This window comes from Macaca thibetana, chromosome 11, assembly GCF_024542745.1.
Source record: "Macaca thibetana thibetana isolate TM-01 chromosome 11, ASM2454274v1, whole genome shotgun sequence".
Classification (NCBI taxonomy): Eukaryota; Metazoa; Chordata; class Mammalia; order Primates; family Cercopithecidae; genus Macaca; species Macaca thibetana.
Window position 1 is genome coordinate 48655443 of NC_065588.1, and position 69210 is coordinate 48724652.

General features: G+C 49.6%; 4 protein-coding genes across 5 annotated transcripts in view; 1 reads left to right on the plus strand and 3 right to left on the minus strand.

Annotated features, from left to right (window-relative positions):
• Positions 1 to 420: 420 nt before the first annotated feature.
• Positions 421 to 7325, minus strand: LOC126931051 (keratin, type II cuticular Hb3). The gene is made up of 9 exons (XM_050748771.1): positions 6882 to 7325; positions 5078 to 5286; positions 4022 to 4082; positions 3793 to 3888; positions 2972 to 3136; positions 2581 to 2706; positions 2008 to 2228; positions 1430 to 1461; positions 421 to 937 (listed from the first exon to the last, which is right to left on the minus strand). The coding sequence occupies exons 1-9, from the start codon at positions 7263 to 7265 to the stop codon at positions 750 to 752; spliced, it is 1482 nt and encodes a 493-aa protein (XP_050604728.1). The 5' UTR covers positions 7266 to 7325; the 3' UTR covers positions 421 to 749.
• Positions 7326 to 28113: 20788 nt separating this feature from the next.
• On the plus strand, positions 28114 to 40966 carry LOC126931598 (keratin, type II cuticular Hb5-like). Its single transcript, XM_050749992.1, is given in 9 exon segments — positions 28114 to 28536; positions 31137 to 31345; positions 33080 to 33140; positions 34189 to 34284; positions 34936 to 35100; positions 35321 to 35446; positions 37049 to 37269; positions 40050 to 40081; positions 40815 to 40966. Coding segments are annotated over 9 exon segments (1485 nt in total).
• Positions 40967 to 46947: 5981 nt separating this feature from the next.
• Positions 46948 to 54387, minus strand: LOC126931047 (keratin, type II cuticular Hb5). Of its 2 annotated transcripts, XM_050748761.1 has the most exons (9): positions 53892 to 54387; positions 51871 to 52079; positions 51217 to 51277; positions 50978 to 51073; positions 50161 to 50325; positions 49769 to 49894; positions 49163 to 49383; positions 48381 to 48412; positions 46948 to 47960 (listed from the first exon to the last, which is right to left on the minus strand). In XM_050748761.1, the coding sequence occupies exons 1-9, from the start codon at positions 54309 to 54311 to the stop codon at positions 47767 to 47769; spliced, it is 1524 nt and encodes a 507-aa protein (XP_050604718.1). In that variant the 5' UTR covers positions 54312 to 54387; the 3' UTR covers positions 46948 to 47766. The 2 variants fall into 2 exon arrangements, with proteins under 2 accessions (XP_050604718.1, XP_050604719.1); XM_050748762.1 differs by lacking the exons at positions 51217 to 51277; positions 51871 to 52079; positions 53892 to 54387 and adding an exon at positions 51297 to 51330 and having other exon boundaries at positions 47695 to 47960; positions 50978 to 51093.
• Positions 54388 to 65227: 10840 nt separating this feature from the next.
• KRT84 (keratin 84) overlaps positions 65228 to 69210 on the minus strand; it is an 8048-nt gene continuing 4065 nt past the window's right edge. The window contains exons 5-9 of the mRNA XM_050748743.1: positions 68988 to 69152; positions 68705 to 68830; positions 67986 to 68206; positions 67496 to 67527; positions 65228 to 66024 (exon numbers count right to left, since the gene is read on the minus strand). Of these exons, the coding sequence (XP_050604700.1) occupies positions 65678 to 66024; positions 67496 to 67527; positions 67986 to 68206; positions 68705 to 68830; positions 68988 to 69152 (891 nt within the window). The 3' untranslated portion in view covers positions 65228 to 65677. The remainder of the gene's footprint in view (positions 66025 to 67495; positions 67528 to 67985; positions 68207 to 68704; positions 68831 to 68987; positions 69153 to 69210) is intronic.

Genomic DNA, 69210 nt, shown 5'->3' on the forward strand with positions numbered 1-69210 from the left:
AGAGTGAAGATATGCTAGGAAAAGAAAGTGGGGACTGCGTATGCAAGAAGGGGGCAAAACTCAAACACGCACACAAGCATGCTTACACGTGCATACATATAAACATGCGCATGCACGTGCACTGCCTTCCAGCTGATCCTCTGGCCTCCTCGGTCATCTGCAGAGCCAATTGGAAGAGCAAAACCCTGTGCCATCCAGACTGATAGGTGTGACAGGTAGAAGGTGTGACAGATAGAAGAGCACAGTCGGCACTGCCTGGTTGGGAGATGACAGAACCATCTGGGGATGAGGCCCTATCGGTGTCCAGGCTGAGAACTGGCCAGAACGACTCTAGTCTTGAGGCCATATCATCAGGCTGGGGTGCTCACCAGCTGGTGGGTGTGGGTGGGCCCCAGGAAAGCAAGACATTACGGCAAGAAAGCAGGTCCCCAAGTTTATTGAAAAAGGGGCGACAAGAGGCCAGAGAGGCAGGGGGAACAGTCTCACAGTGCTCCTTCCAGGAAGGAAGGCCCTTCTCCCCGGGAGGGGCAGAAGGCTGAGACAGGGGAAGGAATGGGTCTATTCCCCAGCCGCAGGCCCCTTTCCAGTGGGATGAGAGGTAGGGAGGAGCCGCTGGTGGGAATGAGCTGATGGTGTATTCTCAGAACACAAGGGGAAAAGCCAGCGATGTGCTGCTGTTCTCAGTTGAGGGTTGGGCAGTGGCACATCTGGCAGGCAGAAGGGGCTCCCCTGGCTCTCTTTTGGGCCACTTAACACCTCCCCTGGCTGCATGAGCCCCCTCCGCAGGTGGTGTTCAGCTGGCCACAGGGCTTGCACAAGCCGGTGCTCACCACCAGGTTCCCGTTGCAGGGGGCGCTGCAGACGCTGCCTGTCACCGGCCGGGAGCCGGACACACAGAGGTCCCCGCACACAACCCCACCCCGGGAGCTGCTGACACCTGTGGGAACAAGGGCAGGGTCAAGAGACCCCTGCTGGTGGCTGTCCCATCCAGCCACCTTCCTTTGGTCTGTCTGATGTGTCGGCCATCCAGGGAAGGATGCGAGGAACCTCCAGTTCTATTCAGAAGGTGTGGAGGGAACCCTAGCCTGGGAGCCAGCAGACCGGGGTTCTGGTCCTGGTTCTGCCTTGTGACCTTGGGGATACTCTATCTGGCCCCCAGCTTTCTCACCTATACAAGGTGAAGGTTATGAGTGTCATCTGAGGTCCCTTCTTGCAGTGACATCTTATTATTTTTCCCCTCCCTAACACATTGATGCTGTGAGGTTCTTTCTGCCAGCTAACCTTAGTCTCTCTTGTCGCATGACCAATCTATCCTCTTTACTGGGGGAATTATTGGAAACACTCCCCGCAAAGTCTCTGCATATACTTGTAGTCAAGAAGTCCTTTGTCCCCAGTCTACATGTTCCTTTTCAGGGTTCAGGATACTTACAGACATTCACAGCTTCAACACCTTCACACAGCCTGAGTGGGGAAAAAGTAAGGAAGGGGAAGATGAAAGAAGTCAGAATGAGGTCATCGAATTTCCCCTAGGGGCCGACATGGGTCATCTCAGGGCTATTTCTGACCCACATTTATGCCCTTGTGCAACTTAGAAAAAGTTGCCTTTCTGGCAGAAGCAATGTCAGGTCACACTATTTAGCAAGCAGAGTATGGTTGGATTTCAGCTCTCACTTGTCTTTCAGCTGTCATTTGTCTTTGTGCAGTGAACAACCTGAATAACCATATTTGTCAGGTCTGGATAGGCTCAACCTTCAGAAGGGGAAGGCCCTCTTGGGAAGACGAGGTCAGGGGTGGAGTTTGGCCAGCAACCCTGCCCTAGAATAGGTGATGTCCTAGAAACCAGACAGGGTATAGATCTCGGAAGAACTGAGAATGAGACAACTTGAAGATGTGGATCTGGGATCCATAGAGGCAAGAATGTCGCCTGGGCACTGAGACTGAGATAGGGAAAAATCAAAGGTGGGCAGGTCTATGCAAGTGGAGTGCTTAGGGCTGGGCTGGACCCACCTCTGCTCCTCGCCCTCCAGCAGGCGCCTATAGGTGGCGATCTCGATGTCCAGGCCCAGCTTGGAGTTCATCACCTCCTGGTACTCCCTGATCAGGCAGGCCATGTCCTGCTTGGCCTTCTGCAGGGCGCCCTCCAGCTCGGCCAGCTTGCAGCGGGCGTCGCTGAGGGCTGCCTCACCCTGCTGCTCAGACTGGGCCACCGCGGCCTCCAGCTTGGAGTTCTGGGTATGGAGAGGAGAAAGTGAAGTTTAGTTTCCTGAAGTCCCAGCCAGTCTCCAATAGGATCATTCAGCTTCTATCTTTAAATACTGTCTCCCCAATCAGCTTCCTAAACCTTTCTTCCCTCCTCACTTATACCACACACACACACACACACACACACACACACACCCCACACAGATACTCACACACACCTTGGCCAAGATAATCAGAAATATCTCAGTAGATTCCTCATCTTACCCTGTCACCCTGAGATTGCACTGGGAAGACTTTTCCAGAATCTAATTCAAATTCCTCTGCTGAGGGCTAACTCCAGTCTCTTCCTACACTGAGGGGTGGGCCGGGTTCACATACCTGGCACTTGGCATTCTCCACCTCGGCCGTTAGCCTCTGGATCATGCGGTTTAGCTCATTGATCTCCTCCTTAGTGCGGCGCAGAGTCTCCCCGTGCCTGATCACCGTGGCCTTCATCTCCTCACACTGCAGGAAGCAGAGATGCTCATGAGGCTCAGGATGAGACATCCCATTCATTCGGGACAGCACAGACGATCACACAGATTGTGCAGCACTCGGCCTGTGCAACCACACATGGCAGTCCTGCCCTGCCACCCCAACCTGAGAGCTATTGGCTTTTCTGTTACCATCCTTAGGGATCGGAATCCCCAGACAAAGAAGCCTTTTCTACTAGATACCTCGCATCCCTCCCACTGCCATGTCTAGCAGGCAGGAGTCCTGTGCCGCTCACCTTGCTGCGGTACCAGGACTCAGCCTCCGCCCGGCTGCGGGTGGCAATGTCGTCGTACTGTGCCTTGATCTCGGCGACGATGCAGTCCATGTTCAGGTCCCGGCTGTTGTCCAGCTTGACAACCACAGAGGTGTCTGAGATGTGGGACTGGAGAATGCGGATCTCCTGCAGGAGGTGGGGAAAGGAAGGACAACTCACTTACCTGGGCTTCTCCTAATCCCTGGATGCCTATCATCCTTTTGGCTCATTGGGAGCAAACCTCTCATGTTTGGAGAAACAAACCTGATGAAGTCGCATAACTTTCTGCACAAATAGGAAATCTCTTTAGAGGAAAACACAACCGTTTCTCAACTGCTTGCTTTTGGAATTATTTAGGCCCATGTGCAGCCAGCATGGTCCAGATGCTTTCCAGGGGCTCAGACCCTGTATGGGGGCCTCTTTCCCTTCTCCTAGACCAGCCCCATGAAGGAAGGCTATTGCTGCCAGAGAAAGTCCTGGGCCAGAGCAATGGGTTCAAGTCTGTCTGATGCTGTGTGGGGTCTACGCTGCAGTCCACTGGCTCAGGGGAAGGATGCAGGGCAGCTTCCCAGGGCACAGTTGTCTGGGGTGCTCACTCTCCTGTCCCTTACTAAATTTGTTCCTTTTTGGTGCTCCATCCCTTTGCCTCCCTGCTCCTTCCCTCTCCTTGCTCCCTGCCAACCCTCCAGCCGTGAGCCTGGGTTCATATGTCAGTAGGCCTGGTTCATGCCTGTGGGTGTCTGGGCAGGGGGTCAGGGATCCCATGGGGGGATCTGTGCCCACCATGGCTGAGAGCCCCTCACCTCCTCATACAGCCGCCTCAGGAAGTCAATCTCCTGGATCAGGGCCTCCACGTTGGCCTCCAGGTCTGACTTGCGGAGGTAGGCGCAGTCCACATCCTGTGTGGGGTAGAAGGGGCTGTGAGGCCGGCTCTCCTCAGAGGGCTCTAAGGACCTGGCTGCCATGTGGCAAGACAAAGAGGATGGGTGGTGGGACTCAGGGCGAGCTCAGTGCCAGCTGGGCTTCACTCACCTTCTTTAGAGCCACAAACTCATTCTCTGCTGTGGCTCGAAGTGTGACTTCTTCTTCATACCTGAGTTGAGGAGGGAGAACAGGACCTTGTCTGAACAGCTCTTGATCTTGGCCATGAGCATGCGTGCAAAGGAGCTTCCTTCCTAGACCTCCCCCTGCTCATCTCCTGCCCCAAGTGAAATGGGTGGGGCTCTGGAGGAACCAGGCTGCTGGCCCGGGCCTACTGGGACGAGCTGGAGAAATGAAGCACCCACTCCCCTGTTTTGTCGGAGGTTGGGAGGACAGGAATCTGGAAGCTGAGTGTGTGAATGAGTGTGGTTGGGGAGTGTGAGGTGCTATTTTTCTCACCCAGGTCTCCATCTTCTCTTCCTTCGAGCCCTCCCCTACCCTCACTCAGCAGCAGGTGGTGGGATCCTCACTCTGTCTCTCCCCTCCTGGCCTGAGCTGTGGGAGGCAGCTCAAAAGATAGGGAGGGAGGGGTATCCTGGGCCTGGGGAGTCCATGGAGAGAATGTTACTGAAGGAAGCTGGCCACCCCTCAAAACAGATTCCTTCTGAGGATCCAGTGCGTATTCTTCATATCATATATCACACTTTGTAGCTGAAGGGCTAGATTTATAACTCTGTCATGCCTGCCTTCCAGCAGACTGCAGGCTCCACTAGGACCCGCACTGTGTGGATTGCGTGGCCCTGCGTCACTGGCACCAGCACAATGTGCTGGCATGTGGTAGGTGATCAGATTGTGTTAGCCGAGTGAGAGAGCAAACTTAGGAAGACACATGTCCAGGACTTTGAGATCTGGTCTCAAAGGAACCAAGGAATACAAGTTTTTGTGAAAAATGGGTGGAGAAAGGGAGAGAGCATTGTTTCCCTGATCTGCTGGTGGAAAGACAAGCTGAGCCTCCATCCCCCACACCCAAGGGACCCCTGTGTCTCGGTACAGGTTATTCTCCACTCTCAGGCAGAGATGCCAGCTGCAGACTGGACACTCCTCCGGGCTCAGGGAGCTGCCACCATGCTCTTTCCTGTGCCCAGCATCCCTCCTGCCCTCACTCACTTCTTCTTGTAGCCCTCCAGCACCTCCTGCACGTGGTTGAGCTCTGAGGCCAGCCTCCCACTGTCGGCCTCCACGCACTCGGCCTCCCGCCGCAGAGTCTCGATGTAGCCCTCGAACAGGGGCTCCAGGTTGCTCTGGCAGCACTCGCGGTTCTGGAAGAACTGCAGCTTTGTCTCCAGCAGCTTGTTCTGCTGCTCCAGGAAGCGCACCTGCCACCCAGAGGCAGAACCTAAGAACCTCTTCTTGCAGCATCATAGGGCAAGAGGGGTTCCCAGCACCAGGGCCTGAAAGTCCCCAACTCTCTGACCCAGAGTTTTCCCTGGAAGGGGTTATGTCATCTCTCTCAAAAATGCCACCAGGGCTTAACCAGTTCCCCACCTGGAAGCTCTTCCTGGGAGTTAATCTCTTCTAAGTCAGTTTACCTGGTGTCATGGAAAATGCTTGGAGTCCAGATTCTGCTGCCACTTGTTAACAATGTGCTCCTGGATAAAGCACTCACCCCCTCTGTAGAGTGGGGAGGTTAAATCTCACCTTACTATGAGGATTAAAAGAACCGTTAACAGAAAGGAACCCCACACTGAACACTTACTGCTGTTCAATCACACCAAGCCAGGTGGACCTTTTTAGAAAGGCAGACTGTAGAAGTTGAAAAATAAAGCATGTGCCAATTATTCAAACCCTATAACAACAATGCAGTTAGAATAATAGTTACCTGGAATATGAGAATAGGAATGTCCTATGCTCCAACTCCCTCATTTTACTGATGAGGAACTGGAGGCCAAGGAGGTTCCCGGACTGCCTGAGAGCTCACAATGGCAGAGAAGAGCTCAAACCCTGATCTTCTGCTCTGCAGGGACATCTCCTCTCACTTTGATAATTATAGGAAATTTTCACGTTCCTCTCCCAGCCACGAGGTTGGCCCATACTCCACCCAGCTTCTTTTGTCTAATAACTTGGCCACACCCTTAGTAAGTCCTGTCTTATGCTATTCTTGGTCTCTCGTGCTATTAGAAATTCCAGATTTTTTTTTTTTCCGATCCTTTCTGGTGGGCATCTCTCTAGTGTGATTTCTCTCTTGAGGTTTTGGCTCTGGAGGGCTTTTTCCAACCTCAGAACATCTTCCTAGTCAGAGCCTTTTCTCCCAGTCTCTCACATCACTGCCACAAGGTGGTTGCCTGGATTCGGTGGAGAAGGTGCCTGCAGACTCGAGTTGGACACTGACTCCACAGATGAGTTCAACCAAATCCAGACTGTGCACTGCCTGCCTCCCCATAAAGCCCGTGAGGACGGGGACCATGTCTCTTGCTCACCCCTGGATCCTAAACCCCAGGAGCAGTGGCTTGGACAAACCACTCTAGCCCTGGTTCAGCGGCCAAATCACTGTGTGGTATAGAAAGAGCTCTGTGCCGTCCATGAGACCCACTTCCAGACACTCTTCCAGCACCACACTTACTAGCCCTGCCTTGATGGAGACAGCACCTCCTTGGCATTTAAGCAGTTATTTGGCTTCAAATGCCCTGAGCGCCCACAGAGTGATCCTTTGCTCACTAGGTGATATTATCACTCAGTATGGAAGGCTCTGCCTCTCGTTCTGCTTTTGTGTTTTCAGTTAATCTCCCCCATCAGTCTGGCAGCTCCTGGCCCTATTTTTGTTTTCTGTCTGTGTCCTAGAAATATGACTACCTTTCCCTTTGGCCTGGGAACTTCTGTGGGCAAGTTCTTGCTTTTGACTTCCCTGTCAGTGCCCAGCCTGAGTCCTGAACATGAGTGGGGGTTCAGGAAGGGTATGATCTAGGACGCCCACCTTGTCGATGAAGGCCGCGAACCTGCTGTTGAGGCACTTGATCTGCTCCTTCTCCTCCTGCTTCACGCACTGCGCGTTGGGGTCGATCTCCAGGTTGAGGGGCGTGAGGAGGCTCTCGTTGACCGACACGGTGGTGATGCATGGGGGGCTGGGTCCACACACGCCCCCGGAGCGGTAGCCGAAGCTGCGTCCACAGGAGCCGGCGCGGAAGCCGCCGCACACGCTGTGGCTGCCGAAGCCCCCGGAGAGGCCGCGGTAGCAGGAGATGCCACGGTAGGGGGCGGCGGTGATGCAGCAGCGGCCGGGCCGGGGCCCGCAGGCGGAGACGCAGCTGAAGTTTCCAGGGCGGAACCCACAGCCCATGGAGATGAAGCCACAGGTCATGATGGAGGTTAGGAAGTGTCTGGACAGTGGAGAAGATGGCAGAGGATGGAGCCAAGGTCCCGAGCTCCCTGGCAGATGGCAAGCCCTTTTATGTGCCGGGAGCAGCTGGCGTTAAAAGAGGGAGCACAGAGACAATAGCTGAATTTTATTGGCTTGGCATCACCCTGGCCTCTTAAGCTAGAACCCTGCTTGCCTCTTCAGTGTGGCTGCATCAACAATCCCTGGCCACCGGCCTTGTTTCATCTTCAAAGCCCTTTACAAGCTTGCTCCTTGCTCCTGCCCCTCCCATTGGAACTGCTGTGGAGCCGGAGAGGGGCTCCTGAAAGCATCAGCCGCATTCCACCTCCAAGCTAGGGGAACGGGTGCAGTGACCGGGGTGAAGCCTGCTCCCTGAACCCTGTTCTGAAAGGGGCAGAGCTGGGCTGTGGGCCCTGGACCCACGGCCCAGCCCTGGGGTGGAGTGGCCGGCCTGTCCCAAGGAGGAGGCTGCCTCCCAGACAACCTCTTGCTGTAGGCTTTCCTGTCTTTATCTCAAAGGCAGGTTCCTTCCCTCGTTGTCAAGATTGGCCTCTCCTATCCTATTCCTGCCCAGAGCCTGGGCAGGGATGGGAGTGGTGGTAGAGATTTGGGTCGGGGGAGGGCATGGTCTTTGCACTTTGGGTATTCCTAGTGCAGGGACACCATCTGGGACACGGAAGAAACTGATTCAGAGAGTTCTGGTCAGAGCCAGGCTATACTTCAGAGTTCCAGGTGTCATTGCTGATGGGATGGGGAGTGGGGAGTGTGGAATACCTCAGAGCTCCAGGGACTGAGCAGGGGAGGCTTCATGGAGGAGAGTGGGGACCTGGGCTTGAGGAGGATCGGGGTGGGGTAGTACAGGGTTGAGAGATGACCAGAAAAGAGTCCGGCTCTGATTTGCAGACTAGACTATGTGTATTCATTTATTCAGGAAATACTTATTTGGTGCCCACCAACTAGACACTAGCCACTGTGCTAGGTTCTGGAAATCCTGCAGAGACCTGGGGTGCTTGGAGGTAGCATGCATGTGGGGGAGCCAATATTTGGCTAGGGAGAAAGACGAGAAGCCGTAGGTGGGGGGAAGGCCCCCACAATGTCCAGGCTGACTGATGTTCTTTAGGGTCCCAGGAGGGAAGCTCAGTGATGGGGTCTTGAGGTGTATGTTATCACCAGGAAGGAGGGAAGCTGCGGGAGGTGAGGGACGTCAGCAGGGTCCTTAAATGAGATCACTGTCTCACCTCAGAGAATGTACTGGGTGGGAGAAGGGTGCTAGCTCATGCAGCTGTTCCCAAAGCCAAGCTCTCTTACTTTGGGCCCTTGTTCCTTTGGGTGAGGATAGGCAATGGCTTTGATGGATGGACAGTGGGACCAAGCCAGGAGGTTTACCTTAACCCAAAGACCTGAGCCCATCAACACTTCCAAACACACATCTCTGGACTGCTTTTGTCAGGAGAGGATGAGGAGGACTCCACTGATGGACCTGTGTCCTGACCCAGCCACAATCCAACACTGACCCAGTCTGGGCTAGTAGTAACCCTCCTGGGACTCTCATCTTTTGCCCTTCCCACTCCCACTCAGGGTGAGTGGGCCAGTTATATCCTAGAGTGGAGATCTGGGAAGAGGGGCCCATATTCTGTGGGCCTGAGGGAGGGCAGGTGATAGTGCTGTTGAAGTCTCTTTGGGAGCTGGACATCTGCCATGGATCCAAAAAAAAGGACTCTCCTAGCCCCTCCTCTTGGGTCCTGTGGACAGCCTTCCAGAGTCTGGGTCTGTGGGCTGTGTGATAGGGGATCCTGGTATGAAAGACACACCAGGGGAGCACAGCCTGGGGGTACCTGGGGGCCTGGAGGTGGCTGATTGCAACTGAGTGGCTAGAGGGATTTTGAGGGCATCTTTGAGGGAGCCTGGGCTGGCTGGTGCTGTCATGTTCAGTCTTGGTTGGGTCAAACACATGCTAGACAGCCAAGAAAGACCAGGCTCTTCACCCACTCTGGAACCAGTGAGCACCTGAATGCTCTCTACACATATCCAATGATTATGGGGGATTGTTTCTTGGTGAAATGCTGAGGACTGCAGGTCAGTGAACCCTCTGTGAAGCATTTCCCCATCACCATGCTGGAAACTGCGCTGCTGTCTTCTGACCTGGCTCATCTGTCTCAATCCAGCAAGCTTGGATCGTGTTGGACCCCTCCACCGAGGGGCTCTGTATAGACATATGACCTCCTTGGGGTGGGGGAGCCATGACCATGCCCACCCCTGCCCTGATTGGAGCTGAAGATAGCATGGACCCTGGAGATAAAAAGACCACATTTCGAAGCCCAACTATGTCTCTTACTAGCTTTGTGCCATGGCACAAGCATTTTCCCCCGGGTCCTTACTTGTGAAATATAAATGGCAATCCACAGCTTGCTGGGGGTTGGGAGGACTGAGCGAGTGCCTGGTGGTGGGAAGCGCCACCCCCACCTCACTTTGTGCTAGCAGGGTAACTGGGTCTTGGTTGCAGGCACCTGGCAGGGCCTTGCAAAGGGACAGTGTACACAGCTAGTGAGATGCAGAGTACCATTCCTGGGTAAGCAGAAAACAGTTTTACAAGGCAATCATTGCCACCTCAGAAAGCCTTAATTAGAGCATCTATTTGTAAACGGCTCAGAACAAAGGGAACTGCAGACCAGGAGTCCCTTGAAAACAGACTTAGACAGGAAACTGACAAAGAGACAGCAACACCCAAATCCCCAGGCTGCCTCCTCCCTCCTGGGCTCCAGGCTGTGATTGGTTCCTGCCCTAACCATGGGCCCATAAAGGGTCCGGCAGAGCCACAGGCTGTTTCAATCAGCAGGACCTGGACTCTGTGCGTGCCCTTCACACCTGGCCTGGGTTGGCCTGGAGGAACGACCGCTTGCCCTGTTGATCTGGTCCTCAGATTCCTGCCTGCATCTCTTGGGGTGCAACCCCCTGGCCTTATTCCTGTGTGTTTTTCTGGTGGCTGCCTGCCTGTCTGCTAGGTTTCTGATACCCTGGTGCTCTGACTTTTGTCACTTCTTTCTTGCCTTCACATTTTGTTCCTTCACATTTTGTTCCTTCACATTTTTTGTTCCTTCTTAATGGGTTTTTGATAAACAACTCTGAGATGAACATTAATAAACACATCTTTGGGCATATGTCTAGTAATTTCCTTAAAACAAATTCCTGGAGGTGAAATCGTTGAGTCAAAGGGGACTGTTCTGGTCTTCTCCAGGTGTGCCAGGCCACAGGTTGCTGACCTGGCTGTGGAAGCGACATTTCCATGGGAAGCCTGCTGCAGTGAAGTTGTTAGATCTGGGAGTCCTGGAAATGTGGCTGCAGCTCTCATTTCAGTCACGATGTGTGTGTGACACGTTAGCTAATCTCTGTAAACCTTGTGTCTTCATCTGAAAAATGAGGATTCTAATACTGGCCTTTTGGGCCTTTGTGAAGATGACCTGGGGAGAGGGGTGCATGTGAAGCCTGTGGAAGGTGTGCAATCCAGGAGGGCAGAAGTTGCATGCGGCTTCCTGGTCCAGGCAGGAAGAATTCTTTGATACCTCCAGTTTTGCCTTTTGGCCTTGAACTCACAACACACCTCCAGAGCTGATAAGATATGGCACCTTCACATACTCACTACTATTTACTAAGCAAGTTCTCTGTACTGAAGAGGAAGGAGAGGGATTTAATACACGGCCCCTGTCCAAGGATCCAACAGTGTAGTTGGGCAGATTTGTAAGTATGCACAAGTTGTATTCTGGATGAAGCAGTTCTTCAAGTCTCCTCTTCCTCGTGGGAGCTTGCTTTGGTCTGGAGCAGTCAGAGGCTTTGTAAGAAAAGTCAGACTTGAGCTGGGATTTGAAGGATAGAGGGGTTTGGAAAGGTCAGAAGGGTGGAGGCAATGCCAGGAGTGAATTGAAGAAGACGTGTTCACAGGGCGGTGGATACCGCTGTTGAAGCTTAGAGGATGTCACACCTAAAGGATGAACTTGAGGCACATACCAGTGAAGACTGAGAGCAAGACAAAGGCGTCCATTCTTGAGGCCATGCTGTAAAGTACTAGAATTCCTGGCCAAGAAAAGAAATGTGTGTAAGAATTGGAAGAGAAGAGATAGAACTGGCATTATTTTCAGACAATGGGATCAGTTGTGTAGAAAACCCAACACAGTCAACAAATACAGGGTAGAAGTAACAGGAAAAGTTGAGCTGTGCTGCTAGTTATAAAGTCAACTTGCAAAAATCAAAAGTGCTTTTCTTTATCAGTGACAGCTAATCAGAAAATATATAGAAAATATGGGCCGGGCGCGGTGGCTCAAGCCTGTAATCCCAGCACTTTGGGAGGCCGAGACGGGCGGATCACGAGGTCAGGAGATCAAGACCATCCTGGCTAACACGGTGAAACCCCATCTCTACTAAAAAATACAAAAAAAAAAAAACTAGCCGGGCGAGGTGGCGGGCGCCTGTAGTCCCAGCTACTCGGGAGGCTGAGGCAGGAGAATGGCGTAAACCCGGGAGGCGGAGCTTGCAGTGAGCTGAGATCCGGCCACTGCACTCCAGCCTGGGCGACAGAGCCAGACTCCCTCTCAAAAAAAAAAAAAAAAAAAAAAAAAAAAAAAAGAAAATATGGCTGGACACAATGGCTCATCCCTGTAATCCCAGCATGTTGGGAGGCCGAGGTGTGCAGATCACTTGAGGTCAGGAGTTCAGGACAAGCCTGGCCAACATGGTGAAACTCTGTCTCTACTGAAAATACAAAAAAAAATTAGCTGGGCACATTTGTAGTTCCAGCAACTCGGGAGGCTGAGGCAGGAGAATTGCTTGAACCTGGGAGGCGGAGGTTGCAGTGAGCCGAGATTGTGCCACTGCACTCCAGCCTGGGTGACAAGATTGAAACTCCATCTCAAAAAAGATACCATTCCTAAGAGAGATTAAAAACAATAAAGTATTACATAACTTTATAAAGTATGCACAAGATCTCTAGGAGAACAATATAAAACTCTCTAATAATAATAAAAAAACCAAGAAAATCTGATTAAATGGAATTACACTATATTCAGGAATACTTTGACCTAGCATTCTAAAGTTATAAATTGCCCCTAAGTTAGTTGGCAAATTCAATGCAAACCCAACAAAAATTCCAGCTGGATTTATTTTGAGGAACTTGATAAAATTAATTTTTTTCTGAAAGAGTAAAGTTTATTTATAGCAAAGCCAGTTATGAAAAAGGAAAGCAAAGAGGAGTCTGTGGACTCGAGATAAAATAGTAATAATAAAGTGTGCAGCAATATGCCAGTAGACTAATGGAGCAGCACAGACACTCACAACAGGCCTCTTCCCATCAGTGAAACCTGGTATTTAATGAGGGTTGCAACAAGCAAAGGGCCATTTATTCAGTCGGTGAGATTTGTAAAAAAATAGACACACCATATGGAAAGCATAGAGCTGGAGTCTAGTTCATACCATGTCCCATGGGAAGCCTCGGATGAATTAAAGGCCAGGACAGATAAAGCTAAAAGGCAAGCAGAAGGCCATGTAGGAGAATGTCCTTACTTATGGGTGGGGAAAGATTTCTTAAGCAAACCTTAAAAATCAAGACCAACAGGTAAAAAATGGATCGACATGACCACATTGAAATGAAAAATTCCAGTTTAGTGAAAGACTACATAGAAAAAATTAGTTGGTAGTTGATAGCCTGGGAGAAGTTTTATATGTGGAGAAGTTCCTTATACACATATGTGTGTGTGTGTGTGTGTGTGTGTATAAGAAACGTCTACATATGTAAGGAATGCCTGCAAATCCACAAGTAAAAGAAAGGAAATCCAGTAGAAAACTAGTTAGGGATCTGAATAGACAGTTCATCAAAGGGAAAGCCCAAATGGCTAATAGGAATATGAAGAAATGCCGACTGCCCCCAGTCCTTAGAAAGATGCAGATCAGGCCACGAGATGTATTTGCACCATCAGAATGGCAAGGATCAGAAAGGTGGATGTGGAGGGGTGGGAGGATGAGAACCCTCTGGCACTGTGGTTGGGATCGTGGAGTGTTGTAGACATTCTGCAAAGCAACGTAGAGTTGTTCAATGAATTCAGGCATGTGTAAATGTGTAAATGACCCAGCACTCGCACTCCCGAGAGAAACCCAACCCCACATATGAAAGCAGCCCTTATGCAAAGAACAGGCTATTTATTGTGGCATTATGTGTAGCAGAAGGAAGTTGGAGGCACCCTAGCAGATGAGTTAGAGAGCTTTGCTGGGGCCAGCCTGAAAATCAGGCCCAGGAGCCTTCAGATGTCTTCTGCTGAGCCTTTGGTGCCTGGGGAGATGCATCTTGAAAGTGGAGCTTTTGGGAACTAAAGCTGCGAAGGCATATAATGGGCTGGAGGAGGGAAGACTGGCTCAAAAGATCTGTTTAGAAAGTTAATGTCTGGGGTGGTGGCAGTGGGCTGCCCAGGGAGGGGTACACGGCCGAGTGCTGAGCGCATGTAGGGAAGCCCCTGGGAAAGTGAAAAAAATCCAGGCAGGGAAGAGCCAGGAAAGCCACACTCCACGCTGATCAATGTAGGAGGGTTTCTTGTAGGAAAAGGGCTTTCCTAGGTGGCAGCACTGGGTACCTCCTGATGCCAGGCTAGGGTGCCCTCCCGTGGGAACATTGTGGCAATGCTGGCAGTCCAGGACATCTTTTCTAAGGCACGCTCTGCAGCAGAGCCATGACTCACACGGCTTCTCTGAGCCACAGAACTCAGGGCTTTGCTCTATGAAATGGATGCACATCATGCAGGTGTGATGCAGCTGGGTGAGCTCCAGTTCCAGGGTAATGACAAGCATTTCGGGGCCACGGTTTTCTTCCTGTTCATCTCTGACACTCCTCCCGTAAGCCTTCTGAACGATTGGAGGGGTTAGCCCTGGAGGGCGTCTTGTGCCACCCCACCCTCCGTGCTGTACCACTCCTGCTGGATCCCTTCAGAACAGGGAGGCTCTAGCTAGGCTGGGCAACCTGAAATGGGCCTTATGTTGAACCCTAAGCCAAGCCCCGTGCTTGAGCTTGTTGGTCACCCTCTGCCTCTCTGGTTATGCCCCACACATTAACCTGGTCCCCCAAAAGTCTTGCTCAGCACTTCCCAAGTCCTCTCCACCCTGCACCCCACCCACTCCCCTGAGATACACACCCATCCTGCTCTCCTCAGGAGCCCTCACAGTGCAGGCTTTCAGGGACCTGGGTGCGTGGGACACCCCTCTGGGTGCTATCTGGACCAGCAGTGTCCTCTGGAAGCAGTGAGGGGCTGGGGCTGGCCACTCTTCCCCTCATGGGGTCTGAGCAGCAGGGGAAGGGTGGCCACTGCTCTGGATGCTGTGAGTCTGTGGGTGCTGCCTGAGGGTGCAGGAGCTCCTTAGAACAGACACAATGAGCTCTCCCTGCTCGGACTGCAGTCCCCAAGTAAGACAAATTTGGCTGTAAAGTCACTAAATTTGGGGACTTAGTAACTGCTGTAGTAAAGTGGAACAGACTTACCTTGATTCCATAATTTGCAATCACTGTTGAGTATTGGCATCATCTTATTCCAGAAATTAAGAAAATTGAAATTCATTGTAAGGTTTCAGTTTTAAGCTCTATTTAAACTTCTTCTGTCTGCCCACCTCCCCAACTAGGCCACCTCCCCACATGCCCAAACTAGCATATTTATGGCTCTCATGGCCTGGTGGGATGGGGGTCTTTTCATCACACATTTCCACCTTCCTTCTCTTTTGAGATTTGCAGCATGTATTGAGTCAGGGGAGGGACGGTCAGGCAGGGCTCCCTGCCTAGGAGATAGCTTGTTAGGGCAGCAGTCTCCGTGGCTGCCTCTAAATTTAGGTGGTGGCCCACAAGCCTGTTGGAAGGTTGATTTCACAAGGTCCCCTACCCTGGTGCTGCCTTGCAACATATGGCCACATCTTGCCCTCCATGCTGCTGGATGGCCTTCCATCTAAGTTGTCCTCGGAGACCATCTTTTGGGCCTGTGGCTAAGAGGGGTGGTGACCAGGTGTGTGCAACTCTCTTAGAAGAGGAGGGATGCTGACAACCTCTTGTGCTCAGCTTTAGGCCTTGGCTGCAAATCGGGGAACACAGGAAAAATGCATCTGCTCTGCCCTTCCTCACAGAGTACCACAGCAAATATCCTAGCTTATTGTACATAGCCCTCCATAGGATTTTAGGGCTACTTATTCACCCTAGAAATCAGAAAAGCCTGCGTCTCCCTTCCCCATCAGATGCAGGAGACTCTAAGCTGCTCCCTCAGATACCCACTTTCTTCAGCCTGGTAATGTACACCCTCTTCTCAGAACTCTGCACCCCAGAAACACTGCTTCTGCCTCCATGCTGCCTCAGGTGTAGCTGCGCCCTCCCCCTTCTTGTCCTGGGTCAAAGCTCTTATTCTGCCCTGAGCTCTCTGTCCTCTCCCTCAGCTATCAGTCTCACTTAGTTTGGAAGCATCTTAGAAGCAGGGTTCTAATTCACAGACAGGGACCTTCTGCTGATCTAGAATTATGAGAGAAACAGGTGTTACTTTGTAAGGTACTAAATACATGAAGTTTCACTTAGAACTCTTCTGTGGGGACAAAAATATTTCTAAAGTGAATTACTGGCTTTCAGGCTGCATTAAGTACATTGGATATAATGTGAAGTTTACTTGGAGGCTCAGGGTTGCAGGGACCACGGTGCAGCCCCCATGGGCTCTCAGGGACCATCTTGCGCAAGCTTTTCCTTTTATGGACTGGGAATGGCATTCTCTCCTTGCTATGTTGCTGCCTCATCTTTGCATCAGCCAGCAGGATGGCGACTGTGGTGCAGCGCTTTACTGATTATGACGTTTTGCATCTGGCCTGCACAATGACCCTGAGTTTGTCCTGCAAACCAGAGATGGGTAGAATAATTTGTAACTATGCTAAATTAGGACCCCATGGCGTGTGATATTTTCAGGTTCACATTGGCTTGAGATGCCTGTGAGACCGTAAGGTGGAGATAACAGTAGAAGTTACCATTTATTGAGCATGTAGTACAGTATATGTTACTCACTGTGCTAAATACATTGCACAATTATCTCATTTAATCCTCTCAACCAGCTCAGGAGGAGCTTGGTCAATCTTGATGCTTTTAATTGACTTATACTGTATACAGGGAGGGTATTGCCCAGAGAAGGGCACTTGGCTTGTGTTTGCCATTCTGTTGTCTTATCTGCTTATTCCTGACACAAAACTGTGCCTTGGATGGTGATACGGTTTGTCTGTGTCCCCACCCAAATCTCATCTTGAATTGCAGTTCCCATAATCCCCACGTGTTGTGGGAGGAACCTGGTGGGAGGAAATTGAATCGTGGGGGCAGTTTCCCCCATGCTGTTTTTGTGATAATGAGTTCTCATGAGATGTGATGGTTTTATAAGAGTCTGGCATTTCCCCTGCTTGCACTCATTCTCTTTCCTGCCGCCCTGTGAAGAGGTGCCTCCTGCCATGATTGTAAATTTCCTGCGGCCTCCCTAGCCTTGTGGAACTGTGAGTCAACTAAACTGCTTTTCTTTGTAAATTACCCCGTGTCAGGTATTTCTTCATAGCAGCGTGAGAATGGACTAACACAGATGGCAAGATGGCTTTACGTTCAACCTCCAGGAAAGCAGAGTTCACTTAATACCAAGCTCTCAGTTGAAAAGCATTTTGCAGAGGGGTTCCAAATGCCAACAACCATCATCCTTGTTGCAGGGGGACCTGTTGAGTGCTTGTCATTAAATGGGGAATAGTGGCAACTGAGGACTCCCCTCTGCCCAGGTGCTGTGCTGTCACATCCAGCTTCCTCTGGACAGTCAGCCAGAGTGATGTGGGGTTTAGGAGACTGGCCTTGGGCAAGCTGGCTCTTGTACTCACCTGCTGGTGACCAACCCATTTAGCTGAGCCTTAGTGACCTCTGGAGTGAGAATACTACATCTTCCGGAGACTGTTGTTAGCCTGGCCACCAGATAGTTCTAGGTCTCCCCATTTCCAGACAAGTGGCAGGATTGCCTTTCCCTGCCCTTTGGTGTGACTGGCTCCAGTCAGTGAAGTGTGAGCAAAAGTGATAAATAGCCTAGCTCGTCCTAGGCTATTCCAGTCCTGATGCTGCATTGTCAGTGTGATCCCCAGACCTCTCTGTCCCTCTGCCACAGCAACTGGAAAAATTCCGGGGAGTAGTTGCTCCGTCATGGCTGTTCCAGGGACCTGGAGTAAGTTTATTAAGAAGCAAAGCCCTGGCCGGGCGCGGTGGCTCAAGCCTGTAATCCCAGCACTTTGGGAGGCCGAGGCGGGCGGATCACGAGGTCAGGAGATCAAGACCATCCTGGCTAACACGGTGAAACCCCGTCTCTACTAAAAATACAAAAAACTAGCCGGGCGCGGTGGCGGGCGCCTGTAGTCCCAGCTACTCGGGAGGCTGAGGCAGGAGAATGGCGTAAACCCGGGAGGCGGAGCTTGCAGTGAGCTGAGATCCGGCCACTGCACTCCAGCCTGGGTGACAGAGCAAGACTCCGTCTCAAAAAAAAAAAAAAAAAAAAGAAGCAAAGCCCTTAGGCAACAATGGTGGATGTGGAGGATGAGTTAGAAGCAAAGCACTGTTGTTTTAAGCCACTGAGATTTTGGGGCTGTTTCTTGCCACTAAATAGCCTAGCTGATTCCAGCTGACACCCTCCCACATTGGGTTAGGGGAAGATTAAATGAACTGATGCCTGGAAAACATTGAGCACATTCTGCCCATCACACATACTTGATACAAGTTAGTGTTTTCTATGTTTCTTCGTTTAATGTCACCTAGGCATTTCAACCTCGACATACCCAAAACTGAGCTCGGACACTCATCCACAAATACCATGCCTGCACTTCCTCCTGCTCTCCATGCAGTGAGATTGCACCACTTCCCAGTCTCTCTCACAAGCTGCCAACCTGAGAACCATCATCTGGACTACTTCTTTTCTCTCCCCTGACATCCAATAAATTGATGTGCCTTCTAGATACTTTGTGGTTCTTTCCATTTCCTCCAACACTGTCTTAGCTCAGGCCTATGTAATTTTTCATTTCATTTCATGTATTGGCTTGTTAGCTGGATTTCCTGCTTAATTTATTATGCTCCACAATCTGTTCTTCATCCCACTACAGTTGATCTGGCCATGCATCCAGTCTCTCCCTCTTCTCACCCATCCATCAATTCATTCATCCTGATCCACCCACTTCTGTGTGTCACTACCAGTTGAAAATTCTTCACTGTTGACAGGAGAAAGTCCAAACTCCTAGGGGTGGTACACAGGTCTCTGTGTCCTGGCCTGGCCTATTTCCGACCTCACTTCTCATCACGCTGCCGGGGAACAACACCCAGTTCCAACTATGCTCAGCAGCACTTCTCTGAGGGTCATTCTTGATCATGCCTCTCTACCTTTGTACACGTTATCCCCTGGGTCTGGAAACTCAAGACTTGGTTCAGGGGGCCTTTCCTTTCAACAGAGCCAGGCATCTTTGCACATCTCTATTAAGATGTTACAGTACTCATCACAATGTACTGCAGATGTTTGATTTTCCATCTTGTCCAGTAACTGTGAGCCACATGAGGGCAGGGACTCACTGTGGTCCATTTTGGTGTCACCAGTGTCTAGTGTGGTGACAAATAGGTACTGGATAAGTAATATGGATTGAATGGATGGATAAGTGGATGAGGTTGGGCCAAGGACTCATGGATGAGGAGGAAGATAGGCACTCAGTGACCACTATGTCACCCCTATAGGCCACAGAGCACCAGCTTGCATGGCCATGATACCATCAACAGGCACATTCAGGTAGGTACTAAGTAAAGGCTGGCTGCCAAAGATGAATGCCAGGCAGGGCAGCTTGGGTGGGCCATGAATGGGGCTGCCTTTGTAGTTTTGTTCTCTGTTGACAGGGACCTCCAGTCCTGGTGGTTTCCCATCTGGGGAGTATGGCCAAAAATTGTCAGCTTTCCTTCAGGAGCTGAGCATATCAGAAGATCCAAACTGAGATCTACCCATCTGTGTTTTTTGTTTTTGTTTTTTTGGACACCCTTATAATGTTGCTGATGTTAGTAAAAAATCCAGCTATCCTTAAGCTGGAGGCAAAAGAGAAAGGCCATGTAGTGCATTCATCTCTCAGTCCCTAGAATAGAAGATTCTTAGCTTTTCTTTGGCAGTTTATCCAGCATCTTACAGCTCAAAGGCTTGCTCCATCTTGCAAGGTGAGGCAAAGAATCGCAACATCAGAACTTTGTTCCTCAACGACTATTTGGAAGAGAGTTGCCCTACGGACAAGTGTACACTCTCAGTAGTGTTAAGTGAGCAAACAATAAACTTTTATTGTGTTTGAGCCATTCAGTGGTGTATAGGACTGTGTGCAGGGGCAGTGGGATTGCTCCACCCTAGGTATAGACCATAAGAAGTAAGTTTTTTGTACAGAACTTAACAACAATAATAAAATAGACTAAAAATTAGTCTTCATTATCACCAATCATCAGCAATTCTAAACAATGTCAATGATAATAAATTCTTCTCCGTCAGAGCAGACTGCTTCCATCCTCCATTCTCCTTTGATGATTTGTCATCTGGGCTATTACATTTTTTTTTTTTTAAACAGCAGCGAGCTTTGTTTATACTACGTGAATACAATAATGCATTTGGTAATCCAGGACATTCTTCCTGCCCTGCACTTAGGTCCTTCTGGGGAAAGTGCTCTCGGATACTTATCTCTATATAAAGCTGCCATGCTTTGTGCTGTGTGACCCTGGATACAAGATTAGCAAGATTAGGCCAGAAATTGGGCCAGAGGTAACCATGACCAGCATGGATATCAGGGAGAAAGCCAGTCTTGATGGGAGACTCTGCTTAACAGGGGTGTTACATATGAGATGCAGATCTACTAGCCCAACCCAGTTTTCTATCTTTGAGAATATACAAGCACAGCCCCCTCAAAGAAAGCAGGGGCAGCTGCTCCTGAGATGACACCTCACGTGGGCTAGTGGAGATGCCATTGATACTGAACAATGATAAGCCTTCTTCCATTAGTCTTTGCACACCATGGAGAAGAAACTTGATGCTACTGCTGAGATAGATGTCCTTTCTCCCTAATGTCCTCCGTTATCCTCACCATATTCTCCCATCATCTAAATTGCTGAAACATGGGTCTTCCTTGAATCCTGAAAAAGCATGACGAATATAGGGAATTAGCAGGTTAACATGGAATGTCAACAAAAAGAGATAATTGTAAATTCATAGGCTGTTGGGGTGGAACTCATGACTTAAGGACAGACTATGAAGAAGGCATTTGAAAATGTTATGAAATCAAGGAAGGAAGTATTTAAGTGATGATAAAGGAAAGAGAAAAAGAAACAAAACTGCACAGAAAATTACCTCACCAGAGAATGGAGATGATGCTTTGGAAACTACAGACTGTAAGACTTTAATATTGTTGAATGAAGAATTTCCTGTATCAGAATACATGCCAGATACCTGAACACGGATGTTAGGAACAGAGCACCTGCAATTATTGAGGTCCATTCCTAGCAGTTTTATCTCCCAGAGGGCAGAGGAATCCACGGGACTAAGTCCTTTCCTGGTCCAAAAAGGTCTAATTGCTGACATGACAATAAATAAACCTAAGAGAAAGATAGCTTGTTCCCTGCTTTTCCATCACAGCAATGGAATAGTGTTTTTGGACATATGAATATTTACCGTAACTCTAGAAAAGTGTGTTTTACAATTGAATTTCAAGAAATTACTGGTAAGACACAGAGACCCTAGGAAGAAATAGAAAATAAAATTCTGCAGGTACTTTCATAAATAATTTTAATGAAAAAGGAAAGAGCTAGGCATGTAAAGAAATCAATGTTGCTAAAGAGAGATATTTGAATCCAGATTTTTTTTTTTTTTTGATGGAGTTTTCCTTTTGTTGCCCAGGCTGGAGTGCAATGGTGCAATCTCGGCTCACCGCAACTTTCACCTCCTGGGTTCCAGCGATTCTTCTGCCTCAGCTTCCAGTAGCTGGGATTATAGGCTTGCACCACCACGCCCAGCTAAGTTTTTGTATTTTTAGTAGAGATAGGGTTTCTCCAAGTTGGTCAGGCTGGTCTCAAACTCTTGACCTCAGGTGATCCACCCACCTCGGTCTCCCAAAGTGCTGGGATTACAGGTGTGAGCCACTGCGCCTGGCCTAAATCCAGATTTTAAAAGGCTACCTTTATAACAGCCTGAAGGCAGGCTATGTAATATCAATTCCAAAGACAACAAAGTAAGTTGACTTTTATTTTCTGCAAGTAATTCTTGAAACCAGAAGCAGCTCAGGGATGCACAGGTGAGGAATGGGGCACAAGGTGAGGAGGAGGTCTATTGGTTGAGGAAAAGAGTGTGACATTAGCAAATAGAAGCAGCAAAGGAAAGCACTCAGGGCCTGATTTGCTTCTTTTTTCCTCATAAGAGTGAAAATAGTCACTCTTGAAAAGCAGGAGAATGTCATGTGGTGAGCTAGAGGTCAAAGGCATGACATTGAGGCTTCATCTTGATGCCTTAGAGGCCTAGGGCTCAGATAATATCACATTCAAGGGGACCGAAAAAACATGCAGAAATGATGGAGAACAACTACCAGAAATCTTGGGAGAGCGATGTCAGCAGGATGGTTCCAGCCCTTGACCTCCCCAGAGAAATACCAATTTAACAATCTTCTATGGACAAAAATATCTTTATGAGAGCTCTAGAACCCAGGTGAGAGGTTATAGCACCTGTGTAGAGCAAAGAAATAAGAAAAGATGTAAGGTGTATTGAAAAAGCGTAAGAAGGATAGCTTCACCAATGTCACCCTTCCCCCAAGCTTATATAGCACAGTGCAGAAAGAGAGAGCGGAGAGAGAGAGAGAGAGAAAAGAGAAAGATCCTCTCAGCCTGGGAGTTCTGCTGTGAAAGGGAGAATGAAGTGAACTTCCAGCTTTTCTACAAACCCTGGCATTAGGCCCATATACCCATAGATTCTGGCCCCTGGCATTAGGCCCATCTGTAGACCCTGGCACCAGGCCCAACTGAGCATCCTAGATCCTGGCACCAGGCCCACTCAGCTGCAGACCCTGGCACTAGGCCTATCTGCCCACAAACCCTGGCACTGGGCCTACCTATGGGCCTTGACACCAAACCTGCCAGTTTGTGGACCTCAGCACTAGCCCCACCTGAGGACCCCATCACTATGTCTGTTTATGGATTCCAGACCGTAGCACCAGGCCCACTTGTCTGAGGACCTTGGCACTGAGCACACCCTCCTGTAGACTCTGGCACCAGGCCCACCCAGATTGCTGACTGGGGTGACTGCTGAAGGGCTTTCCCTGCCAAATCCAGCCTAAAAGGAATGGAAGAGGTGACTGCTTCTTCAAATGCACAGACATCAATGTAAAGCTACAAAGATAATGAAAAATCAGAGAAGCATGATGCCATCAAAGGAACAAAATAAAGCCCCAGGAACTGAGCCTAATGAAATGAAGATCTATGATCTGCTTGACAAATAATTCAAAATAATAGTGTTTGTTTATTTATTTATATATTGATTTGAGATGGAGTCTTGCTCTATTACGCAGGTTGGAGTGCAATGGCGCAATCTCAGCTCACTGCAAGCTCCACCTCCTGGGTTCAAGTGATTCTCCTGCCTCAGCCTCCTGAGTAGCTGGGATTACAGGTGCCCACGACCACACCCAGCTTATTTTTGTATTTTTAGCAGAGACAGGGTTTCATCATGTTGGTCAGGCTGGTCTTGCAATCCTGACCTCAGGTGACCCACCTGCCTCAGCCTCCCAAAGTGCTGGGATTACAGGTATGAGCCACCATGCCTGGCCCAAAATAATAGTTTTAAATAATTTCAGTGAATGACAAGAGAACACAGATAGACAACTAAGCAAAATTAGGAAAGCAACACATGAATAAAATGAGAAGTTCGACAAAGAGATAGAAACCACAAAAAAGAACTGAACAGAATTTCTGGAGCTGAAGAACACAGTCACTGAACTGAAAAAGTCAGTAGAGAGCTTCACCAACCTACCCAATCAAGCAGAAGAATGAATCAACAAGCTCAAAGACAGGTCATTTGAAGTTAGTGAGTCAGAGGAATGAAAGAAAAAGAAAAAAAAAAGAGTAACAAAAACTGTGGGATTTCAGCCGGGCACGGTGGCTCAAGCCTGTAATCCCAGCACTTTGGGAGGCTGAGACGGGCGGATCACAAGGTCAGGAGATCGAGACCATCCTGGCTAACACGGTGAAACCCCATCTCTACTAAAAAATACAAAAAACTAGCCGGGCGAGGTGGCGGGCGCCTGTGGTCCCAGCTACTCCGGAGGCTGAGGCAGGAGAATGGCGTAAACCCGGGAGGCGGAGCTTGCAGTGAGCTGAGATCCGGCCACTGCACTCCAGCCTGGGCGACAGAGCCAGACTCAGTGTCAAAAACAAACAAACAAACAAACAAACAAACAAAAAAAAACTGTGGGATTTTTACAAGACACCATAAGCAAACCAATATACGCATCATAGGATTTTTAGAAGGAAAAACTCCTATGATGAAATATTTATTGAAAGATGAAATATTTATTATATGTATGAAATATTTATTGAAAGAAATAATGACTGAAAATTTTCCAAATGTGGGGAGGAAAATGGACATCCAGCTTCATAAAACCCAAAGACCCTAAATAGTTGAAACTAGAGAGGTCTTCGCTGAGATACATTGTAATTAAATTGTCAAAAGTCAAAGACAAAAAGATAATTTTGAAAGTAGTAAGAGAAAAATGACTCATTACTGTCAAGGGAACTTTCCTCTTCACTGACCAAGACTAGTAACAGATTTCTCAGCAGAAACTTTGCAAGCTAGAAAGAGTGGGATGATACACTCCAAGTGTGCAAAGTTTTTACTTTGCTCCAAGCAAAAGTTTTTACTTTGCCACCAACCAAAAAGGTCTGTATTTGGCAAAATTGTCTTTTAAAAATAAAGGAAAGATAAATACTTTCTCAGACAAACAAAAGCTGAGGGAGTTTGTTACCACTAGCCCTGCCTTATAAATGCTAAAAGGAGTTCTTCAAAGTGAAACAAGAGGATGCGAAACAGCAACATGAAAGCATAGAAAAATATAAATCTTACTGGTAAAGATAAATATATAGACAAATGCAGAATAATATATTGTATTGGTAATATGTAAATCACTTTTAACTCTAGTATAAAAGTTAAGAGACAAAAGTATGAGGAATAACCTATGATCATAAAATTGGTTAATGGATACACAATATAAAAAGAAGTGAATCCTGACAAAGTTTTGGGGAGAGGGAGTACAAGTAAAGAGTTTTTGCATGTGATTGAAGTTATCAGCTCAAAATAGAACAGTATAACTCTAAAAAGTGTTGGTTATACAAGGTGAATAAGTCCAAGAGATCTACTGTACAGCATAGTGCCCATAGTTAAAAACATTGTATTGTATACTTAAAAACTTGCTCAGCGAGTAGATCATATGTTAAGTGTTCTTATCACATAATAAATAAATAAATAAATAATAAATCAAGAGGGTAGAAGGAAACCTTTGGAGATGATGGATAGGTTTATTGCATAGATTATAGTGACTGTTTCACTGGTGTGTACATATCTCCAAATTCATTAAGTTGTATAGATTAAATGTGTATAGCTTTTTGTATGACAATTATTCCTCAATTAGACTGGGTTAAAAATGTAAGCACACACATAAAACAAACAAACAAAACAAAAAGGAAATGTTGGTACTTAGGGAACAAGAGGGGGACTCTGAGTTTGGATAGATAGTGATCTCTTGATTCTTAAGCCTGGAAAGAGGACAAATGCCAAGGTGACTCTCAAGGATTTCCAACAAAAAGGAGACCACATGGTTTCCTTAGGAAATGTTGAAAGTCAGCCGGTCCAACCCTTGCTTGTACAGTTGAGAACACTGGGGACCAGAGAGGGTAGGTGACTTGTGCCAGGCTGCATGAGTCAGCAAAGCCACGATGAGCATTTGGGGCACCTGCCTTGGCACTTGTCTCACTGTGCTACTGCTTATCTTTGTTGCAGAGACAACTTTAACCTACCAGAAAATGTGGAGGCGTTCTTGACTCTTCCCCTTGTCTTACATCTCAAATCCAGTAAGTCAAGAAATCTAGTTGACTCTTTCCTCAAATTCTATCCATAGCTGGCCACCTCTCACGCCCTCCAGGGATTCTCATGCCCTCTTCCCTGGCAGGAGCCTCTGCCATCTCCTAGGATTGACCCTTCTCCCTCCTTTCACTGTCATGTCGCCTACAGTCTGTTTCCCAGGCAGCTGTCAGAGTGATCATTTAAACAAGTCAGGTCATGTCAGTCCTGTGCGCAAAACCTTCCAAGGCTCTACACGGCACTCTGTGTGGGAGCAGATGTCCTTACAACAGCTCACTGGCCTTCCATGACCTGTGTGGAGACCCCTTATCGCTGTATCTCTCTGACCATGCCCATACTCACTCCCTCACTCTCACTGCAAAAACCACACCAGCCTCCTTGCTCTTGGTGGGAACACCAGGCCTGTTTGTTCCCACTGTGGCTCTTTGCACAAGCTCCTTCCTTGGCACATGTGGCTTGCCCTTACCCCCTTAAAACCTTTGTCCAAACGTCCCCTTCTCAGTGGAGCTTACTCTAACCACAGTTGAAATTGTACCCACTCTTTCTCCCAGCTCTCCTGACTCCCCTTAACCTGTTTCTTTCTTCTTTCTGTAACACTTATCACCATCTAACATATAATTTATTTATCTAAGTTTACTATTCACCTCTCCCACTGTAATATGAACCCACAGAAATATGTGTTTTTTGTCTATTTTATTTTCTGGTATATTCCCAGCTCATCTAAAGGTGGCTGGCATATAGTGCGTGCTCAGTAAATGCTGGTTGACTGAAAGAAACAAATAGAGACCAGCACGAGACAGGCCCTTCCAGAACATCAGCTTTGAATTCCAGTTTCTGTTTTGCTTCCCTTGTTTAGTGTGTCCACCATGGAGAAGCCCTCTCACCTTCAGACACACTCAACTCTTCCCCATGGGTTAGGGTTAGTGTGGGAATTGTCCTTCCGTGGCCAGCAAGCGGTGAGGTAGCCACATGGCCAAAAGAACAAATGGATGGAGGACGTTGTTTCTTGACAGAGTTCAATTTATAGGGCGCCTCCCCAGGCCTCCTCTGCTGTCTTGGTTCCCCTTGGAGCTCTGTGCTGCAGATGCAGAAACAAGGCCCCCATCTCAGACTGATGCTTCCCGGGGCTGGGCCGGAAGCTGCTCCCTCTGTGTCCATCCTTACACTCTACTCCTAGCATGTGACTCTGTCCTCTGTGTCTTTCTCTTGTGAGGAATGTGTGCATGCATGCATGTGTGTGTATGTGGATGTGTATGCGTGTGCACGTGTGTGAGAGAAAGGGACCAGGAAGACTCCTACTCTCTCCTGAGCTGTTTGGCTCTTTTCTTGTGCCCCTTCCCGAAGCCTATTTCTCTGAGAGAGTTCCGGAAGATTATTTTTTATTCTTGTCTTCACGCACAGAGAGCTCTACTCAGGGGCCTGGGGCTGAGGCGGTTTGCCATAATTGCCTCCAGACTGCTGCTGTGCTGTATAAAAAGGTAGGCACTTTCCCCATTAAGTCCCATTTCCATCCTGTTCTTGGTGTGACACAGAAAGTGCCCTACAGGAAGGGGTGGGAGGCAGGGGTGGGCAGTCCCTGGCCGAGGGCCCTGCTTTGTGAAGGATCTCATGCACTGCTTAATTTCTCTAGGAATTAGGGTTATGCTGTGCCTGGAGACTCTGCACCCCCGCCTCTGTTCTCCCTAAAGATGTTGCCATCCTCTGGGACATGGCTTCGGTCTTGCCTCCTCTGTGACCCTCTGGCCAGCTATAAGTGACCTTCCTAGGAAGGCTAAGAACATGCTATCTGTGCCCCTTACCTGGTCACCTTTCCTTCTCTGGCTTTGACTCTTCCCTGCCTGTCTCTCCAGTGAGGTCAGGTTCTTCACAGGCAAACTGTCCACCTAGCTTTATTTCCCCCAGCCTGTAGTTGAGGGCCTGTTCTGGTGGGACCTTGTCTGCCAAATGAAGGCACCTGCTCCAGGCCAGCTCCTGAGGCCAGTGGCTGGGCCTGGCACATAGTGGAGGGTCAGTTAGTGTTTGTGGACTAGATAAAGATGCTCTGCAGATATTGGCCACTCCCTCCTGAACATACCTGGTATGTACTAGTTGCTAGAGGGGATATAAAGGTGTATAGACATGACGTCTGCCTTCAAGGGGAGGCAACACAAAGTCCAAAGGCTACCCTATAAGACGAATTGTAGCTAACAGCAATCATAGGGAAAGGCTTGAAGGGTTTGCCCCACAAGTGCGTAACCTGAAAGGATGGGCTGGGTGGGACTTTCGTGGGACATAGGACCCTTGGAGTTTCAAGAATGTGCTGGCCCAAGCCTTGACTTGCCTGGTGGGATGAAGATTCCTGGTCCTCTCACAGGTTGGAGGGGAATTAGGGGCTTGATAGACGTGTCTAGGCCTGTGAGGTTGGAATGGCAGGGGCAGGTTTGTTGGGATGCAGGGTCTCTTTGATATGCCTATTAAAAGAGGCAGGTTTCAGTTTCCCTCACGGTCTGCCTAGCGGGAGATTCCCATGCTCATAAATGGCATTAATAACGTTCTCTACCTTTTATGTTGTCAGGAGGCCTGTCCCCTGCCCAATAAAAGGCGGGAGCGATAACAGGCCTCCAGTGTGAGACCGTGTCATCCTTCAATCCTCAGACCAGGGGACTGTCCCGCAGAGCAGAGGCATGGCGAGCCAATCCTACCGCATCAGCTCTGGCTGCAGGGTCAAGAACTTTAGCTCCCGCTCTGCCATTGTGTCCAAGCCTGGGGATCGCAGCTGTGTCAGTGCCACGGCCCATCATGGGGGCAGTCCTGGGGGGCTAGGCTACAGGCGCCTGGGAGGCTTTGGCAGTCAGATCCTGTGTACGGTGCGGTCTCACCGGATCACGGTGAGTTGTGGATGGGCCCTACACAGCAGAGGCAGGTTTGGCTACCCGGCAGGGGGCCTTTGTAAGCTCAGCCCGCCCCACATCACATCTGTCACCATCAATGAGAGCCTCCTCATACCCCTCAACCTAGAGATCGACCCCAATGCCCAGTGTGTGAAGCACGAGGAGAAGGAGCAGATCAAGTGTCTCAACAACAAGTTTACTGCCTTCATTGACAAGGTGGGTCTGTGTGTTGTTTCCTGGGACTGTGGCTTAGGAAGGGGAAAGGGACTTGGAACCTGATGATGGGGTGGTTCAAACTCTCCTGTCACTGACTAGCATGTGGCCTTGAGAACATGGCTGAATCAGGGTCTTTCAAGTGTTGCCATGTGAGTCAAATGCAGTAATGAATCTGAAACTACCAGACAGAACAGGAGGGTTTGCTGCTGCCGCTCACAGGCAAGCAGCAAGCATGATGTGTGTGCGCCGTCCATCTTCCTGATATCACCGGCACACAGTAGGAAGGTGTGGGCAGAGCAGGCAGCTCTGCTTAGGCATGTCTCACCTCCCCCTTAGAGAAGATGCTGCCATCCCTAGCATGGAGCAGGAGCCAGGATGCAGAGGGGTGAGAGGATCCTTTCCTGCTCCTCCTTGGAGGGGACGTGATAGGAAGGCTGTGAACCCTTAAAACTTCTGTCCGAGGCACTTTATACCCTGAAGCACATGGATAGATTAAAGGCAGTGAGTGAGAAACTTAAAGCATGGTCCGGAGAGAGGCTGTTGAATTGCACTTTTCTGATGCTGCAGTTTCGGAGTCCTCCTGGTTGAGTGTATAGCTCTGGTTTCCTTTAACCTAATGATGCCCTCCCGAGGAGCTCACAGTCTTTGGGGGAGGGCAGCCACCAAAGTTTAAAGGAGGAGAAGCTCATCTTCCAGGGCTGAATGGTGTGCATATCTACATCCTGGGACTGCATAAGAAGGCACAAACCAGAGCGATGGTGGTTGGAAGTTCTGCTCTCAGATCAATGCTACATCAGAAAAGGGCATATCTGCACACAGAGGTGCTGGGCGTCCATTGTTAACATACCGCTGGCTGTCCAGATTACTCTTCCCTTCCATCGGCACAAAGAAGCTGACCATAGAGTTAGGCAGGTTATTCATTGCACAAGGACATCTAGCAAGAGCAGGGGAGGTTGGAATCCAGCCCAGGCTTTGCTGGCAGAACCGTGCGCCCTGGCAAGGGGCTGGAGGCATCTTTTCCTAATTTGCTCAAAAGCACAGGGAGTGCCCTGAGAATGCAGGCTCAAAGGGGTCTCTGCATGTGGCCTTTTGGGCATAACCCATGAATGCTGCTCTCTCTATTGAGAGGCGTCAGTTCTGGGTCTGGAGAGAGGAACTTATACCACTGCACCAGGCCGGCTTTCCCCTCCCTTGGTGTTGCTGATGGCCACCCTCTTCCCTTCAGCCTTCTTCCCGCAGGTTCCAAACTGCATTGTGCTCCAGACTACAAAGTGCATTGATATGGTGGGTTTAATCCTGCCAGAGGGCTGTCCCATGACCTGGGTCTGCATGTTAAAACCCAAGGCAGATGCCTTTTGGATAATCAGAATTTTGGTTCCTTGTCCCACAAGCATGGACAGTCAGACAGTTGAGGGTTTGTACCAGGCTTGTACTCCCAAAAGGTTGGTGTTGGAGAAGAAATCACCTGCTTTAGGTCTGGTAACTGCAAACTTCAATGGGGGCGGTCACATGAATGATGCTAAACTTGAGAGGTGTGCCCACCTAGAAGGGCAGTAGCTGCTGCTCACTCCAGCCACAGGCCTACCTAGCCTTGCCAGAACTTCTGGTATGTCAAGAGGGTCAGAGAGATCCAGATTCTTACTTGAAACCACTCAGTTATTAAATGTTGGCAACTAATCAGGTCTCTATAAAACAGTGTGCAAGCCAAGTAAAACATACCTGTGGGCCTGATAGGGCCTGCAGCTTCCAGTGTATCACTGCTAATGTATTTCTCCTGTCTTGTTTTACAATGAAATTCAGTGAGAATGAGGCGAAGTGGTCTGGTTGGTAGCAGAGTTAGAGTGAGAGGTCTCCTAATTCCTGGCCTGGGATCCCCCATCCTGGGCTTCAGTGCCCCAGCATCAGAGTAAGGAAGGGCCATGGTGTGTACATTTTAAAATTGCTGTTGTACAAATGCCCATAAACGTATCAGCTTAAAACAACACAAATTTACTACCTCAAAGGCTGATGTTAAGGTGTCAGCAGGGCTGCATTTCTTTTTGGAGGCCCCAGGGAAGCATCTTTTTCCAGGGACATTTAGGTTTTTGGCAGAATTGAGGTCCTTGTGGTTGCAGGATTGAGGTCCTTGTTCTCTTGCTGGCTGGCTGCTGGAGGTTGTTCTCAGTTTCCAGAGGCTGTCCACATTCTTTGGCTTGTGGCCCCCTCTTCCTCCATCTTCAAAGCCAGTAATAGCGAGTTGAGTCCTTCTCATATTTCAGATCCTTCAGTGCAGGCACCTTTTGGGGGGAACATTATTTGCCTACTATGCATAGTATGAAATATTTCTGCAGGATCAGATGTTAATTTCATTCTGTGTAGAATAAATGAATGTTTATAAATAGTGTGCTCTTTCTGGGAGGGGGGATGGGTGGAGGGAAGTAACTTGGGGACTACTTGTGACCTGCACTTTCAGACTTGGCCAATAATTTGGCCTCCTGGGGAAGGTCACAGGCTGCTGCAGGGCAGGGGCCATCTTCAAGGGCAGAAAGGGCTCTGGGGGACCAGGCAAACCCTACCCTCAGGCTTCCCCCTTAGTCTCTTTCCTCCTTCCTGAATGGCAGGTGCGCTTCCTGGAGCAGCAGAACAAATTGCTGGAGACCAAGCTGCAGTTCTACTAGAACAGCGAGTGCTGTGAGAGCAACCTGGAGCCCCTGTTCCAGGGCTACATTGCGACTCTGCAGCGGGAGGCTGAGTGCGTGGAGGCTGACAGCGGCAGGCTGGCCTCAGAGCTCAACTGCACGCAGGAGGCTCTGGAGGGCTGCAAGAAGAAGTGAGCATGACAGGGCTGGGATGGTTCTAGGCAGTGGAATCGGTCTTAGCTGAGACCACATAACTCCTCCAAAAGCCAAGATTGCTGAAGGCCAGGGTTGTCCTGAAGAGCTATCAGACACTTCTGCTTTACCCATCTGCTTTGTCTCATGTCAGCTGCTAGCTCTTGCAGCCCTGTGCTGGGGGCTGGGAAAATATTTATAGAGAAGAGTTCCCAGTCTGGGAGGGATGGGACACACATCAGGGCACAGACTGATGCAGATGAAGAGACAGGAACAAATGAAACAGGAGGAGCAAGGCCAGCAGGGCTGGAGAGGAGGAGCCCGGAGCAGTCAGAGCTAGGACGGGGGAAAAGTGAAAGGCTCTGGAGAGATATCTGAAAATGAACTGGCTGAAGCCATTCCAAGTATCTGATGAACTTGGACTCTTCCTTTATTTATTCTGCAGATAAACCATCAGGTTCTTGTTCTGCAAGGCTCCACAATTCAAATACCAATATAAATCTGGGTTTTCCTGAGTTGTTTGGCTTGTCCATTACCTATTCTAAACTCACTGGATCACTGTACTTACCTTGTAGATACAGACAGAGTGAAGGGTGATTTTGACCTCAATCAATCCTGGTAATTCTAACCCTCCTTGGGATTCTTGGAAGTTCAGGTTTTACCATCTGGCTGGACCCAGCAGTGGGTCCTCACCTCCTTTGGGGTGAAGCAAATGTAGACACAGTCCTCAGTGTGCAGGCATCAAAGTCTGCCTCCCACTCTGGTGGAGTGCAGGCTGGTAATTATAGAGCTGAGTGCTTACTGTAGCCCCACATGACCGTGTAATTCAAAAGTTATGAGAACAGGCCGGGTGCAGTGGCTCACGCCTGTAATCCCAGCACTTTGGAAGGCCGAGGTAGGTGGATCACCTGAGGTCAGGAGTTCAAGACCAGCCCGGCCAACGTGATGAAACCCTGTCTCTACTAATAATACAAAAAAAATTTAGCTGGGTGTGGTGGTGGACGCCTGTAATCCCAGCTACTTGGGAGGCTGAGGCAGGAGAATTGCTTGAACCCGGGAGTTAGTGGTTGCAGTGAGCTGAGATTGCGCCATTGCACTCCAGCCTGGGCAACAAGAGTGAAACTCCGTTTCAAAAAAAAAAAAAAAAAAAAAAGTTATGAAAACCATGCTCTGGGAACTCTGGTCTTCCTTGTGGGGGCAGGGCTGCTCCGGGGCTGTAGTCTCACAGGTAAGAGAAAGAGGACTGGCTGGTGGAGGAGGGTGGGGGAATGGCTTTAACAAGAAGTTGCTTCTAGGAATTCAAGTCCTTGGATATTGGGGCAGAGGGAATAAAACCTCATGCGGGTGGCTTCATAGAGCTCTATGTTTTGTACAGTGTAGAATTTAAAGGCTCTGTGGAACATCGGTCTGTTTTAAATAATTCCACAAATGTTTACTGAGTGCCTCACTGCACCTCAGGTGATTTAGACCAAGATACAAAGAGATTAAATGACTTGCCTCGGGTTTTGCAGCAACTTCAGTTAAGCTGGGACCAGATACCAGGGACCTGGACTTCAAGTCCAGTGTCCTTCCAATGGGTTCTTTGTGGCTAGGAAATAGAAGTCCAGAGAGGCCAAGCCTCTTCTGCAAAGGCACAGAGAAAGGAGAAAACCAGGGAGTTTGGCACACCTGGGCTCTGGCCTGGCCAGGTCCTCAGTCCCAGGGGCCTTTCCACCTGGCTTGTCTCTCCTCAGGTATGAAGAAGAGCTGGTCCTCAGGGCCACAGCTGAGAACGAGTTCATGATGCTGAAGAAGGTGAGTGACTGTTCTCACATGGGAAGAATTAAATCCTGGACACTGGATGCTCTGATGCTGTGGGCCCTGTCAGGTTCCCATCAGCCCAATTGTTGGTGGTAAGGCACTGGAGCCCCTGGCACAAGAAGGTGGGTTAGTTTGGCCTCAGAAGCCATCGTGGAGCCCATGCAGGAACCCAGACGGTGCCAATGGCGGCTTCATAAAAAGAAAACTTCACCACGCTCCTGCTTGGCTTTTTTTAACTCCCGGATTGGCTGCAATGTTCAATTTTAATTCTGTGTTGCTCTCTTGCGGGCATTACGTCCCCCTGTTATCCCAGACTAGGGGTTGGTTCTCAGCTTGTTAATGATTTAAAAGTGTGGCCGTCATTCAGCGCAATTGGTGATGATGGAAAAGCCCAGAGAAATAAAACTGTGAATGATTTCCCTTTTGTTTCATGTTGCTGAGTGAAAGTGCATGTGAATGTTCTTTAACAAGCAATTGCTTGCTTGCCAGCCTCCTTATTTGTAAATATCACAGAGTGGAGAGGGGGCTGGTGACAGATCTGCCAATAAAGGCTTGGCCTTGGTCCCAGGCAGGAGACTCAGCTATTTGAGTGCTGGGTGTTTCCTGACCTGGGCTCTGAGGACAATCTACAGAGAGGCTCTGTGATTGTCACAGGCTTGTGCTCTGTGGGTCAGTCTGGCTGGGAGGCAGCAGCCTGACGTTCTGGGCCGTGGCATCAGGCTTCCTTCTTTGGCAAGGTCCTCAGCTCTGGAAGGGGTCAGACCTCTTTCCACTTCGTTTCCACAGGTGGTCTCTTTTATGCAATGGGAGGTAATGTCATTGGCAGATAACAAAGGATCTGTCCCTTCTAGGGGGTCCTTGAAGGTGAAGATGAGAAGTCTAGGTTAGACTTGTAAGTGCAGGGTGGCTGGGCAGGGGCAGGCCAGAGGCAGAGAGGTGGGCCAGGAGGTGGTCTCAGGGCCCAATGAGGAGTGCCGAGGCTCAGGGGTACAGCAAGGGGGACAAAGGTCACTTCCTATCCTCTCGTGTCTGTCTCCACCAGGATGTAGACTGCACCTGTCTGCGCAAGGTGGACCTGGAGGCCAACGTGGAGCCGCTGAGGGAGGAGCCAGTCTTCCCGCAGTCCCTCTACGAGGAGGTAAATCTCTCCCCATCTCTGGAAGAGCAAGTGAGAGAGGTGGCAGGGGAGGATTTCCTTTGAGTGTGGCCTGTCCAGGTTCCTAGGTTCTAGGGAAAACTGTACATTCTTGACTTTCCTAGGCTCGGAGATTTTTCCTTCTGTGACCAGAGGGGATTTTTATCTTGTTTAGGTGGAAGTGGGTGATGCTCTTCCTTTAAGATGATTTGAAAGAATGTGGTTAATTCCCACGTCGTGAAGTGGAGCTCTGACACTTAATTTGTTAATTCAGGTAGTGTAAAAACCCAAGCAGATAATCCAGGCCTCTACCTCTGGCCACGATCTGGCTGATTAGATTTGCGCACAGAGCTACAGCTGATCTGGATTATTCAGGCCCCAAGGCGGGGTGGCCCAGGGTGGCGGCATGCACATAAATCCAGCCCTGTTGATCCCTGTATTAGTAGAATTCCACGTTACATTGTTTCGAGGCCACGGTCCCAATTCCAGCCTTCTACTCTTAGAACTACAATTTTAAAATTTTCCTGACTTGCTGGTAGTTTTCTAATTTCAGAGTTGGGACTTTTTTTTTTTTTTTTTTTTTTTTAAATTTCCTGAGGAGATAGGATCAGAAGGGGATTTGGAGTTGAGGGCACTGGTTGCTGTCTCCTACAGGAAATCCACCTCCTTCAATCACAAATCTCTGACATGTCTGTGGTGGTGAAGATGGACAACAGCCGGGAGCTCAGCATGGACTTGGTTGTGGCCGAGATCAAGGCTCAGTATGATGATATTGCCAGTCGCAGCTGGGCGGAGGCCAAGACCTGGTACCAAACCAAGGTAGTCTGGAGGGCAGGACTGCCCCACTGAGACAGGAGGATAGCTGTGAGCCTCGAGTTTCTCTGGGAAACACACTCCTGCACTCTAGAGGGGCTGCCACTGAGGTCCCGGGTAGAGCAGGGCCAGAAGGCAGGAGAGCTGCGGAACAGCAGCCTGGCTGATTGGGTCGGGAACAGCAGCCTCTAGCCATTGTTTCTGCTGTTTGCCTCTCAACCCACAGTGCGAGGAGGTGAAGGCCACAGTCACCCAGCAGGGTAAGAACCTCCGCAGAACCAAGGATGAGCTCAACGAGCTGAACCGCGTGATCCAGAGGCTGACGGCAGAGGTGGAGAACGCCAAGCAGCAGGTTGGGGGACGCCGAGACCCCACTCCATACACCTACCGCTTCTTGTCTGGTTCCTGCTTCCCTCCTATCTTCAAAGACTGCTGTCATCTTTGGAGAGGCGTGTATTTGAACTGTGCCAGAGTACACTACTATCATCAGCATGCAAGGGCTCCTGTTCTAACACCTGCCATTACCAAACTTCCAAATTCTTGTGGATCTGATAGGTGTAAACTGGCACCTAATTGTTATTCTAATTTTCATTTCTTTGGTTAACCAGTGATAGGAAATCTTTCTATCACTTACTAGTTATTTGTATTCCCCTTCTAAGAACTGTCTACTCATATATCTGCCCATTTTTCTATTGTGGCTCCCTTCTTTTTTCTTGGTGATTTGCAGTATTCCTTTGTCCATTCTATCTGGATTGTAAGCCTTTGTCAGTACACATGTTGCAATTAACTTTCCCTCAGTCTATCACTTGTCTGTTTGTCCTTTGTTGAACCCAAATCTTTAACCTGGATGTGCCCAAATCCATTTTAAGTTCTTCCTTTAATGGTTTAGACTTAGAAGGTTTTGAGATAATAGAGGTAGTCTCTTAAATTTCTCCCCCATATTAGTTTTATAGTTTTACCTCTGGCATTTAGGTCTGTGATCCATCTGAACTTTATTTTATTTTTTTTTGTATACACAGTGAGTAGGGTTCTAAATTAACTTTTCTACATATTGTAAGAAAATAGGTTATGTAATCCATCCCTTCACCAGTGATTTGTAATACTACCTCCAGCATAACACTGAGCTCCCACACATGGCTGGCTCCGTCTCTGTCTTCTCCCTTCTAAGCTGCTGTTCTTCATCACTGTGCAGGATGTATCACTAGTAATTTGTTGTGGTTAAGAGCTGAGTAGTGAAATATGCAAATGGTTTACTTTTTAGATGTGAAATTAGAGAAGATTCGAAGTTGTCCCTGTAATAATAATGCTTTTGTTCATTTGATTCTGATATGCTTTCTTAAGTGGGGTGAAGGGAGGGGCTGCAGTTAGCGTGTTGGTAGTTGTTGCACATGGGAGCTTCTTTCAGCAAGATGATCTCAGCAGGCCAAAGAGTGAGACCCTGCACAGTGGCCTTTGAATACCTGAGCTTGGCGCTAATTAATTGCATAGCTTAGGGCAAGTCACAGCCTTTTGGAGTCTTAATTTCTTCATTTGTATAATGGGAATAATAATGCCTGTTGTGGCAACCTTGCAGATTAACTTTGAAGGTCAAATAAGATAACATCTATGAAAGTACCTTGTAAATGAACGATGGTATATACAAGTATAAGGTAATATCACTAATAATGATCATTCCTATTTCAGTGCTAACATTTCCTCCCTCTAATGGCTCACCTGCCAAACTCAAGTCAGTTTTATGATACAGTGTACAAAAATGAAGGAAAAAACATCCAAATGGGCCATGTCCCTGCCTAGTTAATTTTCCATTGATGTATTTCTTTTAAATAGTATTAAGTTCAAAAGTTAACCATTTTGAATGGAGATAAAATAGGATGACCAAGGCCACTTGAGACCCACCAGAGTCCCCACAACCTGCACCCTTTTCAAACTCCTTCCCTTCTGTCCATCCCCACAGCGCTGCAAGCTGGAGGCCACGGTGGCCCACTCTGAGCAGCAGGGTGAGGCAGCCCTCAGCAATGCCCGCTGCAAGCTGGCCGAGCTGGAGGGCACCCTGCAGAAGGCCAAGCGGGACATGGCCTGCCTGCTCAAGGAGTACCAGGAGGTGATGAACTCCAAGCTGGGCCTGGACGTGGAGATCACCACTTATTGCAAACTGCTGGAGGGCGAGGGGATCCAGTGAGGACGGGGGCTCCAGGGTCCCTTCACGTCCCTACTCAGAGCTGGACTGAAATCCTCCAGGAAGAGAATGTTCAAACTGAGAAAGACTCTAGAAATCATGGACTCCAACCATGTCCCCACTTTGCAGATAGGGAAACTGACACCAGAGAGGGGAAGGGGCTTGCCTAAGAGCACAGCCAGTTAATGGCTCAGCTAAAATGTACCGGTCTCCGGGCTGGCCACCGATGCTCTTCTCCCTCCTGCACGGCCCCTCGGGCTGGAACCTGAAGCTCATTCCAAGGCCACTACTTTACCCTCTTGGCTGAAAGGACGTTTCTGTAATCGGCTTCCGTGGGTTCTTAAAGCTGGAATCATTTAGAAAATTAGTTGAAGGCCATTTGATTTGGGATGTGAAAAGAATCCTATCAGCCTAGATAGCCTGGTGTTCAGGACCAGAGAATAGAAATGAGCAGCACAAGTTCTGTCCTTGCAAAGGAAGACAAGACAGACATACATCAGTCCTCCAGGGCCTGGGGTTAGTGGCCCAGGGAAGCTGTTGGAGAAGGAGGCTGCCTTCTCAACAGCTGAGGAGAAGCTGTGCTAATTTGAGCCAAGAATTGAGGGCAGATGAAGCCAGTGTAGGGCAGAGTGATGTGTATTTACACCTGGGATGGTTGTGTGGGCCTCTGGACTTGGGACGGCCACATCATTAGAGCTTCTAACTGGGTCCCTTCAGGGTGGGGAGGATAGACTGGGTAGTAGAGTATAGAGGTGGAGAGTACAGGCCATGAGCTCACTCTGGGTTCAAATCCCAGTTCCACCACTTATTAGTATGTGACCTCTTTATACCTCAGTGTCTTCAGCTGTAAAACAGAGATAATCACAAAATCCACCTCATAAGGCTGTTGCAGGATTAAGTGAGTGTTAATGGAACATAGCAAGCCCCAGTGGGAGGAGGTGATTGTCAAGAGATGATGGTCAGGCCAGGCTGCCCCCATGGAGAGGGAACTCATAGGCCTGGTCGGCTTTAGAAACCTTCCGTGAAGCGGCACTGAGGGCAGCCTGGCCACGCTGCTGGACTCGCTCCATGCTTGACTCAAGCACACACACTTTTCTGTCAGCTTCCTCGGGGCTCTGGGTGAAGTCACAGGAGATCTCTCTGCATTCGGACACTTAAGGCCCCAACCCACTCACTAGCATTCAGTGAGCAGCTGGCACTTGCACTGATTTTCATTATGATACTAATAATGAACGGATTAATATATCAGAATTATTAGCACACATCCCCAATGCATGTGATTTTAAAGTTGATTTAGCATATTGTGCTATGTGTACTGTGGCCATGGACCTTTTAAGAGACTGCCTCCTCTTGGCATTTAAAACACTTAATTTAATTACATGAAGTAATGCTCATTGCTGCTAACACAGAAAATAAGAAAACAAAAGCATCCAGAGCCACTCAACTCAGAGATAGCTGTCGCCAGCATTGTGGTTCGACAGGCACCACCACGGGCACTGTGGGTTCCTTGAAAGGGCACAGTCCTAAGGCTGTGGCAATGCCAGACTGAGTGGCAGGAAACTGAGCCAGATGCATACATCCTCACTCAAAAGATGAGTGAAGAAGTGTTTTGAGCTGGGCAGAATGAGGCAGGGTAGAGCTTTCCTGGGGAAAAAGGTTTGAAGTGGGAAGCTACAAAAAGGGAGACAGAACAGAAAGTGCAGAGGTGTGAGGGAGGAGGGAGTGTTTATAAAAAGCTCACTGCAGTGGCATAAATGTCTCATCATAAATGATACAGACATATTTCTTGAGACAGAGTCTCACTCTGTCGCCCAGGCTGGAGTGCAGTGGTGCAATCTTGGCTCACTGCAGCCTCCTCCTCCCGGATTCGAGTGATTCTCCTGCCTCAGCCTCCCAAGTAGCTGAGACTACAAGTACCTGCCACCATGCCCGGCTAATTTTTGTATTTTTAGTAGAAGCAGTGTTTCTCCATGTTGGCCAGGCTAGTCTCGAATTCCTGGGCTCAAGTGATCCACCTGCCTCCGTCTCCCAAGGTACTGGGATTACAGAAATGAGATGTTTACAATGTTGGTAGGAAACATATTGGATTTCCTTACTATGTGCCAGTCTGCATTTTAGGCACTTTCCATGTGGAACTCAATCAGACTTTACAATAATCCTTTCAGACGAGTATTATCATCCCCATTTTATGCCGGGGAAATTGAGGCACAGAAAGGTTAAGCGACCTGCCCAAGGTCACCCAGTTAGTAAGCGGCACAGCCAGATCTAAGTCCAGGTAGCCTGACTTGAGAGTCCAGGCTCTTAACCACACCATACTCTTCTTCAGCCTCCCTCTGCATTGAATGAAATCAGGTAGATATCTGGGGTATCATTTAATATCCTGGGATAAAAATGAATCTGTTTGTGTAATAGGCAAGTTTTTCCTGCTCAGAGACATCTAACTAGGTAGCAGCAGCTTCCATCACCACTTTGGCTTTGCTGGCATTTCCAGCCAAGGGACCAGGAGGATGCCCCCCTCATCTCTACTTCTCAGTTCACCAAATTCCATGGCCAAAAGCCAAACATGGCATAAACTGGCCTTTTGGATCCTGAAACCTAATATACTCCTGTCCTTTGGGGATCCCAGCAAGCAGGACCAACACTGATGCTGTCTGCAGCAGGTGGGTAGCCTACCCCTGCCTCTTAGGGCCCCTCCCCTCCTTCAGCATGGAGGAGAATAGGTTTGGTGCAAAAGCAGAGGAACTCAGCACTAACTGTACACTCTCTCCTCTCCCTGCAGGCTGTGTGAAGGCGTGGGCTCAGTCAATATCTGTAAGTTGGGTGTGTGTGGGCATGGCTCTCTGAGGTGTCAGTAATCTTAGTATTAGATTGCATCTAACTGATGACCAAGCCTCTGTCTATGGAGTGATAGACAAGGGACTCCTGAGCTGATGTCTCTGGGATCCAGACAAACTGATGACCTCAAATATTTGACCATACATGGATCCATCTGGAATATCCATGAAGTCTGAGTTAATGAATGGGGCAAATTCTGAACCCCTATTTGGTTCTGCAAAAGTAGCTTAAGCCTTTTTGTTACATACAGAATACTACTCAAGTGGTATCATGTTCTAGTAAGAAAAAAATGTTAGGTTTATATTCTGATCATGTGGGTCTCTGCAGGCAACTTGTAAATCTCTATCTAGTAATCCAATGTACACACAGCCCCTGGGCCAGGTGTCTGATTCCCATCCTTCCGTTCCCCTCACCTCTCTAGCAATCATATTTCTAGATGACTCCTCTACTGTGATCTATCAGTTTTTGCTCAAAGATTGTGTGAACACCTCTCAACATTAGCCTGGTCCAAGTAGAGTTTGGAGTGCAATTTGCTAACCACACTCCTGAAGAAGCAGATGGCAATGGGTTCAGGTTTGCCCATAGTTTAAAAAGACTCATGTTGCTGGTCCCTCAGAGAAGGAAGAGAATTAATCATTGGTTCTAAAGGATTCTGGGTCATAACGTGTCTGAGGTGGAAGAGAATTCTGACCTGTGTCTCTGTCCGCAGGTGTGAGCCGTTCCCAGGGTGGTGTGGTCTGCGGGGACCTGGACTCCGCTGCCTCCCTTCGCTCAGAGGGTGTGGCCATCAGCAGTGGTGCACTGTGTTCCCCCTCTGTGGTGGGGGCCTGCTCCAGTGCCCGATCTGTGTGGTTTGCGTAGAGGGGGTGGGACTGTGGACTGACATGTTCTGATGGGGGCAGTGTGGGTTGGGGAGTGGAAATCTTTTCTCCTGCATGCCCAAATGTCAGTTCAGTAATTTCTCCTTACAGAGAACCCACAACTAACTCTCCTGTTTCCTTCTTATTGGAGTTAGCGATTTACTCTTTGGGTGTAAACCCTGGGTTTGACGTTATTTTCACTTCCATTTCTTCTCCCCCTCCCTGTGGTCCAGGAAAGAAATAGAAAGGTTTTTTTTGATATAAATTGTTCAGTCGTTGTCTTCCCCAATTAACTTCGGCTAACAGATGTTTGTTAAGTCCTGAGTGTGCCAGATCCTCTTGGAAAGGAGCCAGTTAGAGTGTGTGGAAACACCTCTGTGCTTTGCCCTCGGATGAGAGGGGCTCCAGATGCTGCCTCAGCATGGAGGGGCGGTGGGGGTGTGGAGCTGGGCTTCTCACTGGCTCTGAGAGATTGTATATTCCCAGAGTTCCCCAACTATTCATATGTCCAGATTGAAAGACTGACGGAGGCTAATCAGCTGGGTTTATACTGTTGGTTGCCTGGAAGTTCACTGTATTTGCATGATTCCTGTATGGCTCCTTCTTTCTTTTGGTGTGCTCGATTAAATATCAATGACAAAAGACTTTTTCTTAGGTGCCAAATTAATGCCTGCCTCCTTCATTGTCTTTCCAACCCACTCAAAGCCCTGACTGTCTTGGTGCATCTCACAATGTGGTCCACGGACCACCACCTGCATCAGAATCCCCGTGGGGTAGTTGCTAAACGTGCAGATCGTGGGCTCCATCTGGAACTCTCAATCAAAAGTTCTAGAGATGAACCCAGGAATCTGTATTTTAACAAACTTCCAGGTGATTCCTAGAAGAACTAAAGCTTGAGAACCACAGGTTTATGTTGGTAGAGGGAAGAGGAGGGTCAAATAATTCTGGCCATGGAAGTAACTGTCCCTCCGATCCTCACTGGATCGGTCTAGCCCCTTTGCATTTCTCCTTTGTCTATGCTAAAAGGTCAGAGCCACAGTCTGGGCCACACACACACCAGGGCAGGTTGGGGGCAAAGGTACAAAAGGGGTGAGGAAGGGAGCCTGTATTTGTTAAACACCTGCTAAGTGTCTGACACATTATATATGTATTTCATTAATTTCTCACAGCAACGAGAATATTATCCTCATTTTACATATAAATAAATTAAGGCTCAAAGAAGTAGCTTTACTAAGTTACCCAGCTAGTCCAGAATTCCAACTCAGGTCTGGGGAATGCCGCTGCTCATAAATGTTTCCACAGCATTTCCCTAATTGCTCCTCAGGCTAAAAATTCTGGCTCATCAGATGCTCCTGGAGGAGTTCTGCCTGATGCTCCTTCACCAGCTGTCTGACACTTTGGAGACGAGATGGAAGGTGACACATAGGACCTCCTAGAAGCATCTGTAGAAACATCTCCCCATACCCTCTGCTCTCCAAGGATCTCGGACAGATCGTGTTGTGGGGCGGTTAATACAAGCTTCTTGTATAGGAACCCAGGATCAAAGCTCAGACCCGTGGTTGGAAGGCATTTGCCCTTCCAACCTGGTCAGAGGCAATTGATTGGTGAACTCTGTGTCTGGCCTACTCTTGAACTGACAGTTCCCTAGAAGTCCTACCTAGGGCTGTCTCACCTGTATGTGATAAATGGAGACAGGGGTTTCTGAGGGTCAATTTTCTTTCACTTGTACAGGAAGAACTATTGCTCCCACCTTATTTTATTTGGAACTTTTTTTTTTTAAAGTTTTTTTTTTTTTTTTTTTTTTTTTTTTTTTTTTTTTTTTGTTTAAAGCCTGACTGGGTAGGAAAAATTTTTGCCACAAGAATGCATATCTGATCTCATGACATGGAAAAGTCTTTAAATTTTTATTTTATTTTATTCCTTTTCTTCTCCAAGGTGCGCAGGCACACTGCCAGACCTTCCGATACCAGCTCCGGACCCGCTAAGGCAATGGTGTGGCACCCTGGCCTAGGGGCGGAGTCTGGGGGAGCAGGGTCTGGCCTTTTGACTACCCGTGGGTTCACTCCCCACATCCCACTCACTGCCGACGGGCAACCCCCTAGGGTCTTTAAGAAACCTCTGCGCCAGGATGCACTAGGCACCTAGACTTCGGAGAGGAGGGCGCCGACCCTGGCCAAAGGGCTATGGGCGTGTCACGGGGCAGCCCTGAGCAGCCAACAACCCCCAAACACCCTGCCCACTACCTCAAAACGGCGGGCGGGTCGCGTCCAGCTCGCCCTCCTGTCCCTCCAGGCCCCTCACCACTGGGTGGGATTGGAGGTTACGGGCGGGACGCGGGGAGCTCTCGGGCAGGGGCGAAGCGGGGCGGCCAGGGCCCAGGTGTGGAGGGCGGGCGCATTTGAGGGAGGCGCGGGCGGCGGGATCCTGGCAGACGGCAGATGACTCCGGAACCGGTCCGGGGCCAGAGGCGCCAAGGCGGGAACCTCGCATGAGCCAAGGACGCAAGGCCCTTGAGGATCTGATCCCGGGGTTCCAGCAGAGGGTCGCCGCGCCGTGCATCTGGAGATGCGCCCAGGGTACCTGGTGGCCGGACGTGAGGTGGGCAGGCGGGCAGGGCAGGGCACGGGGCGACCGCGAGGAAAGCGAGGGTGGGGGTAGGAGGGTGGGGGTAGGGCGGCCCCTGATTCTCGTGGGTGGGGAGGTGGGGGACAATGGTGGCCTCAACGGGAGACAGGACCAAAGTGGGGACCGGCAGGGAGGACCTGCAGGTCCCTTGTTAGGCTGTAAACTGTTCCCACCCCAGTGACCTGCGAACCACCGAGGCTAGGGAAGTCCTGCTGGCCTGGACTGTGACTCGCCTTCCAATCCCGAGTCTGTCGCACCCAGAGGGCCAGCACTGCACGGGCGCCTTAACAGAGAAGAGCCTTAGAACGGTTCTCCTCGGCCACGCAGTTCTGATGCCTTCAGACTCTGTTTCAGGGACCACAATGGCCAGGCAGGGACTTCACCTGGGCTGACCGAGGTCTATCTTAGTAGGGTGGTGCTCCCCTTGTCTCTGTCTCCCGGACCAAAGGGTCTTGCAGCAGCCTGCCCATCACAGTGGGGATCCCACCGAGCAGCGGTAAAGCCAGGTTAAAAGGGTCGCCAGTGACTCTGACGACACTTTGGGGGTCTCAGGGGGACATTCACTGCCCTGGGGCATGGGACTGTCGAATGGGGAAGGGTCTGTGTTTCCTTTTTGTTGGTGGTGGAGGGTGGCTATTTATCTGAGTGTCTTGGGTATTTTCTTCATTTTTAATGCATAAGCTTATCCTATGAGTGCTGTGCTTCCCCGCCTCACTCCACTCCCTGGCTGCTCTCCTGCCAATATGAGGGAGCCCCCGGTTTTTGAACAAATCGGAAATGAGCAGGGATTTCCAGGCATACACAGGTTGGGGATTAGGGGAAGCAGGAAGGAGGCCTGAGGCTGTGTGAACTAAGCCTATCCCATTGCTTGTTCTGCCTGGCCCATCCCTACACCCAAGGAGAGTGGCGCTTAGTGCCCATGTCGTTGCTCTAATCTTCAATGAGCAAAGCACTTAGTACAGTCACCTCCTAATGCTTATGTTCCCAGAGAGAGGCAGGGGTGTGAATAACCCAGACAAGGGGACATGAATTCCCACATGGTCATGTCCGTGTCTACACAGAACACACTTGGTAATTTTCTTGATAATGTGGTCATTTTGTGTTCCTAACTAAGCTTGTCTAAGGTGAGTAGTAACACAAAATTCTATTTTTCTGAGATCCCAAAGATTGAAGCAGGGAACAGTTAGAAACACGGGCTGGGGGAAGGAACTCTCTTGGGCATAGGTGTTTGTGAGGATGGGTTGAAGCAGAGTGGGTTGAGAATTGGTGGAGGAGTATTAGTGGTTTCAGGAGAAAGGAAAAGATGACAAATCCCAAGTGTATCTGTTTCTTTGAAAGGATTATTTTCCATTCTTCGAATCCTCTGGAAGTTTTGTGTGTTTGTGGGCAAGGATATCATTAATATTTACATAAGAACTGAATACAGACTGCAGGTCTAATTTTCTCTGATGCTGGTGTTAGCTTGGTTTGTGATGTTTCTAAGGAGGAGGGAGTCCAGGACAGAGATCTGGGATCACTCCCATGGCCCACTTTATTGTTTGGGCCTCTTGAACTTCTGGCTTTTCCTCGATCTCTCGATTTCAGGTCACTTGACGTCTTCAGAATTTTTTCTTTCTGTTAATCCCTAGTCACCTTTGGACTATACCCTTTGCATTCTGTGGGGAATAGTTCTTTGATCAGGAGAGAGCTACAGGAGCCCTAGCATCCTTTGAGCCAGAAGAGCTTGCTATGGGTTTTTGCTATTGGCTGCAAGGAGGGCTGGGGCAGAGGCTTACCTCCCCATAAGCAAAAGGCACCTCTGGCCAGCTGAATCTGTTGAATGGTATTTGCGCACAAAGCACGGAAATGTATCAAAAAAAGTTATTCCTATCTCCCAGGTTCTGGCTGTTAGACTTTTCAATCCATGGTGCCATTATTTTTTGGGTATCAGATTTGGCATTTTAGTTTGCTCAGCCCAGATCCATGGGAGCATTAAGCTGTTTTCCCCAAGCATAGACTCACTGTGGCATCTCAGAACCACAGGAGACAGCAGACCTGGTAAGGACTCTACCCACTCATCTCACAGACCCCAGACTGACATGCAAAGCACAGAAGCCACTTTCTGTCCAAGGACTCGCCGAGACCTGGCAGTCTTGGCAGAATTGGGGCTCAAATTTCCATTTCCTGATGTTTCAGCCCCTGGGATTTGACATTTCCTGTGGGTGAATGATGTCCCTTAAGTTGAAAGTTGGCCTATTGTGATTGTTACCATGCTGTCAGGGCCCAAAGAGCTGGGAGAAAGGAGGCAGCAGGCAAGAGACTTGGAGGAGGCCCGCCAGGTGTCTGCTAGCAAACCTCAAACAGAGTGGCAGCCTGAGCACTCAGAAGCAGCCAGCAGCCTCCTGTGGGGCTACAGCCCTTTGGGCCTGAAGTGAGGATGCACAGGGCCTTAGCTTCTCCTTGCAGGGAAAGAGGCTGTGGGATGCAGCAGCAGGGAGGGGCTGGCAGACACCGGCCTGATGACTGACAGCTAATGGGACTGGATGTCTCTACCTCCGGCTGCACCAGCTGCCTGCATTCATCCAGCACATCCCAGGCCTGGCATATCTTGGAGCTCCATCCTGGGACTCAGTGGAAGGTCAGAGCCAGGAGGAGATACTTCCTGTCCTCATGGAACTTCCAGCTTGATCCAGGTCCAGACACACCCATTGACATCCTTGGCCCAGATCCGCAGAGACAGAACCAGAGATTCTCAGGGTTCCAAACACTATGTGATGGGGTAGGGGGGTGGGGTGGAGGGCGTGGGCATGAGGGTGGTAGCTATGGGGAGCAGAGGAGGGCCCTGAGCAAAGGCAAATGGGAGGAGGGATGTGGGATGAGCTATGTGTCCACAAGGGGTATGTAGGAGAGAGTGGCTCTGGGCTGCCTCAGAGGGTAGACTTGTCTTCTTGGGGTGGAGTCCATGATTGGGAGGATGAGCGCTGCGTGGAGGGGTTAGACAGGGCTGAGGAGTACCTGGGGAAGGAGGTGATGGAGGGAGCCTGCATTTGGCATAAGAAGCACACACATGTGCGGGGAAGTGACTTGAGCCAGGCAGGAGCAGGTGAGAGCAGTGAGTTTGGGATGGAGTTCTGGCTGCTGGGAGTACGCAGGGTGGGTCGGGGAGAAAGAGGCCATCCGCGGGGAGCTGGGCTATGGTCCAGGCCTGAGGGACCTGAGGGCGAACAAGTGGAATCAGACTGTGGAAGTGGACAGGAAGCGGCAGAGTTTCTGGGGGGTGACTGGGGAAACACTGCATGGGGAGGGGGCTGGGATTGGTCAGCTGCAGAAGAGGCAAGAAGGGAGTGGAGAAGTTGTTGTTCACAAGACCACACATCCTTGCATTGCAGCGGCGTTTATTGAAACACAGATTGAGACAACCCAGAAGGCAATGCACCCATAGACAGTCATAAGAGGGAGACCTAGGAAGTGGCTGGACTCTGTCCCACCAGCGCTGCATTGGACAGTCCCCACCCGCCACCCAGCAAGGGGGCATCTGGAGCAGCCATGGGGTCTTCTTTGAAATGTACAAAGGTGCACTGAACAGCAAGACCCGTCCAAAGTTCCCTAACCAGGGGCTGTAGGCAAAAGAATGCGCCACAATAATGGGCCTCTTGACTGCGAGGTAACATGAGAAGCCTGGCTGGAACACGTTAGCCCAGAAGCAGGAAGGCAGTCCGAGAGAGAAGCAAAACATGAACGGGAATGAACAGGCAAGTGCTTGCTGGGGGACCGTTCTACCCAGCCAGGGGGAGGGGCTGCTGAAGAGGGACTTTCTCCCTGATTCTCGGGTTGTGGCTGGATGGTTAGGATGGCGCCTCCACCCAGGAGGTGGAGTTTCCCTGCTGACCACTACGCTGGGGGACTGGTCTTGTCCCTGAGAACTTGGGGAATAATGCAAATTGGCTACAGGTGTTTTGGAGCTAAGTAGGAGTTGAGTGAAGGGCTGGGAACGCCTCTGTAAATGCTGCTAGGAGGACAACTAGGACACATGTCCCTAGCATGAGAAGGTGCAGGGGAGCGGCCTGAGGGTCTTTCCCTCTGTAGGAACATCCGGAAGATTCTGGAAGCAAGCACACATTTTACATTCACATGCCATTCAGTGCAGTGATGCAGGCAGGTAGGCGGTTGGCAGGAAGCCCTGGCTCCATGACTCTACTAGGCAAAGCGGACAGACCGGCTACTCCCGCAGCTGAAGCTGGAGGAGCGAGGCTGGCAGGGGGCACAGGAGTCAGGGGCCATCACTGTGAAGCTGCCCCCTATGGCTGAGGGGCCAGAAGTGATCTGGCGCCCTGGGGTGGTGCTATAGGAGAGGCCCCCAGAGGAGACTCCGCCACGGGAGCTGCTGACACCTGTGGAGAGAGGAGACATGGAGGGGTGAGCAGCTCCCTGCGATCTCACCTACCCTACAACAAGCCCCAGGGCACTGCAGGAGCTGCCTCCCTCTGCAAGGAATTGGTGGTCAACAACGCAGGTCCTGTTCCTGAGACGCACAGTCCATCTAGGGGACTGTGGCAGGAAGGAAGTGAGGACCCCTGGACCCCGGGGAGCAAAGCTTCCAGGTCGCAGGTCCATGGCCTATAGCTCACTGTCAACACTAGTGAAGAGCACTCAGCTCTGCTTTCTCTAACACCCGTCATGGTCCCCACTGAGGAGCCAGGGGAGGGTGAAACAGTTGGGGGAACACTTGAGGCTCCATGGGTTAGGCCAATGAGTTCAGCTTTTCCATCAAAAAAGCCATTTTTCTAGGAGAATTTCAGGCAGATACTCACAGACATTCACGGAGCCCACACCTTCACACAGCCTAGGGAGAAGGAAAACTCTGTTAGTTGCAGACACTGAGTTGGATTCCTTGAGACTGATGGTTGCTTGGGGACAGAGAGGGTTATCCTGTGTACAGAGTCTACCCCTGAGAGGGAAGAAGGGCTCCCTCAAATCTGCATTACATGCTTGCTTTCTTTGCTGGTTTTAACCATGAGGACAAGGCTGTCTGATTTTCAGCAGCAGCAGGTAAGATTATGAACAGTGCCCCTAGTTTGAGTGATGGTGACCAGCCTGCATGGTGCCAATCAAGCTCACAGGAAGGAGAGTTGAATCAGATACAGCAGGGTATGAAAGGACTTTGTGGTTAATGAAGAGCTAAATGCATATAGAAGTGCATCATCATCATAACACACAGGCCTATGTGGCAGGCCACGCAGCAGCTTCAGTAGGAAGCTATTCAACAAGGACGGATTTGGGAGGCATGAGACTTGGATGCAGGTCCCAGCTCTTCTGCTTATTAACTGCGCAGCCGTGATAAAGGCATTGAATTCTGAGCCTACTTCTTTATCTTTACATGGGAAAAATCATACCTATCTTATTGGATTGTGAAGATTATAAAATAAACACTTAGCACAGGTCGAGCACAGAAGCATTCAGTTAGCATTATTATTATTGGAGCTATTGTACTAGCCATGGCCAGAGTTGTAGCTCACACTCAGCTCAAGGAAATTCACTCCTGGAGGACCACAGCCTCCACCTCTGAAACCCCACAAAGTCCTCTTAGCCCCACCTGTGTTCCTCGCCCTCCAGCAGGCGCCTGTAGGTGGCGATCTCGATGTCCAGGCCCAGCTTGGAGTTCATCACCTCCTGGTACTCCTTGAGCAGGCAGGCCATGTCCTGCTTGGCCTTCTGCAGGGCACCCTCCAGCTCGGCCAGCTTGCAGCGGGCATCACTGAGGGCCGCCTCACCCTGCTGTTCTGCCTCGGCCACAGCAGCCTCCAGCTTGGCACGCTATCAGGGTGGAGATATGAGGGCCAGGATGAGAGAGAGAAGGCACAGCTTGGCTCGCCCAAGCTGATGGAGCTAGGGCAGGGAGAGGAGGGTCCTGGAGAGAAGGTTGGCCTATGGCCAGGTAGTTAATGGGCCTGTGAACACAAGGGAGGAGATGGGTGGGCTTTTCACCATCTCTCCTTGATGGCAGTCACAGGGTGGCCAAGGAAGGGGCTGGATCCTCCTTTTGGAAGTTAGTGACATGGCCTGAGTGCTATGAAATATGATAGAGCCCTTGCCCTCCTTCTGGGTCCCTGCTTCCTCATGGGCACAATGTGAGGCCTGATTAAGGGCCAGGTGCTGCAGCCTGCCCGTGCTGAATATTTGAATCCTCCACAGACCCCACCTGGCACTTCGCATTCTCAATCTCGGCCGTCAGCCTCTGGATCATGCGGTTCAGCTCGTTGATCTCCTCCTTGGTGCGGCGCAGGGTCTCCCCATGCCTGATCACCGTGGCCTTCATCTCCTCACACTGGGGGAAGTAGAGATGCTCATGAGGCTCAGGGTGGGACCTCCCATCCATTCAGGGCGCCATGGATGATTGTGCAGGTTGTACAGTGCTCAGCCTGTGCAACCACACATGGCAGTCCTGCCCGGCCACCCTAACCTGAGAACTATTGGACTTTTTCGTACTGTCCTCATGGATCAGAATTCCCAGGCAAGAGAAGCCTTTTCTAATAGATGCCTCACATCCCTCCCACTGCCATGCTTAGCAGGCAGGTGTCCTGTGCCACTCACCTTGCTACGGTACCAGGACTCAGCCTCGGCCCGGCTGCGGCTGGCAACATCGTCATACTGAGCCTTGATCTCAGCGACGATGCAGTCCATGTTCAGGTCTCGGCTGTTGTCCATCTTGACTATGACCGAGGTGTCTGAGATGTGGGCTTGGAGAACACGGATCTCCTGTGGGGCCAACAGCCAGTGCATTTGCTTCTGGTGCCTGATCTGGGCCATATGATCCACCCCAGGGGGCAATGTCCACTCCCTAGACCAGGCACTGGTCATGAAGGTTACATGACTTCTGTTCCTACCACCCTCGCTCATGCACAGGCTCCTTACAAACAACAAAGCTGAAAGGGGCTGTAGAGGCCATCTGGGAACAGTGTCTGCCTTAAAAGTGGGAAAACTGAGGCCCAGAGGGTGAAAAAGGTCTGATCCAAAGTCACCCAGCAGGGGAGTTGGGGTTTGGATGCCAGGATGAGTTATTAGTCCATTAATGAGGACCATGCCCTATGTGCAAAGTCATCCTGACCCCCACCACACATGCACACTCTGGTGCCCATCTCTAGACTGGCACTCACACAGGCAGCACACCAACACGCAGAGGTCACAGACACAGAGCAGCCCAAGAACATGTATACCCCATGCTCCTCACACACATGAACTTGGACATGGCCTCTGTATTGTGGGCCCGTGGCACGTATGTGCAAGCTCTTTTCACACTTACATTGCACATTGGCAAACATAGGCACACACATGCACCCTTGCCTCACTGCTCCTCTGTCTCCAAAACACCTCTCCACCTTCCCTGGCTGGGTGGCAGGTGCCCCCTTACCTCTTCATAGAGGCGCCTCAGGAAGCTAGACTCTTCCACCAGGGCCTCCACATTGGCCTCCAGGTCTGATTTCCGCAGGTAGGCGCAGTCCACGTCCTGGCAGTGGGACAAAGAGGAGGGGACATGCATGTGAGAGGAGACCAAAGGAAGGTGCCTTTGGTCAGTGTGGTGACACTGCCCCTCGCTGGAGTTTGCACTGATGGGCCCCCCTCCTCCTTGCCCCATGACCAGCCCCTCACCTTCTTTAGAACCACAAACTCATTCTCTGCCGTGGCTCTCAGGGCCACCTCCTCTTCATACCTGGGTGTGGGAAAGAGAGGGCTGGAGCTGAGAAATTGGACCTTGAATACCATCCCAACTCCTGGGCAAGTTCTTCAGGGGATTGAAAAGGGGTTAATCCCCTCCAGATGTTGTCTTGGCCCCTCCAGGATCGATTCTCTGTATTATTCATGGGCTAGCCCTTGTCCCAGCCTGGCTTTGTTCCACCGCAGTGCTTCTGCCTCTGAGATGGGGTTGGGAATGCACATTCCTTCCCCCAAGTCTAAAATCATCTGTGCATCCTAGGTCCCAAGAGAGCTGGTTCCATTGGCAGGGAGATCACAGAGCCCATGTCATAAAGGTAAGCTGAGAAGGGTAGGGACATACAGAGTGTCAGAATTCCACTGGATTTCCTCTCTTCATTCCCCGGAAGTAGCTCTAAGGCTCACAGGGGTGGAGTCTTAGAGGTGAATCCCAGGAATCTGAAGACATCTAGGCCCCACTGAATATCTGCTCTGGGTTCCAGGCAGCCTGCTATTGGAATCTGAAAGAATCTGTGGCAAGAGGGCTATGGGCAGAGCCTCCCAGCATTCTCTCTGAGTTTCCCCTGAGTCTCCCCAGCTTGCTGCACTCACTTCTTCTTGTAGCCCTCCAGCACCTCCTGCACGTGGTTGAGTTCTGAGGCCAGCCTCCCGCTGTCGGCCTCCACGCACTCGGCCTCCCGCCGCAGAGTCTCAATGTAGCCACTGAACAGTGGCTCCAGGTTGCTCTCGCAGCAGCGCTGGTTCTGGTAGAACTGCCATTTGGTCTCCAGCAGCTTGTTCTGCTGCTCCAGGAAGCGCACCTGCCATTCAGGTGGAGAGAAGAGGGTCAGAGGGAGCCTAGCGCAAGGCGCCTGGTTTCCCACAGCTCTCTCTGCCCTCAGGTGCTGGCTGAATGGGCTGAGCCATAAAGCTGAGTGTCTGCGGCTCCAGGGGCCCATTCCCAGGCCCCCAGGGAGGCAGTTGTGGGTGCGAGGGAAAGCAACCTGACTCAAAGCCAAAGATCTGTTTCAAGTCCCAGTTTTGATACTTTAAAGGGCAAGTTGTTTAACCTCCTGGGGCTCAGTTTTCTCCTTTCTAAAATGGAGCGAATAGTGCCTGTCTTAGCACTCTTGTGAAGATTGAACAAGTTAATGCGTATCAAGTGCTTAGAACAGTCCCTGACACGTAGTAAATGCTCAGTGTATTTAACTATTATTATAATTACCAGTTGTCCTTCACTTGTTCATATACGCAACAAACACTTATTAAATATTTACTACTTAGTGCCAAGGCCTGTGCTAAGATATACATATCCATGTCTAATATCTGTGTCTATGTCTATATCATCTAACAATTCCATCCAATTATCACAGCCCTGTGGGATGTAGATATTACTTAACCCATGTTGCACATGGGGAAATTGAGACTCCAAGGTATGAAATGCCCAGCTCATGGTAAGTGATAGTCTTACCATGAGACAGGCATGCTCTGCCTGCCCCTACAGCATGTCTGAGCTGCTCATATATACACCCACTCAGCTCCAAGTTGCTGTCTGATAAGTGGAGATGCTGATACCCACCCCAGACCATCACTGTGAGGATAGACTCAGATTACTAAAGAAAGAGTGAAAACGGGAAGGTCACTGCATCTGCCCCCAAACCCTGATCCTAGACCCTCAAAGCTGGTCCTTCTGCTCTGCTAGAGGCCTGTGGACACAGGAGGAGCCTGTGAAGGAGGCTCCCAGCTTCCCCCTACAAACCTTTCTTGAGCAGCAGACTCACAGCTATGCAGAGTTCTCCACACTCTGGCTGCATTAGGGGGCCTCCTCCTGCCAGCCTGGCCACCTCCCCATCTGCATTTCGGCTCTCTCTCATGAAGGGGCTGCCAGGCCTGGGTTGGCTGTTACACCTCCTCACCTACCACTGTCCTTGGAAAATAATGATAATAGCAGCTAACATGTATTGAGTGCTATTTGCCATTATGTTTCATGCATGGACTCATTAATCCTCACAGGTGGATGAGGCAGGTCCTGTTATCCAGCAGAGTAACCTGCCTGGGGTCTCACATGCTGAGTGATGCAGGAAGGACTTGGGGGAGGCAGCGTGGCTCTGGGCATTACCTCAGCCCCTTCACGGGCTGCCTGGCTAGGAGCCACAAGGCCTTTTGGTCTCCCCGTTATCTCCCACTCTTCCAGCATCTGCTGCCCAGTCTGGTTTTTCAGACACAGTTCTGATAGTCCTATGTCATCTTGGCTCAAGAAACACACTCAAACACATATACACACTCACATGCATACACACACACATATGCTCACACGTGTACCCACACTCACACATATACACACACCACACACACACACATACACGCACACACACCGCTACACACACACGCACACACACACATGCACACACACATACTTTGGATCACAGGCTCAATTTCTAGACCACACCTGAACCTCATTAAATACTGCGGGAATTAAGTGATGAAAACTGACCCTTCCACCTGTATGGGTCTGCACGTCATTCCCTCTGCTGCCTCAAACCGGCAGCCATCCTGTCTCCTCAGCAGACTGGGACCTCGCCAAGGGAGGGCAGGGCTGGAGGCTTCTCTGGACCGTCTTAGGCCTCACCCACCTTGTCGATGAAGGCTGCGAACCTGCTGTTGAGGGACTTGATCTGCTCCTTCTCCTCCTGCTTCACACACTGCGCGTTGGGGTCAATCTCCAGGTTGAGGGGCGTGAGGAGGCTCTCATTGACAGACACGGTAGTGATGCATGGGGGGCTGGGCCCGCACACGCCCCCGGAGCGGTAGCCAAAGCTGCGTCCGCAGGAGCCGGCGCGGAAGCCACCCACAGCTATCCGGGGCCCGCAGGAGCCCAGGTTGCAGAGGCTGCGGCTGCCGAAGCCCGTCAGCCCCCGGTAGCAGGACACCCCTCGGTAGGGGGCGGCGCTGATGCAGCAGCGGTTGCCAGTTTTAGGGGCCACAGCTGAGCAGGAGCTGAAGTTCCTGGTGACCCCGCATCCTGAGCTGATCCTGTAGGAGCGGCACGACATCGTGTGAGGCTGAGCAGAGTCTGAGAGGCAGCGGAAGGCGGTGCGGGCGGCAGAGTGCGAGGCTCAGGATCCTTCTGGTCTCTCTGATCCTCCCTGGTCCTTTTATTGGTGGGGAGAGCTGGGGTTGGCTGCATAAAAGGAGTGAAAAGCCATTTTATGTTGTTTATGGGCTTGGGAAGTTTGCCAGCAACTCCCCACGGACTCATCTTAAAGGTGAGCTCAGCAGCGACTCTGGGGCTCCGTGAAGTCTTGAAGATGTTATTAAGGAGACTGCGTTTGCACTTTTCATCTTCAAAGCTCGTTTACATATATTAAGTAATTAATTTTCTCACAGTCTGTCTGTGAGATGGCCTCAACCCACACTTGGAGACGGATTTGAACTCCACAACAGCCTGGGGGTGGCTGGGTTTGGGATACAGGCCGGGGCCATTGTCTCAAGGGAGAGGTTGGAGGGTCCCGGGTTAGGTGAGACTTGGCGGATCATTGCATCCAACTATCTGGTTCCACAGAGGACACATTCTCAAGTAAATCATTGCATTTCAGGGGCCAATAGGTCAGGTGAACCCCCCCCCCCCCCCGCTCTAGGCAACATTGCTTGGAATGTGGTTCAGGACCAGAGCAGTCAGTTTGACTATGCCGGCGCCGGGATAGAGGGCTGGGGCAGATGATCTCTTGGAACCTTCTGGATTCCAGCCCAGAAGGCGCTGGTCGAGAGCTTTCATTTCTCACCCAGCAAAAGTGCAAACCACACAACTCTCAGTGGCCACAATAATGGCCACTTGCGGATTATGGGGAGACTCCCTCTTGCCACTTTCTTCCATTTGGTCGAAAGGATTGGAGAACTCAACCTTGGGATAACCTGGGGGCTATAAGTTTGCTGTGGGCACCTTTCCTTTGCTCTTTAAGAAAAAATGGGTCGTGTGAGTCTCGCTTCCCAGACCACCAGTTACAGGAGGTATTCCTTCTGTTGGCCAGCCCTTGAATTGTCATCCCTAGAGGAATGTTTAGAGACTGCATTGCACAAAGCTGGAAGTGGGATCGTGGTTTACTCTTGTCTAAGGTTGCTATGATTTCTGGCTCCTGGGGGTTCTGGGAGCCCCATCCTTCTAGTCTCTGCTTCCCTGCGTGTCCTTGGGCCACTTATTAGGATAATGAGTGTATTCTTTTAATGTTTATGGAGTACAAACCTTGGGGATGTGGGTCTGCCCCCGGGGAGGTTAGCCAGACACCCAAGTGTTAGGAACTTAAGGAAGAAGAGCCGTTGAGCTTCCTCAGAGGGTAATTCCTCCTCCAGGAAGCCTTCCATAACCAGACACTGCCATTGTGTTCCCGTAAGTCCTTCACGAAATGCCCTGCACTCTGTCCTGCATCTGCTCTAATCTCCACAGCCAGCTGACCTCACCCAGGACCTTCATCCAGGATCAGGCTGATCGATTCCCACTTCACCTCCACACTGCACATTGTTCTTCAGGGCAGGGTAGAGAGACCTTGGCAGCTGGTGGGGGAAGAGCAGGTGGTCGCACCAGCTGACCCTAGAACATATGCAGATCATAATCATCCACGGAAAAGCAACTGGGTTTGGCAACCCGGGCAATGGAATCAAAACTGGAAGACCTGGTTCAAGGGCCAGTTTGGATCCTTCCTAGCTGTACAGCTTTGGGGGAAGTTCTTAACCTCTCTGAGCCTTTGTTTCCTTAACTGTAATGTGGATTCATCCTTATCTTCCCGGGCTGTTGGGAGGGTGAAGAGGATGATACGTGAGAAGGTGCTGTTGGGACGGGAAAGCTCTGTGTAAAGGAAAAGGCCTGTTCCTTCCCATGAGGAACACTCCCACCTGCCTCGCCCAGCAGAGAGGGCCTGCTCCTTGCCCTGCCATGGCCTTCACCTCCTCTGCACATTTATGACTCCTTCACCCTTTCGAGGCTGCTTTTAATGTTTTTTTAGTCTGATTTCACTTGTATAGCAATTTTGAGTGGAGTCTGGGGACAGAGAGAGGAGGCTGTATGGGGAGCTCAGTGTGGGGCCTGTTGCTGGGGTCCAGGGATGTTTGGACAGTGAGTTCACTGACTGAGTACTGTGTAGACCTGGAGCTGGTGTGCTATGGGCCAAGAGGGATTCCTGGAGGAGGGTGGGGACCGAGCGTGGCAGGTGGAGGGGCCTGAAAGCCCATAAGCACCTCCCCCTCTCCACAACTCCCGTAAGCCTCTGCCCTCCTCCAGGTTCTTAAAGATGATGGGACCAGAGACATTTCTGTTCCTTCTTGTGGGCAGGAGGTTTTGTGCTGGAGGAAGGCTCCTATTTCAGCTGCTTTCCCTTGCACCCAACACACACCCCATCCAACCCTCCACCCTAAATCGGGAAGGGGAGGTGGGGCCAGGGGATTCAGGAGTCTGGGGGTAGTCCACTGTTTCCAGAGCTAAGATACCTCTCCAGGACCAGCAGGTCTGTCCAGCCCAAGGGTGTGAGCCCCTTCAAGGGTGTGCGGGAGTGAGACAGGCCCACCCTGCCCACAGGAAGGTGCTCGTGCATGCTGGGTGAAGCTTGCATCACTGCTGATGGCAGTGCTGAGCCCAGGGCTGGGGCTGGGGGCCGCCCAGGACGCTGTCCAGGTGGAGCTTCGGATTGGAGAAGCTGGGCTGAGGGCAAAGACTTGAGGGGAGCAGATTCCTTACAGGGCTGGTCCCAGGTGGTCCAGGGCCAGGGAGCAAGTCAGGTCAGGTGGATCTGGCACAGCTGCCCTGGAAGCGCCTGGGCCTTTGCTTATGGTTCTACCCAGGGAGGACACAGATAACACATAGCCTCGTGCCTGCCTCTAGCCATCACCCAACCACCCTGCTCAGTGGAACCCAAGTTGCTGCCCTGAGAGTCAGGATCTTTTGAGGGCTGGGAGCCCCATCTCCTTTCAGTGTCTCATCCTCATTTACTGTACCCTCATTCACCTGTGCCCTATTGCACCCCTCTCCCTTCCACCAACCTTCTCCCTGTCACACCTTGGCCTGGAATGTCTCAGAACAGCTGCCTCTCCCAGGAAAGTTTTGTGAGATCATCAGGGGGAGGCTGTGATTTCTCCTCCCTGCTGTCTCATAAATGCCCTCTCTGGGACTCCCCAGGTAACTCCATACTTCTACACCCTCTTGTCCTAAGGACTGTCACTCATCACCTCCTTTGGCCCTGTCCCCTCTTGCTCCCTGCACCTTTTGAAGGCCCCGTCTAGTTTCGGGAATCTGAAGAGTCCATAACCCTCCCATAATGTAAAGAGCTCCCAAGAGGCTGCTTCTTCCAGAAAGTCTTCAGGAACTACTTGGGCAGAGAAGTTCTTTACCCTGGAGGTCCAGGCAACCTCTGAGACCTCCTGTGAATCTGCTCTGCTCTAGAGTACATATTCTGGGGTTTTCTCAGAGGTCTCACTGCTCCCACCTCAGCCCCACCCTCAGGCGGTGCTTTTTACCTGAGCTGGGATGCTCCCTGGGGCAGCCGACTCTCCCCGACCCCAGAGGCCCACTACCTTCCTTCCCTTCTGCTTTTTCTACTGTGCTAAAATCCCCTCCTTCTAAGAAGAATTCCTGGATTTGTCCAAAGACAGTAGGGTGCTGACATCTTCCCCATCCTGCACTGTCTGTCCTTAGGACTGCCTGTCCATCCTCCCAGTTTTGTGTTTGTGTCTGCCTGGGCTCTTGTGGGCTGTCTTCCCATCCCTCCTAGTGGGCTGGTCCTCCTCAGTCAATCCTGATGGGCTCCCCATGGACAAGGCCTGCACAGCTGATTCAAGTTGGGTACTGCCCTTTGCCTCTGCTGGCCACAGTTTTATTATGCATCCAAGGCTGCGCCACTGCAGCTGCTGAGATGCAGCTCTTGGAGGGTCTTCTTAGCCCTCTTTCCCTCTCTTTGGCTTTCACAAGACTTGGGCATGATTCAGGGACTCTAAGTGAGAGAAGGGAGGGTCAGAGCAACTCTACGCTCTCCAGTGTGTGGTGATAGGGTTCCGTGCCCAACTGACACGGCTACTCCCTGGCCTGCTCCACGGGAACTCCAAGAAACTCCCTTCTCCTCCTGAACTCTGTGCATGTGCCTTCCTATTGGCAGCATTCCCTGGTGCTTTGCTGTTTTCCATGGTTACTCAGCGTCAGAGCAGAGGCTCAGTCATTACAGAGCCTCTGATTTCAGGAATGGACTGCATGAATAGTTTTGAAATTTTTTTTATTTCTTTTCTTTCTTTTAGGCAGTTGAGCCATCTTCCAAATCCTAGGAGGAAAACAGCTATGTAAAGCCGTGTATCTACTTATGTAGTTGTAGAATTGATAAGATTGACATGCTGGTCTCCCTGTTTGCCCCTGGCCCTCCAACTCCATTCTCAACACAGGAGAGTCAGCCCCGTAAAACATAAGTTGGATCATGTCACTCCCCTGCTCAAACACCTAACTCCCCATTTTGCTTGGAGTCCTAATGATGGCCAACAAGGCCCTGCACTGCCTGTCTGTGTTGTGGCCTTTGTCACCGGTCTCCCTGTGTTCAGCAACCACAGTGATCTCCCACTGCTCCTGGAGCACCAGGACAGGGTGCACTCCTGACTCAGGGCCTGTGCCCTGCTGTCCCTTCCACCCAAATGCTCCCCTCTCATGCACGTGGCTTGCCCATCACCTCCTGCGGGGCTTTGCCCCAGCACTATCTCTCTGACCCTTAAAAAAATGGCAACCTGCCCTCCACCCTGGGGCACTCTCCATCCGGCGTATCTTGCTCTGATCTATTTATTTTTCCATCACACCTAACACACTCCAGAATTTACTTATTTATTCTATTTATGGATTTTGTCTGTTTTTCCCATCATCCCAAAGTAAACTCCATAGAAGCAGAGATTTTGTCTGTTTTGTTCATTTTGTTCACCTAGAACAGTGCTGGGAACACTTACTAGTGCTCAGTAACTATTGCTGCCTGATGAATGTGTAAATGAATGGATATCTCGGATACTTTAGACATTTGAGATTTGGCAGAAAATGACAGCTTGTGGGAAGCCTTGGCCCTTGAGCCCCGAGGAACACATGCAGTTTGAAAGCCATGGGACTAAGACCGCTCCCCGGTTCTTTCCTGCTTCAAGGTTGTGGTTTTCTGAACACCCATGGAGACAAAGAACACAGAACAGTGAAAACGGTTGTGTTGGGCTGGTGAGAAAGGAGATAGATTTCTTTTTAAAAGCTGTTACTTACTGTTTTTATGTTTGTGTCCTAATTACAAATTTGGAAAACAACAAAATGGTTTCACAAGACTCTAAGCTCCCTCCTCCCCTTGCTATATTGCACAAGCCAATCCTGCTGGTATCCTGCTTTGAAATTCTCCTATGCCTTCTTGTCCGAAGCTGGTGGCCATAAGAGGGCAGCAAATTCCCACAACTGGCCTGGCAGCAGTTCAGTTGTGGCAGAAGCAGAGAAGGCCAGGGATCTGCCTGCAACTGGCTCTGGTTTCCAGAGCTTTGGAAGCTGGAGACAGTCCCTGATGCTTCTGCATCCACCTGTGGTTGGTACTGGAGTGGCTGAGCTGCTGACAAAGCTATTGTTCATTGATAAAAGAGAAAAGCCACCACCACCACCACTGCTGAAGCAATTGCGTACCCACTGTGTGCCAGGTTGAGTGCCAAGCACCTTGGATTATCATTGTGTGTCATCCCCACATCTCTTTGAGGTAGGACGTATTTTTTCCATTTTACAAATGAGGCAAGAGGCATATTGAGATTACATGATAGGCAGAACAGCACAGTGGTGGTGAGCCTGGGCTCAGGAGCCAGAGCTCCTGTGCTTCACCACGTATTTAACCTCTCTGGGCCTCAGTTTTGTCATCTGTCAAATGGCAAATAATAAAAGCACCTACCACCTAAGGATATTGAAAGAATAAAATGAGCTAACCTGTGAGAATTATTTGGAACACTACTCAGTTCAACATATGTTAGATATTATTGTTACCTCTCGTTACCTTTTGTCATGCAGCCAGTAAATGGAAGACCTGGGATTGAACTCAGGTCTGCCTGTGCCCTTGTCCATGGGTTTGACCCCTATGTCATCTTTGGGAGATAACTGACATATTAATAATATTGAGTCTTCCAGTTCATGAACACAGTATACCTCTCCATTTATTTAAGTTTTCTTTGATTTCTTTCATTAATGTTTTGTAGTTTTCAGCATACAGATCCTCACATACTTTTTAAAGGTTTATGCCTAAGTATTCATCCTTTGGAATTAAGTGGTACTATTGGAAATGATACTTCAACAATTTTTTAAATTTCCATTGCTGGGGTATAGAAATACAATTGATTTCTGTGTATTGACCTTGCATCCTGCAACCTTCCTAAAGTCACTTATTAGCTCTAGTAGATTTTTAAGAAAAGATTTCTTAGAATTTTCTATACAGAAACTGATGACTTCTGAGCTGTATTTCTTGCTTTCCAACCTCTCTCTATATATTTTTTCCTCTGAGGAAAATAATAAAACTTTATTGAAAAATTTAGCCAAAAGGAGTACTAGTCTATGTCCTCAGATTGGAAGAGTCAATTTATTTTTTTAAATTATACTTTATGTTCTAGGGTACATGGGCACAACCTGCAGGTTTGTTACATATGTATACATGTGCCATGTTGGTGTGCTGCACCCATTAACTCGTCATTTACATTAGGTATATCTCCTAATAACTAGGTATATCTCCCTTCCCCCTACCTCACAACAGGCCCCAGTGTGTGATGTTCCCCTTCCTGTGTCCAAGTGTTCTCATTGTTTAGTTCCCACCTATGAGTGAGAACATGTGGTGTTTGGTTTTCTGTTCTTGTGATAGTTTTCTCAGAATGATGGTTTCCAGCTGCATCCATGTCCCTACAAAGGACATGAACTCATCCTTTTTTATGGCTGCATAGTATTCCATGGTGTATATGTACCACATTTTCTTAATCCAGTCTATCATTGATGGACATTTGGGTTGGTTCCAAGTTTTTGCTATTGTGAATAGTGCCACAATAAACATACATGTGCATGTGTCTTTATAGCAGCATGATTTATAATCCTTTGGGTATGTACCCAGTAATGGAATGGCTGGGTCAAATGGTATTTCTAGTTTTAGATTCTTGAGAAATCGCCACACTGTCTTCCACAATGTCCAACCTGTATATTTTTGCCTTAGTTCAATGGCCGGGACAGCTTTTACAATACTAAGAGTGGTGTAAGCAGACTTCTTTATCTTGTATCTAATCTTAGAGAGAAAGCATTCAGTCTTTTACCATTAAGTATGCTGTCAGCTGTAGGTTTGTTTTTTTTTTTTTTTTTTTTTTTTTTTTTTTCAGATTCCATTTGCCAAGCTAAGGAAGTCCCCTTCAATTTCTAGTTTGCTGAGAGTTCTCTCTCTTTTAAGCCAAGAATGGATGTTAAATTTTGTCAAATGCTTTTTCTGCATCTATCAAGATAATTATATTGTTTCTTCTATTTAGTCTGTTGATATCATGAATTACATTAATAGACTTCTGAAAGTTGAAACAGCCTTGCATTCCCAGGCTAAACTCTCATTGGTTATGATATACTATCCTTTCATTTGTTACTGTGCTTACTTTACTAATGCCTTGCTGAAGATTTTTTCATTTCTGTTCATTAAAGATACTAGTTTATAACTTTCTTTTCTTATAATGTTACTTGGTTTTGGTATCAGGGTAATGCTAGTCTCAAGAGGAATTGAGACGTTTTCCCTCCTCTTACATTTTCTGGAAGAGTCTGGGTTGAATTCTTCCTTAAATGTTGGTAGAATTCACAAGTGAAAATGCTTAGGTCTGAACTCTTCTTTGTGGGAAGGTTTAAAACTGTACATTCAGTGCACACATACTAGATGTAGAGTTATTCAGGCAGGACTGACTACATAATTTACAATGTCTATCTTGGTGAATGTTCCCTGTTGTCACTTGAAAAGAATGTGTATTTTTCTGTTTGAGGTGGTGTGCTCTATAAATGTCAATTAAATGAGGTTGATTGATAGTGACACAAATTACCAAAGACAGTGACAGTAGCCATTAAACTTTCCTTCTGTTAATCTGTCTTTTGTCATTTTAATTCACAGACTCCAAGCACTAAAACTAAGTGGGTAAAGGAAAGCTTTTTCTCCCTGACAGTGTGTTTCGACCATTTATGCTATATGTAATTATTAATATTGTTTTATTTGAGTTCTGTGATCTTATTATTTGTTTTCTTTTTGGCCCTTCTGATGTATGTTTCTCTATTTCTTCTTTTTTATCTTCTTTGGATTATTTAGATATTAAGTTTTTTTCTTTTGATCTATGACTTTAAAAACTCATTTATTATTATTATTATTATTATTATTATTATTATTATTGCAGAGATAGGGTCTTCTGATATTACCCAGGCTGGTCTCGAACTTCTGTGCTCAAGTGATGCTCCTGCCTCAGTCTCCTACGGTGTTGAGATTGCAGGCGTGAGCCACCACGCCTGACCTCTATTGATTTTTGAGTATATCTCTATGTATTATTTTTTAGTGGCTACTCTAGAGATACAATGTATGTAATCTACTTTTTCACAATCTACTTAGAGGTAATATGTTATCACTTACATTTACCTTCCCCTATTTATGTGATAGTCATCATAGATATTGCATCTACATAAATTAAAACCCCACCAATAGTTATCATTTTTATTTTCAATAGTCATATATTTTAAAGAACATAAAAGAAGCAAAAATAAATTTTATATTTACCCAGATATTTACCGTTTCTGTTGTTCTTCCTTCATTCCTGAAATTATGTTTTCCTCTGACATTGTTTCCTTTTAGAGCAAGTCTGCAGATGGCAAATTCTCTTAGTTTTCCTTCATCTGAGAATGTCTTTTTGTTTCATTGTTGGTTTTGTTTTCTTTTTGCCTTGGCTTCTGAAGGAGGCTTTTGCTGGCTGTAGAATTCTGTGTTTACAGTCCTTCCCTGCCTCCACCGCCCTCGGCACTTTAAATGTGATGTGCCACCGTCGTCTGTCTTTCATGGTTTCTAATGAGAAATCTATGATAATTTGAACTGTTATTCTCCTATATGTAATGTGTTATTTTTCTCTAGCTTAAAAAAAAACTTTTTAAAGATCTTATTTTCTCTTTATTCTTCAGATTGGATAATTTCTATTGATCTATCTTCAAGTTATTGACTCTCCTTTGTTTACTTCTTTTTGTTATGGGCCCATCAATGACTTTTAAAATGACAAATACTAAAATTGCCCCCAAGGGGTGTGTGTGACTTTGCACATAGAAGATGAAGGGGGAAGTCATGAGCTCCTGGAAGCAGGAGGGCTAGTGGCTGGTGACCCCACCATCAGGCAGGGCCTGAGGCTGTGAGCAAGGCAACCTCTACATCCTCAGAGTGCTGGCTGGGGTCTTGGCAATGCAGAACACACAAAAATGCGAGACGTGCTTCCTGCTCCCTCAGAAGAACTGTCTTGGAGTGAGGCTGACCAGAAAACCATTCCTACTATGAGACATGCACCCCAATGGAGCTGTGCTGTTCATGACTGTGCCTTGGCTGACTCCTGTCACCACCTGATGCTATGTCTTGCACTCTATGCTATAGTCATGGTCAATTTCAACTCCAGGCAAATTGTCAAGCTTCTGCTGTCTCCAGCGTCTGGGTTTTTGCACATGCTGTTGTTGCCTCTGCTTGGGACACTTCTTCCTTCTTAGTATGGCTAATTCATCATCCTTCACATCTCTGCTGGGACATTATATCCTTCAGGAAGTGTTTAATGATGCCCCAAGTCTGGGCTGGGCCTCTTGTTTGGGTAGTACAGCATGAGTTCTACTCATAATATAGTACTTAACATATTGAGTCAAGTGCTTGTGCACTTGTCCATCTATCAGACAGGACTGTAAGCTCTTCGAGGGTTGGGATTGAATCTTGTCCATTACCATTTTCCCAGCATCATGCCTGGTACGTGGTAGACACTTCTCAAATGTTTATTGGATGAACAGACAAAAGATGAGAGGTGGGCAGTGGGTTGTGTGGAGGGGATGGCTGGGGGTGGAAGTCTATGGGCAGATCACATAGGGCTTGTATGCCATGTTAAGGAGCTTGGGCTATTTCTGGGAGGCAGTGGGGAGCTACTGAGGGATATGAGCTGGAGGGAACCACAGTCAGTTTTTTATGTGAGAAAGGCCTTTCGAGCAGCATTGTGATGAATGAGTTGGATGGAGACACGAGTGGAAACAGAAAGACCAGGAAGGACCTATAATGAACTGGGGGAACTGAGGGTGGGTGAGACCTAGGAAACTACAGATGGAAGGGTTCACTTTGGTCATGGGAGGGTGCCTCTGGGCACAAGGCTATTCCCGGTGGTGGGGGTAAGTGGGCAGTGGGCTGGCTGGCACTTGTTTTTGGAGCCTTTGCTACCTCTCCTATGCCCTGCAGAACTGTGAGTCCCTCCAGGGAAGGGCCTGGGCCCTCTTTCCTCAATGTCTTCCCTGTGCCCAGGACACCAGTCTTTGCCCCACCTCAGCTTGGCGGGCTGTGATCTGGTGGGGTCTAGGAGGCAACTCCCCCAACCCCAGTGTGATCCAGAAGGAGAGGCCAGAGTCCCTACGAGATGAGCTTGGCAAGTTTATTGAAAACCCAGGAACACAAAGAGCAGCGCACACAGGCAGCCCACCCCACCCAGCCCTCAGGCCTCCTTGGAGCTTGCAGACACAACCCTGCAGTGGACAGGGCTGGGCCTCACACCATGTGCAGGGGCAGGAGTACGGGGAGCATTGCAGAGCCCGCCTGTCCACCTGCACCCCACCTCGTGGACTTGCATGCTGGAGTTACACCAACAACACAGGAAGAGAAACAGCAGGACAGAAGCCACTGGGAGAAGAGCCATCTCGGGGCTTAGGGAGCCTGGGGCCACCAAAGACTGGGATCCCCTGGATCAGGGAGAGAAGGAAAGAACCTTTTCCTACCAGGGAAAGGAAGAGGAAGGAAGTGAAGGATGTGGACTTAAGGATGCCTGCAGTGTGAACAGTCAACTCCAAATTAACCCGAAGCCACGGGTGGTGAGGGCACTGCGTGGATTGTTGTTATGGCACTGAATGTGCCTTTCTCCAGGCTGTCGCTGACAGGGAGAGAAGTGATCCAAAGGAAAGAAACTGGGAAGCAGAGAGAAGCCAGCTTGGCTGGAACTGCTAATGGAGCATCTACATGGCAGAAAAATCCTCCAAGAGGACATGGGGCCAGGCAGAACAGCCGGGGGAGAGCTAAGGGGTGGCTTCCTGGCAGGAAAGAGAGCTGGAGACCCTCAAGCCCAGGGCCATGAACCCTGGGGGCAGAAGCGGGAGCCGTGGAGCTGCTGCTTCTCTGGGCAGCAGCTGTCTGGGGCTGGGCTCTCAGTACTTGGTCCGGCGGGAGGTGGTGGTGGATACGAAGTGGACGCTGGAGCTGCGGCCGCCACTGCAGCTGCTGAAGCCCCCCTGGGTGGGCAGGGGGCAGGGGACGCTGGGGACGCAGGCCTCGCTGATGAGCACGGAGCCACTCCTGGTACCAGTGCTCAGCAGGTCCCCAGTGGCCGGGGCGACCTGGGCTCCACCCAGGTTCGGGCCGCAGGAAGCCAGGACACCACTGGTGGCACAGACGCTGCTGCTGCCTGAGAAGGTGACCCCGCTGCGGGAGAGGGTGGAGCTGGCAACCAAAGGCTCAGGCCCGCACACCAGGCCTCCCCGGGAGCTGCTGACGGCTGTGGAGAAAGCAAGCATCAGGCAAGCTGCCAACACCAGGGCCCTCCACCTCCATGCTACCCCTGGGCTGCACCTCCAGGTCTGGTGGGGAGGGAGTTGGGGCAGGGTTGTGGCATCTGGAGAAGTGGTCCCTATTGTCTAGACAGTCCGTATACACTTTTTCCCTCTCTTGTCTGGATGGCTCAAAGACTGTGACTACATTAAAATCAAACATCCAGATTAAAATGGTGAATTCGTCCAATTCCCCAGATGTTTGCATACATCCATAAGTTGACTCATTTATATATGGCTAACGTCAAATTGGGTTGTGAGATGTAGGTAGTGAGCTGGATTATCCAGACAGCTGGAGCAATAGCTTCCATAAAGCCATGGGCCTTTTATCTTCCGGTTGTATTATGCCGCTTGGTGGTCTCCACATTTCCCCTAGCCCAGCACACAGGAAACTCCTCCAACACTAGTCCCTTGTCACTTCTCTCCTGACCCACTGGTGTCTGTGCTCTGTAGCCCTCTGCTCTCCTCTGGACACACCTCCATACCTCAGGACTCAAATCCAACGAAACCTTGCTAGACCAGCCCCATCCAGGGAGGGGCACACTCTTTCCTGTCCTTTCTTCTTTCCCAGAATCCTTCCTGCCATCCACGAAGTTCACTCAGGCTTGACCTCCTGCAGAAAGCCATTGCCTGCAGCTTCCCCTGCTCACTCCCCGCCTCTGTGGGAGTGGGAAGGGACACTCTCTTCCAAGTACATGTAGCTCTGACTGTCTGACCCACCCAGTTTAGCACTTGGTTCCACTACACGTCAGTGTTCATTTGTGTTTTTGGAGTCAGAAATCTGGGTTTGAAATCTGGTTCACCTTATGAGTTCTGGCAAATCATGTACTTTCTCTGAGTGGGCAAAACAGGGATGCCAATATCTGCTCTTCTCCCCAGGGATCCTTCCAGGGTTAGGTTGACCACCATCAACCTAGGTGATGAGCTAGGACTCATCTTCTCAAGAAGATTCTATTTCTAGAGAGCAGGGGCTGGGTCTTGCCTTGCCAGTGTCCCCAGCCTGCCGTGCCCAAAGCATGCAGGGCATCGATGGTGGGGAGATTTCCATTCGGCCTTGTTGCATTCCTTGCCATCAGGGGATGAGAGTCTCCTTTGGCAGAGGCCTTCCCATTCCTTCTAAGTCCCCTAGATATTTCCCTTGAAGGACAAGGCCACTCAAGCAAAAATGCTGGCTGTCCTCCACTTTGGAGGCCTTGCAAACCTTTGTGAATGTTTCGCTCTGGAGAAGGCAGGCTCTGGGGAGATCTCAGACCTCACCTAAGAAGGTGCTCCCTGTCCAGGGCTGGATGGTCCCAGCTCCCCTGACTGTCGTGGTTAGACCGGCCATCTAGGATGACTCCTGACCCCAGTGTAGGCCTGAGTTTAAAGGAAGTTTGAAGAGGAGAGAAATGTGTGAAGAGGAAAAAACAAGTTTCTTACATATGTTTACCGGTCCAACACCTTCACAGAGCCTGGAAAGGGAAAGAAACAAATCATTTCACATGCACTATTGTTTACTGAAAACCCCTTTGCCATAAAAAGGGCTTTCTTGTCTGAGCAGATCTGTGGAGCAGTGGTTCTCACCCCTGGTTATACACACATCTGGGGAGTGCTGAAAAACTGAACGTTCTTAGACCCTATCCCAAAACCATTAAATTAAAATATTTAAGGAAATTTATCATTAGTAGTAATTTTAGCAAAATTTCTAATGATTCTAGTGAAGCTTGTCTAGACTTGCATTTGAGAGTCACAGATCTAGAGCCTTCTTCTAACTCCCTGACAAGGGCAATGCAACTAATGTTTGCAGAGAAGGTATTGTTATCTTTAAAGACTAAGTATGTCTGCAGTTCTTCACTGTCCCCTTCTCTTCCTTAATCTTTCTAGATGCCTAAGTCTGACTTCACTCTCCTGCTGGACTGAGAGCACTCACCGGCTCTCCTCGCCCTCCAGCAGGCGCCTGTAGGTGGCGATCTCGATGTCCAGGCCCAGCTTGGCATTCATCAGCTCCTGGTACTCGCGCAGCTGCCGCGCCATGTCCTGCTTGGCCTGCTGCAGGGCACACTCCAGGTCTGCCAGCTTGCATTTGGCGTCATTGAGGGTCGCCTCACCCTGCCGCTCGGCCTCGGCCACTGCAGCCTCCAACTTGGCACGCTGCAGGAAAGGCAGTTTGCAGGTAGGCTTCGGCAGTGCCAGGGCATCCCCAGGTTGGGTTAGAAACACTGCCCCTCTTAGTAGGAACATAGCCTGGGGCCAAGGCAGGGAGGGACCCCGTGGTGGCTGCTTTCCAGGGCACTGGAGATCCTGTAGTTTGATGTCACTATGGGGTAGGGCATTGCTCTTTTGTTTCCATCCCCACTGACTTTGTCCCTCCTGATTTCAGCTGCTCCAGAGCCATGGCATCTAGAGGGTAATCTTATTCTTTCTGTACCACCTTCCCTGCTGGGTCTGCCCTAGGCCTTTACTTCTGTGTGGGAAGCTCTCCTTCCCTTCCATATTTTTATCCTCCAGAAAGCCTTCCTGAACTGGTCCCTCCATTCCTTGGTTTCTGGATCTTGATGGTCTCCCTTACCTCATTAGACTTGGGGGTTCCCAAAACCTGAGGCCCTGGTTCTCCCTCATCTGAGGCTTTCCCTCCTTTCCTTTGCCCACCTGAGCCTTGGTGTGCTCAATCTCTGCCTTCAGCCTCTGGATCAGGCGGGTCAGTTCGTTGATCTCGTTCCGTGTGTTGCGCAGGTTGTCACAGTGTTGGCCAGCTGTCACCTGCATCTCTTCATACTGGGGAGAGGGGAAGGTATTTTGAGGGTTCAAAGGTCAGGTCAAGATCACAGCCCCCACTGAGTTGGGGGCCTCAAACCTCCCTGGGCCCGCTCTATTATATATGAGTCTTATCCCCAGAGCTGCCTCCATCCCTTCCCCAGCCTCCACTGCCCACCTTGGTCTGGTACCAGGCCTCAGCATCAGCCCGGCTGCGCCTGGCCACCTCCTCATACTGGGCCTTGACCTCAGCGATGATCCCGTCAAGGTCCAGGTCACGGCTGTTGTCCATCTTCACAATGACCGATGTCTCTGAGATGTGTGACTGCAGCAACTGGATTTCCTGTGTTGGAGGATTGGGGAGATAGATGTGCTTAGAGTCTCATTTAGTAGCTGGGACT

Bases quoted from the DNA above. Each gene is read 5' to 3' on its own strand.
- LOC126931051 (XM_050748771.1), bottom strand. From the start codon at position 7,265: ATGACCTGTGGCTTCATCTCCATGGGCTGTGGGTTCCGCCCTGGAAAC. The intron at 3,137-3,792 runs GTGAGGGGCTCT...CACCTCCTGCAG, and splicing joins TGAGGCGGCTGTATGAGGAG to GAGATCCGCATTCTCCAGTC. The intron at 938-1,429 runs GTAAGTATCCTG...TTGTTCCCACAG, and splicing joins TGTTGAAGCTGTGAATGTCT to GTGTCAGCAGCTCCCGGGGT.
- LOC126931047 (XM_050748761.1), bottom strand. From the start codon at position 54,311: ATGTCGTGCCGCTCCTACAGGATCAGCTCAGGATGCGGGGTCACCAGG. The intron at 51,278-51,870 runs GTGAGTGCAGCA...TCCCACACCCAG, and splicing joins CTGGAGGGCTACAAGAAGAA to GTATGAAGAGGAGGTGGCCC. The intron at 48,413-49,162 runs GTGGGGCTAAGA...CCTTCTCCCTAG, and splicing joins CTGGAGGGCGAGGAACACAG to GCTGTGTGAAGGTGTGGGCT.